Here is a 72,089-nt window from a genome sequence, read left to right on the forward strand (position 1 = left end):
CCTATCATGCGGGGCCCACAGGGCCCCTCTGGCGGCTTTCGGGTGTTCTGGATGCTTCGGTGAAAATAGGAACCCGGGTCTTGATTTCGTCCGATTCGAGAATATTTCGTTACTAGGATTTCGAAACCAAAAACAGCGAGAAAACAACAAGCGGCACTTCGGCATCTTGTTAATAGGTTAGTTCCAGAAAATGCACGAATATGACATAAAGTGTGCATAAAACATGTAGGTATCATCAATAATATGGCATGGAACATAAGAAATTATCAATACGTCGGAGACGTATCACAAACCATGACCTTTGGATTTGGCATGCATTTTTTGGTATGGCAGGAATAAACGATGATATCGTGTTGCAGCGCTCTCCGTTGTTTGCTAGGCTAGCTGAGGGACAAGCTTCTGCCGTGAACTTTGAGGTAAACGGCCACACATACAACAAGGGGTACTATCTAGCTGATGGTATCTACCCGACGTATGCTACATTTGTGAAGACAATTCCGTCTCCCGCAAATGAGATGGACGCTTATTTTGCAACATGCTAGGAAGCAGCACGCAAGGATGTTGAGCGTGCTTTTGAGGTGCTTCAGCAACGTTTCGCCGTTGTCAGGTAACCTACTCTCACTTGGTATGAGTCTCAGATGTGGGAGGTGATGAACGCCTGTGTGATCATGCACAACATGATCATTGAGAGCGAGCGCGACGAACCTGTGCATGATGATCACGGTCACTTGGTGAGGTAGAGCATGTACCCCAAGAATTTGCCCTTTTTTTTTCATATGCACAATGAAATTCGAGATACAGGTGTCCATGTACAACTTCAGACGGATCTAGCTACGCATTTGTGGGCGAGGAGAGGAGCCGCCAATAGTGCATGATTTTATTTCTATTTGTTTGATTGTATGAATAATTTAATTTCCATTTATTTGATTATATGAATAATCTAAGTACTATTTATTTGATTGTATGAATAATTTAAGTACTATTTATATGATTGTATGAATTATTGAATAGTATGAATAAAATGTGATTGATATGTTGTTTCAAAATATTGTAAAAAGAAAAAAAAAGTTTTGGGGGCCACCGTATGGGAGATCCCGGTGTGGGAACAACGTCCCCAAATAGAGGATGCACTACCGATGATCCTGCCGGCGACTATTTGGGGGACGCCGGTAAAGATGCGCTTACGGTAACATAGCTAGTAATTACAACATCCCTCTCTTCCTTTATTTATTGTCGTGCAATGTCATCAAAATATCTTAAAGTGTGCGATGGCTAAGGATTACAAAAATTAGGGGTCTTTATTTTGGGAAATTAGGGGATTTGGGGTTAGCGACGGCCTGCATGGGCCGAGCGTAGGATTTGATTTGAGTTTTTTGTTTTTTTGCTACAAGGGTTTGATTTGAGTTGGGCCTGGAAGAGAACAGTGATTCGCGGGGATCTGGCACTTGTCAACCTCAAGTCCAAAAACCTTTTGGATCCTTAATCCTTTGCCAACATCGACCATGGACACCTCCGCGGCCGATCTCGAGGCGCGTCAGCTAGGCATCCTCCGCCGCATCGAGGAGCTCGAGCTCGCCGCCGAGCAGCGCCGCCTCGGGGCGCTCTCCATCTCCGATGCCGAGGCGGAGGTGGAGCCGGGGGGCACCGAGGTGCGGCTCTCGGCCATCCTGGCCGCGCGCGGCGTGCGCGACTTCGCCTTCCGGCGCGTGCCCGCCGACTACTACGACCGCTCCCTCGAGGAGCGCCGCGGAATCCTCGCCGCCGACTCGGTCGCCCAGCTCTGCAAGAGTATCGTCATGGTACGGCCTCTTGCCCTCTTCCCTTTATCCCTTTGCGGCATTTCGTCGAGCATCAGGCCTGCACAATGGCGTGTATATTGTCGTGGTTTTAGAGGAGGAGTACCATGCTGTCTGGTAATTATGCACTATAAATAAAGGTAGCCTAAAAAAATCGATTGTCTTCTTGAATGATAGACCTCTGGTATTCAGTCTATGAGAGAAAAAGTTCAAACTTCAGTCCTACTCTTGTGCAACATTGGGATGTTCTCAAGAAGAAAACCTTTGGTGCATTTATTCTGGACTTGTCCCTTTGCTGATAAATGTTGGGACTTCATCTGTCCTCCAAGAACCAAGAACCTGTCTGTCTATGAAGCATTCTCAGGTATCAAACACAAGCTACAGGTGCCATTCTATATGGCGACAATGATCTTAGCAGCATGAGGAATCTGGATAATCAGAAATAATAACAAGATATTCAAGAACCAGACTCCAAGCTTCTCAAGTTGGAAGGCAATTTATTTTCAGGCATTAAGGCTTGTTAGCCATATGATTAAGAGCAAATATGTTAAGCAATACAAAGGTTGTCTGCAAGCACAAGTTTAGGCTTCTTTTGATTTGTTTGAGCTTTTGATCTTTTAATCATTTTGTACCTCCATGTACATACCTTTGTAAAATATACCAATATAATGAAAATTGCAGTGGAAAACTCTCCCACTGTTTACCTTCAAAAAAAGGGATTGGCCCCTGGGCCCTCAATTTCATTAAATTATATTAAACTAATAAATTTGTATTGAATGGAAAACACTCGCCTAATAGTGTTTAATACGGAGTAGCATTTTCCTTCGCTGTGTGGAAGAGCCATCTAATTGGATTAAACTAATTAAAATTTCCCCAGCGCCGTCAAAAACCATTCGCTCCGCTATCTCCTGGAACATTTGAAAGCAAAGGAATGCCATGGTCTTCAATTCTGTTGACGAAAGTTTGAGTTTAATTCTCCATCGCTCCACCTTGGATGTTTGTCTTTGATACTTTCAATTCACCGTGAACCCCCTTTCACTTAAAACATTTTATTGATTAATAGTCCAGGCTGACCTAAGGTCCGCCATATTAACAGTAAAGAAAAAATAGCATTTACCATCCAATACATATGCTTATTAGATGGAAAGTGATATTGACACTATTAGACTAGTGCCCATAGTCCGTTAGAATTGTGAGCAAAAGATTGCTGCTATCCTGTATGATTTGTTCCCAAAAGGAGTTTCTTTTTTTCGTTGTATGGTTGTACCATGATGCTGGAGGAAGTGTTAAAATAATGTTCTAATTTTCAGTTATCAGGGGAAAACATGCATTATTGCCTTTCCTCAAAAGAAGTTATCAGGGCAGTTCAAATAATGCTTTAACTGATAAGGTTAACTTAATGTTGTTGTATCACATAGTGTTTGCTTGCAGGATGTTATTTGGCATTTAGATCATGTAATAGTTTCATAAAGATCCACTGCTTTAGCTTCCTTGCAAAAAGAAGAACAAACTTTCTAGTTGGTGGATGAATAAAGATACTCCTTTTGTAGAATATAAAAACAAACTTTCTATTTGTGTGGTGCTTGGTAAACTGGTAGAGAACTTGGGAGGAATGGTCTTTTGTAGCATATAAAAAGTGTGCTGTTGTTGATTTGAGTGCAGATGGATGCCTGTGGAGATATATTGTTACACATAGGTTGATGATTGTAGATGCTACTGTTATGACAGGTTGGCACTACTATGGTAATTGTAGTTTTTTGGGTGCTTACAATTCTTTGTTGTTTTATTTTGACGAGTATTGATTACTGCCCTTCTAAAAACATGTCCATTTTTTAGTAATATTCATTGTTAGTGAAAGTTATTTGCAGATCGTTGTCAAAATGATTCAGTGGATTCTAGTTATTCCCAATTTGAGATCGAAAACTAAAATCCTTTATACTTAATCCGTGAATAGTACCTTTCACATTTTTTTTCAGACTTTTTTTCCAACAAATTTTGTCTCTTCTGGTTCTCGGGGTATAGTTTGGATTTAAGCCAATAGTATGGCATAATAGATTGATTAGGTGTCGATGTCATAAAAAATCAGAATTTCTCATGACCATTTACACATTTTTCCTAACACGGGTAGTGGCATCATTTAAGGCTTGGTATCCGTGGATATGCTCTCTTACATTGAAATATATCCATCTTTTGTAGGTGAATACCAAAGCTGCTGCTGATGTATCTGACTGCAGTAACCCGAAGAATTCTAAATATTATGTTGTCATTGTTCAGGTAAGCTTGTAGTATCCCAATGCAATGTACTATCTTCCAACGTAAAACTCACTGCAATATATTTTTACCTTAATAACATAAATATGCTTTGCAGTATATGGCACGGCTTAATGCGGAAACCATCAAGAACTTCCTGTATGCCCTAAATGAGAATCAGATACCTAAAAAGAGATTTAACAGTAAGATCGTTTTCATTGTATTGAAAAAATTTCAACATCTAATTATTTACTGGTGGGCAGATGTATGTACCACCAAGGATTGCTAGTTATATGTTTCTTCAGAATCATCAGTTTGTCTGTAGCTTAAGTAGAAACATAAAATGCATGTACCAATTTGCTTCAGTTTCAACATCTTCAGGTATGGCTCTAGATATTATTGCAGTATCAGAAAAGTCTTTTTTTTTGTTTGATGTAGTGAGGCTCGCACCAGAAGAGGAGTCATGCATGCTTACTGGGTTTGTGCACAATGCCGTGACATGCATTGGAATGAACACAGATATACCGGTAATGTAATTTTCTTTTCACAGTTTATCTTCTTGAAGGATATATGTCGGTGAAGACACTACCATGAAGGTTATATTGATGCTGAAGGATCACGAAAAAGATAAATCACGTAGTATTTTGTATTACTATTAATATCTGAGATTATGTGCTTAATGTAAGAGCTCTTGAAGCTTTCTAGTCCTTCTCACATTCTGTAAGATTATATTGTTGGTACACAATCAATATATGATTCCAACCTTCAAAGGTGACTAGAACTGAAAGATCTTATGAAGCTGTCGTTTTGACGAATTACGTTATATTCTTGCTTGAATATAGGCCATCTGAATGAATTAGAGCATTTTTTAAAACATTTTATTTTGTAGCATTGGTTGCTTATTTTTTCCTCTTAAATGGCAACATTATATAATGTGAAATGGGATCACAGTGTGAAATTTGCAAGGCATCTTACACAAACTGTTTGCCTTCAGGTTATCATAGATGAAGCCATCACCAAGTTGGATGAGGATTTCTTCTGGCTAGGTGGTGGAGAAGTTGACCTCAAGCTTGGGATGCGGACCTCACAGTTCCTAAAAGCCTTCAATCCATTTGTGGTGAACTGCAGTTAATGAGTAAGAACCACGCGTTCCATGTAGGTTTACCCAGCCTTGATCAACGCACTGCCAGGGAGGTACACTAGGCTTTTGCTTGGATCTGAGGTTGGCATGTCTGTCTTTTTTGGAGCAGGCGTTTCCCTTCCAGTTGCTCTTCTCACATTTGTTACACTATTTACAGCTGACTGTTGGTAAGATTGATGTATCAGAGGGGACATTCTTGGGAAGATTGATATAATTGGAGAACAAGTGGGCTTATACTATTACTAGGCCCTTTGTAGTTTGGGCCTGAGAGTTGCAAACCAGAGTAACCTCATATGAAATGTGTTAACCAGACATCTGGCTACAAGACCGAAGTTTGGTTCTGCCTTATTGTACTCAACATTTTTTCCCCTTGGAACATGTTATCTTATTTTACAAGTTCAAATCCTTCATTTTTAGATAACACTGGAGTTAACTTCAAAACGGGTGTCCTGATTCAAGAGTTTGTCATCTAACAGGATTTAACAGGCTAGGCTAATGAAAAGTGAACCAGGAGTTAGCATACCTGATGCCTGCTACAATTTTATTTCACATTTTAAAAAAACTCGAAAGTGTGACATCCGATAATGAGGTGCGGACCAACTAGTTGCGAAATATTCCCACTCACCTACAATGTACAAACTTGCTGTGTTCAGACAAAAATGAAAATCAGATAGTAGTACATCTCTGTTCTTATCTTCTTACTCATCTCTACCCACAACTATACAACTCCAGTAAGCAATGGCGTTGTGTTGTCAATCCAAACATTCCTTTAACTCTCTTGATATCTGTTGTTTAACTTCACCGTTAGGGACTGTCAATGAATGATTGTTATTTGTCAATCTTAGAGCATCTCCAGTCGCGTCCCCCAAAGGGATTTGGGGCGCGCCGGACAAAAAAAGAGTTCCAGCCGCGTCCCCCAAAGCCCATTTTTGTCCGGCGCGGCCCGATACGGTGTCCGGCGCCCCGAGCCCGTCCCCGTCCCACAGGGGACGTTCCGGGGACGCCGGACACAACGAAAGCGAGGCCAACCGACGCGGGCCCGACCCGTCGGCGGCACGGAAGGCTAAAACCCCGTCGCCTACCTTTGGTCAAGCGACGTTAATGGCGTCCCCTGTTTTCCCGGGCGACGCGAGGGACGCGTCTCGTCGTGCATGGCCGCGTGGCCGTCCGCGCCGGAGTTGTTGCGTGCAACCACCGGCTGCCGCCGCTGTTTTAAGACGCCCTGCGGTTATCGCCGCTCATAATCCTTCTCGTCGCCGCCGCCTCCCCCTCCCGGATCCTCTCCTCGCCGCTCAAAAAATGTCGAGCTCGTCCTCCCGCAAGATCGCCGCGGCGAACGGCTCGGACGCGGCAGCCTCACCGTGGCGGAGGCGTGGGCGCCTGTACCACGCCCGGTATCCGGTCCCGCCGGACATGCGGGCTGCCAGCGGCGGCGGGCTGGAAGATGGCCGTGAACGGCATTGGCGTTCCGCCGCCGCCGAGCCGCGCACGGAGCAATGGTGGGACGCCATCAAGGCCCGTCGGGCTCAACTCACCGCCGAGGAGCGGGCGGATCCGACATGGGCGGCCAAGGACAGCGACGACGGTGGGTCACGTACTTCAAGGCCAAGTACGACGTCGAGATGCACAGCACCACCGGCCTCATCGGCGGGCCCAACGAGCCAGAGCGAGGAAGGCCGCGCCCTGTTCGGGGCGTTCGGGGCACACCTCGAGACGTCATCCGCGGCCTCCGCAACGGCGCTCCAAGGCTGGAGATGCCGTCGTCGCCGCCGCCGTCTCCTCAATGGCAGCCGAGGAGGACGATGTACTCGTCCTCCTCGCACTCTTCTTCCTCGGGACCGGCGCGATCGACGCCGTCCTCGTCGTACAGGTCGGTGATACGTCTCCAACGTATCGATAATTTCTTGTGTTCCATGCCACATTATTGATGTTATCTACATGTTTTATGCACACTTTATGTCATATTCGTGCATTTTCTGGAACTAACCTATTAACAAGATGCCGAAGTGCCGATTGCTTGTTTTCTGCTGTTTTTGGTTTCGAAATCCTAGTAAAGAAATATTCTCGGAATTGGACGAAATAAAAGCCCAGAGGCCTATTTTCTCACGAAGCTTCTAGAAGACCGAAGACGAGACGAAGAGGGGCCACTGGGTGGCCAAACCCTAGGGCGGCGCGACCCCACCCCTGGCCGCGCCGGCCTGTGGTTTGGGCCCCCTGTGCCGCCTCTCGACTTGCCCTTCCGCCTACTTAAAGCCTCCGTGACGAAACCCCCCGTACCGAGAGCCACGATACGGAAAACATTACTGAGACGCCGTCGCCGCCGATCCCATCTCGGGGGATCCCGGAGATCGCCTCCGGCACCCTGCCGGAGAGGGGAATCATCTCCCGGAGGACTCTACACCGCCATGGTCGCCTCCGGAGTGATGAGTGAGTAGTCTACCCCTGGACTATGGGTCCATAGCAGTAGCTAGATGGTTGTCTTCTCCCCATTGTGCTATCATTGTCGGATCTTGTGAGCTGCCTATCATGATCAAGATCATCTATATGTAATTCTATATGTTGCGTTTGTTGGGATCCGATGAATAGAGAATACTTGTTATGTTGATTATCAAAGTTATGCTTATGTGTTGTTTATGATCTTGCATGCTCTCCGTTATTAGTAGATGCTCTGGCCAAGTAGATGCTTTTAACTCCAAGAGGGAGTACTTATGCTCGATAGTGGGTTCATGCCTGCATTGACACTGGGACAGATGATGAAAGTTCTAAGGTTGTGTTGTGCTGTTGCCACTAGGGATAAAACATTGATGCTATGTCTAAGGATGTAGTTGTTGATTACATTACGCACCATACTTAATGCAATTGTCCGTTGCTTTGCAACTTAATACTGGAGGGGGTTCGGATGATAATCTGAAGGTGGACTTTTTAGGCATAGATGCAGTTGGATGGCGGTCTATGTACTTTGTCGTAATGCCCAATTAAATCTCACTATACTCATCATGATATGTATGTGCATTGTCATGCTCTCTTTATTTGTCAATTGCCCAAGCTGTAATTTGTTCACCCAACATGCTGTTCGTCTTATGGGAGAGACACCTCTAGTGAACTGTGGACCCCGGTCCAATTCTCTTTACTTGAAATACAATCTACTCGCAATACTTGTTTTTACTGTTTTCTCTGCAAACAATCATCTTCCACACAATACGGTTAATCTTTTGTTACAGCAAGCCGGTGAGATTGACAACCTCACTGTTTCGTTGGGGCAAAGTACTTTGGTTGTGTTGTGCAGGTTCCACGTTGGCGCCGGAATCTCCGGTGTTGCGCCGCACTACATCCCGCCGCCATCAACCTTCAACGTGCTTCTTGGCTCCTCCTGGTTCGATAAACCTTGGTTTCTTTCGAGGGAAAACTTGCTGCTGTGCGCATCATACCTTCCTCTTGGGGTTGCCCAACGAACGTGTGAAATACACGCCATCAAGCTCTTTTTCCGGCGCCGTTGTCGGGGAGATCAAGACACGCTGCAAGGGGAGTCTCCACTTCTCAATCTCTTTACTTTGTTTTTGTCTTGCTTTATTTTATTTACTACTTTGTTTGCTGCACTAAATCAAAACACAAAAAAATTAGTTGCTAGTTTTACTTTATTTACTGTCTTGCACTCTATATCAAAAACACAAAAAAATTAGTTTACTTGCATTTACTTTATCTAGTTCACTTTATTTACTATCGCTAAAATGAGTAATCCTGAAGTTGAAGTTCGTTTATTTAAGCAACAAGGGGGAGAATGTTTAAAAGATGCTTGGTATAGAATTAGTGATGCCCATAATAGGTGCACTAAGAAACACTCCACCACTATCCTACTCAGGAATTTTTATGTTGGTATCTCTAGCTGGAATAGATATGTTCTTGATTGTCTCGCGGGAGGTAACTTCCTAGGTGCTCCCGCTTTAGAAGCTAGTTGCATTATTGAGAGTTTATTTGGAACACCACCTGTTAATGAAACTAAAAGTGAAACCTCCCTTGAGGATGTTATGAAAAAATTGGAAACCATAGAGAAAAATTGTAGCGTTGAAACTAAATTGGAAATATTACTTGGATAATACTGATAAACTTGATAAAATCCTAGGAGGAATTAATGAAAGAATTGCTACTCTAGAAACTTGTGCTATCCATGATAATCAAACCCATAGAATTGGTAAACTTGAAGAAGCTATGAGAAAATTGGGTTCAACTTTTTCTTCTCTTAAATTTAATGAGAAAGCTTATGTGGGTAAGGAGCAAAAATTCATGTATGTCTCTAAGGTGCCTAAACCAAAGAATTACTATAGGCCTAAAATTGATAAAACTCCCAACACCGCTGGTAATGATGTTGATGCTTCATCTCTCGATGTTACTTGATACACATTTTCTGCGCCTAGCTGAAAGGCGTTAAAGAAAAGCGCTTATGGGAGACAACCCATGTTTTTACCTACAGTACTTTGTTTTTATTTTGTGTCTTGGAAGTTGTTTACTACTGTAGCAACCTCTCCTTATCTTAGTTTTGAGTTTTGTTGTGCCAAGTTAAGCCGTTGATAGAAAAGTAAGTACTAGATTTGGATTACTGCGCAGTTCCAGATTTCTTTGCTGTCACGAATCTGAGCCCACTGCCCTGCAGGAAGCTCAGAAAATTATGCCAATTTACGTGAATGATCCTCAGATATGTACGCAACTTTCATTCAATTTGAGCATTTTCATTTGAGCAAGTCTGGTGCCATTTTAAAATTCGTCAATACGAACTGTTCTGTTTTGACAGATTCTGCCTTTTATTTCGCATTGCCTCTTTCGCTATGTTGGATGAATTTCTTTGATCCACTAATGTCCAGTAGCATTATGCAATTTCCAGAAGTGTTAAGAATGATTGTGTTACCTCTGAATATGTCAATTTATATTGTGCACTAACCCTCTAATGAGTTGTTTCGAGTTTGGTGTGGAGGAAGTTTTCAAGGATCAAGAGAGGAGTATGATGCAACATGATCAAGGAGAGTGAAAGCTCTAAGCTTGGGGATGCACCCGGTGGTTCACCCCTGCATATATCAAGAAGACTCAAGCGTCTAAGCTTGGGGATGCCCAAGGCATCCCCTTCTTCATCAACAAACTATCGGGTTCCTCCCCTGAAACTATATTTTTATTCGGCCACATCTTATGTGCTTTTTCTTGGAGCGTCGGTTTGTTTTTGTTTTTGTTTTGTTTGAATAAAATGGATCCTAGCATTCACTTTATGGGAGAGATACACGCTCCGCTGTAGCATATGGACAAATATGTCCTTGGTTTCTACTCATAGTATTCATGGCGAAGCTTCTCCTTCGTTAAATTGTTATATGGTTGGAATTGGAAAATGATACATGTAGTAATTGCTATAAATGTCTTGGGTAATGTGATACTTGGCAATTGTTGTGCTCATGTTTAAGCTCTTGCATCATATGCTTTGCACCCATTAATGAAGAAATACATAGAGCATGCTAAAATTTGGTTTGCATATTTGGTTTCTCTAAGGTCTAGATAATTTCTAGTATTGAGTTTGAACAACAAGGAAGACGGTGTAGAGTCTTATAATGCTTTCAATATGTCTTTTATGTGAGTTTTGCTGTACCGTTCATCCTTGTGTTTGTTTCAAATAAGCCTTGCTATCCTAAACCTTGTATCGAGAGGGAATACTTCTCATGCATCCAAAATACTTGAGCCAACCACTATGCCATTTGTGTCCACCATACCTACCTATACTACATGGTATTTTCCCGCCATTCCAAAGTAAATTGCTTGAGTGCTACCTTTAAAATTCCATCATTCACCTTTGCAATATATAGCTCATGGGACAAATAGCTTAAAAACTATTGTGGTATTGAATATGTAATTATGCACTTTATCTCTTATTAAGTTGCTTGTTGTGCGATAACCATGTTTACTTGGGGAACGCCATCAACTCATTGTTGAATTTCATGTGAGTTGCTATGCATGTTCGTCTTGTCACGAAGTAAGGGCGATCTACACTGAGTTGAATGGTTTGAGCATGCATATTGTGAGAGAAGAACATTGGGCCGCTAACTAAAGCCATGATTCATGGTGGAAGTTTCAGTTTTGGACAATTATCCTCAAATCTCTAATGAGAAAAGAATTAATTGTTGTCAAATGCTTAAAGCATTAAAAGAGGAGTCCATTATCTGTTGTCTATGTTGTCCCGGTATGGATGTCTAAGTTGAGAATAATCAAAAGCGAGAAATCCAAATGCGAGCTTTCTCCTTAGACCTTTGTACAGGCGGCATAGAGGTACCCCTTTGTGAAACTTGGTTAAAGCATATGTATTGCGGTGATAATCCAGATAGTCCAAGCTAATTAGGACAAGGTGCGGGCACTATTAGTACACTATGCATGAGGCTTGCAACTTATAAGATATAATTTACATGATGCATATGCTTTATTACTACCGTTGACAAAATTGTTTCATGTTTTCAAAATAAAAGCTCTAGCACAAATATAGCAATCGATGCTTTTCCTCTATGAGGACCATTCTTTTACTTTCAATGTTGAGTCGGTTCACCTATTTCTCTCCACCTCAAGAAGCAAACACTTGTGTGAACTGTGCATTGATTCCTACATACTTGCTTATTGCACTTATTATATTACTCTATGTTGACAATATCCATGAGATATACATGTTACAAGTTGAAAGCAACCGCTGAAACTTAATCTTCTTTTGTGTTGCTTCAATACCTTTACTTTGAATTATTGCTTTATGAGTTAACTCTTATGCAAGACTTATTGATGCTTGTCTTGAAGTGCTATTCATGAAAAGTCTTTGCTTTATGATTCACTTGTTTACTCATGTCATACACATTGTTTTGATCGCTGCATTCTCTACATATGCTTTACAAATAGTATGATCAAGTTTATGATGGCATGTCACTCCAGAAATTATCTTTGTTATCGTTTTACCTGCTCGGGACGAGCGAGAACTAAGCTTGGGGATGCTGATACGTCTCCAACGTATCGATAATTTCTTGTGTTCCATGCCACATTATTGATGTTATCTACATGTTTTATGCACACTTTATGTCATATTCGTGCATTTTACGGAACTAACCTATTAACAAGATGCCGAAGTGCCGATTCTTTGTTTTCTGCTGTTTTTGGTTTCAGAAATCCTAGTAAAGAAATATTCTCGAAATTGGACGAAATAAAAGCCCAGAGGCCTATTTTCTCACGAAGCTTCCAGAAGACCGAAGACGAGACGAAGAGGGGCCACGGGGTGGCCAAACCCTAGGGCGGCGCGGCCCCACCCCTGGCCGCGCCGGCCTGTGGTTTGGGCCCCCTGTGCCGCCTCTCGACTTGCCCTTCCGCCTACTTAAAGCCTCCGTGACGAAACCCCCAGTACCGAGAGCCACGATACGGAAAACATTACTGAGACGCCGTCGCCGCCGATCCCATCTCGGGGGATCCTGGGGATCGCCTCCGGCACCCTGCCGGAGAGGGGAATCATCTCCCGGAGGACTCTACACCGCCATGGTCGCCTCCGGAGTGATGAGTGAGTAGTCTACCCCTGGACTATGGGTCCATAGCGATAGCTAGATGGTTGTCTTCTCCCCATTGTGCTATCATTGTCGGATCTTGTGAGCTGCCTATCATGATCAAGATCATCTATATGTAATTCTATATGTTGCGTTTGTTGGGATCCGATGAATAGAGAATACTTGTTATGTTGATTATCAAAGTTATGCTTATGTGTTGTTTATGATCTTGCATGCTCTCCGTTATTAGTAGATGCTCTGGCCAAGTAGATGCTTTTAACTCCAAGAGGGAGTACTTATGCTCGATAGTGGGTTCATGCCTTCATTGACACCTGGGACAGTGACAGAAAGTTCTAAGGTTGTGTTGTGCTTGTTGCCACTAGGGATAAAACATTGATGCTATGTCTAAGGATGTAGTTGTTGATTACATTACGCACCATACTTAATGCAATTGTACTGTTGCTTTGCAACTTAATACTGGAGGGGGTTCGGATGATAACTCTGAAGGTGGACTTTTTAGGCATAGATGCGGTTGGATGGCGGTCTATGTACTTTGTCGTAATGCCCAATTAAATCTCACTATACTCATCATGATATGTATGTGCATTGTCATGCTCTCTTTATTTGTCAATTGCCCAACTGTAATTTGTTCACCCAACATGCTGTTCGTCTTATGGGAGAGACACCTCTAGTGAACTCGTGGACCCCGGTCCAATTCTCTTTACTGAAATACAATCTACTCGCAATACTTGTTTTTACTGTTTTCTCTGCAAACAATCATCTTCCACACAATACGGTTAATCCTTTGTTACAGCAAGCCGGTGAGATTGACAACCTCACTATTTCGTTGGGGCAAAGTACTTTGGTTGTGTTGTGCAGGTTCCACGTTGGCGCCGGAATCTCAGGTGTTGCGCCGCACTACATCCCGCCGCCATCAACCTTCAACGTGCTTCTTGGCTCCTCCTGGTTCGATAAACCTTGGTTTCTTTCTGAGGGAAAACTTGCTGCTGTGCGCATCATACCTTCCTCTTGGGGTTGCCCAACGAACGTGTGAAATACACGCCATCAGTCGGCGCCGTACACCGTTCCCAAACGGGAGGTCAAGGAGGAGCCGGCGACGCCCGTCAACACGAGGCGTGGCGTTAGCGGTAGCGGGCGGCAGCAAGGGAGGCGCGGCGGCGCCCTCCTCATCCCGAAGCCGGAGGTGAAGGAGGAGCCGGAGGAAACGTCGCAGGCGGCGCTGCTGGCGGAGTACGAGCGGCATCAGCGGCTCATCGCCAGCGGCGACGACCCCGAGGACTGCCCGGGGCTGCGGGCGGCGTTCTTGGCGTCCATGGACGACAAGGACGCCTGGAGGGGCGACCTGGACGCGGCGATCGCCATGTCCATCCGCGACTCCGGCAAGCCGCTGGTGGACCTCACCGACGACGGCGAGGCAGGACCAAGCGGCTTGGTGAAGGACGAGCCCGTGGACGAGCCCGTCGACGAGCGCGTCAAGCAGGAGGTCGTCACCGACGAGATGTACAACTTCCAGCACTACTACGACGCCTCCGGCCGCCGCAAGTGGTTCTAGATTAGGTTTAGTTTTAAAGTTAGTCAAATTTCGTTCGAATCTATGTAAGTTTGGACGAATCTAATCGAATCTAGTTAAGTTTAAAATTTGCGAAATTTTGTTTGGGGGACGCGACTGGGGAGCGACGTCCCCCAAACGCGGCACGAACGAAACACGTCCCCCAAACGCTCAATCCGGCGCGGTTTGGGGGACGGTTTGGGGGACGCGACTGGAGATGCTCTTAAGATTGTACGGGTACAAGAAAAGAGGGGGCTACGGCCATAGGCATGTGGCATCGAGTAGATCATCGGTACGACAATAATTTATATAGGCTTAGACATCCTTTGGGATAGTAACCCTACTCTTTAGTGCTTTGTATTAATCTCGAGAGAGGTTTACAATGAGTGTTACAAGTAGTCTAGATGTGATCTACAAGTCGTTCAAAGATTTGTGCTTGTTGAAAGAATTGTATGCATTGATAATTGCTGGTCTTGCTGGTGCAATAAGGCTTCAGTCCTTACTCCTGATTGGATTGATTGTAATTTTTGTATGATCCTCCGTATAGCTCAAGCTTTAGCTAAATACTGGAGAACGCACAAAAGCTGTATCCAATCCAAGAATCTGTAGCGGAACTCTAGATTCTTATAATGCGGTCGTGGAGTTGAGTCTTGGCAGGCATGGATTCCTCTGTGAGTATAAGTCTACCTGTTCACTAACTTCGAATATGGTCGTATGGAGTTTCTGAAAGGCCCTATGGTACTGTATACTGATATGATTGTCATATACAATACAATAGTTCTATACCACTCACTGCCAGGGATAGTGATGACCTTATCATACTTACATGGCGACTATCCTAGATCATTGGTGAATATTTCATTAATGGTCTAGCACGAGTCAAGTCGATCGACTACACTGATGGTAGAAGGTGGATGTCGGGGGCGGGGGCGGGGGGAGGGGATGTGAAGAGAGAGTTGAGTTGCTGCCATTATATTCCGCTTCTTTCATAATGGCATTGCTAGTCATGCACCGTAGGCAAAGGTAATGTGCCGATGGCTCCGTTCATACTACCATGAATTGGTGGTGGCACTACGGATCGATGCTCATCGTGTTTACGACATGGTGGGCAGGTAGCAAGGTACTGAAACAATGGAGAGGTACGGGCAGAGAGTTACAGAGAGCTGCTTGCGCATGGAAATAAATACGGAGTAAGAGAAAAACGGGAGTGGGACTTTTGTCAAAGATGTACAAAATAACCAGAAAATGCCATTCATGTGAAGTAGTGGTGTGTTCGCAGTGGCATCTCTCGAATACAAACATCTATATGTCATTTCATAAAAAAGGTTATTCTTGCAATATAAGTAAAAATATATCTAATTGGAGGACTCCTAATTAAGGACATTCTATATTGTGATTCACTCATATATACATAAATATCTTGTCATAGTCCTCATACAACACCAAGCACAAGATGTGCTCAAAACGGGAATCCAGTAACTAAGTGCATGATCATTGACAGATCCATTCATGAATTAATTCAGGGGGGAGATCAAGCCAAAAGAGATAGGCCCGGCTTATGGCTTCACGCACATACACTACCTGTTGTGAACAGCTGGTGCCGCGTGTGCAACTGGGTAGTCCATGGCTACTAGGGTTCCTGCTGTGTACACGGCGGTGGCCTTCGATCCTAGCTCCTCCCCATTAGATCCACGAGAAAAGTCCCCTGCAAATTTCATTACCACTGGCTATGAAATATTACATTGTTGTGAATGTTTGATCAAGGCAACTAAAGGACATGCTGTGCAGTGGCCTGTGTGCGATAGTGCGATATATATGAGTATATACAACATATCTATAACTATTCCTCTCTCTATATATATGCATGTGTGGGATATATGATCCAGAAAATTAAAGCTAATTAGGCGGAACTGAACTACTGTATCTAGTAGTAGTATTTTGTACCTACCTAGCTACAACAAGACAACCTAACTCAGACTGAGGTTTGTCAGAAATTATCTCAATATATATATTCGATGGCGAACTCCCGGTTGTTGAAGTTGTAGAAAATCACTAGAAAGATAGAGGAACACAGATAGGACTTGAAGCTGCTGCTAGCTAGCTACTGGGATTCAAGGAGAAATATACATGATAACTAGGCACAAGACATACGGAGTATATATCATCTCATGACTCTCATCAGTGGACAATATATTCAGTTATGATACGGAGTGCGGGTTTTGGGCTCAGCATAATCCAGGTGAATTCCCTGATCACCCCTGTGCTTGCGATGAGGAAGCTGTAGCAAAACCCTAGTGACATATCCGGTGTTTCGTATTCCACCTGATGGGTCGACCGATGCTGCTCCCGCACCCGACTGATCACCGATGCTGCTTCCGACGACCTGAGCCTTCTTCCCCGCATCATGAACCATCAGCGAGTTTCTCGTTTGCTTCTTGCTGTCATAAATGTCTGTCTTGTCCTACAAAAACGCAAGAGAGTGAATATAGTTAGAGGACACGGCAACTAAATACTGGTTAAACAGAATGAGGTAAAGACTGGAACCTTGGATGATAAGGAAGACTTGTCGTTGTTTGAGTACTTTCCATCGAAACGGATGTGGCGAGCTTCGCATGAGGTAATGTAAAGAGTGAAGAGGAAGAACACCAGGAGAATGTTGTAGGTGGTGGTGACCTTTAACTTTCCCTTGAAAGCTACGGGAGAGGAGTTTAGGCTAAACATGGAGGTTCGCTGTGATTGGTGACCCCTTGCGAAACATTAATAGGTAAGAGAACTTACAGAAGGGACATCCATGGAAGAGGATATGGGATAGGTAGACGCAGAAAAAGGGCCTTTGCTAGAAAGTGCTCACCGGAAAACTTGGAAGTGTACTCAAGGAAGTGAGTCTAGCTTAACTGATTTGATTGGGGGAGTGGATGTACAAACCCATCACCTAAGTCAAATCCTCATCGACGCGACTTTAGGTTCCTATTTATACTTGAGGCAGGCTGGACCTGGTACTCATGCAATTTATCTTGAGGACTATTCTTTAATATTCACCAAGATTAAAAATCTTAGTACCCATGCTTAATGGCTGTGTGCATCCCTAGTTGGTGCAGAGGTCGGGAAGTGAAATTCTCCCCATTTTTAAGATACGGGCAAGTTATTTTGGTCCGGAAGATTGCTTTTCTTCCTCCCGGGTCGCTCCTTCCCGAGCAGCTCTGGAGGCACCGCATCCACCCTTCACCCTCTCCCCCTATGGCCACCGCCACCCTCGCCAGCGGTGGTAGCTGCCCTCTTGACTTCAAGCGGCAGTGGGGATAGAGAGGTGCTACCTGACGGCTTCTCTAGGGAGTTGGGATGTCGCTGGTAGGGGCACATAGCGGTGTGGTCGTTGTTGGCCGAGGCCTGTGGATCTTCGTCGGGGGTTGACGAGGAGGAGGCCGGTACATCGGCAGCACGACTTTGGCGGTCACGGCGGTGATCTGCGCCGTCAGGACTAGATCTAGGCTGTGAGGCCTGATCTTGACTAGATGGGTTCAGCCAGGGCCGGCGTTGTGTGGTCTATGGCTGTCCTCTGGACGCCGTTTTCTTCCAGCCTAGCGTTGGACTACCTCCTTCCTCTTCGGTTCCGTCAAGGAGACAACTAGCGGCGTGGGGGCCTGCCAGTCTCGCGAAAAAAGGCGGCGGTCCTAGGGTTTATGTTGTGCGAAGATGAATAACTGCCCGAGGCTTGTCATTCTCGATCTGGCCAGAGTGTTGAGTTACGGAAGGCTCCACCGGCGAATGCAACAGTGCACATATTGACTGGAGTTTGCTAGATCGGGTGGTATTCGGTCGTGCGCACCCATGCTTTATTCCAACTGTTTGATTCTGGAGGGTGCGGCGCGAAGCTCTGTTCTGTGTTGCCATCAGATGATATTCTTGTCCATGGTGAAATCAGAGGCGGAGAATATCATGAAGGCCGGATTGGAGGACTAGCAATGGAGGTTTGAGTCCGTGTGTTGTTGTGGAACTTGCTTGGTGTTCTGGGTTTTTGCAGCAACAATATGTAAGTGGGGGCGGCAGCACAGGTGAATACATAGTCTTACCTTTTCAGGGTGAAAATCCAAGGCCTGGCCTTAATTGGTTATGCCTGACAATGGCCTTGTTGAAGGCATTGTTTTGAGAGTGGGGACTATCTTCAGGGTGAAAACCTAAGATCTTTTGATCGGACGACGATGGCGCTTGTGCACTCTTCCTTTCTTGGAGGCGACTCTTTTGGAGAGACTGGAGTTCAAGTGATGTCTTGGTGGTGGATGTATTGTTGTTGCTAAGGATGGAATACCATAGCAGGGCTTTTTATTTCTTAGTTTTCTTTCTCTTTGTTTGGCCGTGTGTATCCGTACTACCATTAGGATATTGTGTTGTTGCAGAGGCTGAGTGTAATTGGTATCTCTCGATATTAATATATTTCTTTTATCAAAAAAAGAAAGGTGGCGGGATGAGTTTTCGACTAAGGGAAAGGGGAGGCAACACTTAGTCCTATGCAAATTTTGTATGGAACTTAGCTTGTCCAAGACATCAATCTCAAATTTATTTCATAGGTCTGCCCTACGCAATACCCTCAATACTGATGCAACTGAAGTACCCCTAAACTGAAGTATTGTGTAGGAGGAAGGATAAGTGGACCATCGTCTTATGTTTTTTTTGTTTAGTTTGATCACCTTCTCAAACTTGTAATTCTGAAATGGCTTGTGTTGAACTTGTTCTAGCACTTCTTGGAAATCAGCAAGTAGTGGTTTAGTGGGAGTAGCCAATGTAATGGCCGTATATCCTTTCAAGTTATGAATGTCCACACCCTTTGTTTTGAGAACGACTGGTCATTTGTGCAAAAAATGAGATTATATAGTTTGCACAATGATTGAAAGTTGTCTGGCTTATCGCAAGAGTTTTAAAAATTCGGGGAGTGGTGTTTTGGAACATGGGAGCATATGCTCCCACTATTTTGAAATGCATCTTACACATATTTTGATTTTCAAAAAAATTGAAACCAAAAATTCGCATGTAAATCTTCTCGTGCTACACGCTTACAAAGTTGTTTCATAAAAATCGACCTATCATTTGACGTGTGTAAAACACAAAACTCGGTGCTAAAAATAATGCTTTTCACAAGATAAGTTTTCTTTTTATATAGACCACAAAAAATATTGGTTTTTCGTGGAACTTGACGAACGAACATATATTATGAAGATGTACATGTAAATTTTTTTGTCAAAATTTTTTGACATTTCAAAATATGATTTTTTGGTAGAGGGTGCATACGCACCCGGGAGCCGAATTGAATTTCGGTACAAATATATGGACATATATTCCATCTCATCATTGGATAGAATACTAAAGAACAGCCTTAGGGTTTGATCTCCAATAGGTGAAGAATAACCTCGTCATCAACCATGTGATCAACAAGTCAGCTTTGCTGCCAACCATATGTACAATTTTTATTTTATTGATCCCTCTTTTTGTTTTGCCATCTTCAATGAACCATTTATAGATGCTTTGAGTGTATGCTAGTTACTTATTTTCAGCTAATTTGAAATTTACTTATTTTTCCTCCACCTCGACTACCTAGCACCTACTACGTATTTATATGGGCATACCCGTCACTTACTTTTGTTGGCATCCTCGACTAGCTATCATGTAGTTTTGTATACTTATGTGCATGCATTGTTCAATTAGTTGTCATGGGTAATCGAATATGCACACTTATGCATTTAAAACTAAATGTACTCATTTTATTTACCAACACATTAAACTATTCATCAATATACGTATATTTGTATAATTTGTGTGTTGCTCATTTCCAACCACATATTAGCTAATTTATAATTAAGTGAATGTGCACATGCGATCTCATACATAATTTTGTAGTTGTATATAAATTTAACACCAGTATCAATCTTTAGTGAGATGTTTTCTACCATCATTGGATTATAATTTTCTGATGTGTAAAGAACATTGAATACACCACTACCTATGAAAACGCTTTCAAATATAGTTCATTCGGAAAGGCCTACTAATATATTATTAAGGGCGAATATACACTTTCATGAGAGTTCATATGTTTTTAATTTAATGACCTAAGTCCAAATGAGTAGCATGCATAATTTATTTTGAGGCAACTTCGAGCTAACATACTACACATCAATACATGTATTATTAACTATATGCTATTTGTTTGCTCCATGATTGAGAGATCTACTGCATAAACTTTTTCTCATAATTAAAAAGACTTTTCATATTTTGATCTTAATGGTCAAATTATACTCATTTTATCTCTATCCCCAAATTGGTACATAGTTGGTCCATTGACAAACTAGCCACAAATAGTAACAAACGAGCTTTTGAACGTGTAGCTCTCCCTTATGCATCATCTGTAGGAGCTCAATTCTACATGGTTATAACAAAAAAAAAGTATGATGGATATATAGCCAAATCACTCAATATTTATTTTGACAAATATGCAAGCAGGCTCCTTTTTCATTCCATATAGTAGGAGAAAAAAACACAAATAGTACAGCATAGGCCGAAGCCTAAACAATAACAGTTTAAAGAACCTAAAGAAAAATTATTATCAGGGCAAGGTGATTTTGCATCCGGAGCATATGCTTTTATTTCTTTTAATCAGCTTCAGACGCATTTTAAAAAATCAAAAAAATCAGCAGAAAGAGTCACGCGTACATCTCAGCATTCTTTGTGCTTCCAAAGTTGTTTGTCAAAAGACCGATATATTTTGTGTCGTGTGTAATAAACACAAAATTCCGTGCTAAAAAAAGCTCTTCAAGAGACTTTTTTTTTATCGTTTTTTACATAGGACATAACAATATCGATTTTTCGCGAAACTTGGTGTGCACACGGAATGTCAAGATGTACGGGCAAAAATTTTGTTCCAAATTTTGTTAACACTTTAAAATGTTGTTTTCCGGTGGCACAGAAGCATATGGACGTAAGATCAAAAGTGAATTTCTCTATCAGCGGAAACTACCCTATAGCGGAATAATTACCCTTTGAATAAAACCAAACCAACCCAAAATACGTTTCCCTCCTTTTCCCGCTAGGATCGGAAATCCTGTGTGTTTCTCTAAGGTAAAAATAGGGCTACTATTCTACCTCCAGTGGACTCATAGCCTAGTACATGCAACACATAACAATAAGGTCATCAATGGAAACCAATACGGCTGACAGATTACGAATATGCATTGTACATATACTGCAGCAATGGAACGGCAGCAAACCTGCAACAATATTAATTCTTGCACTGATACAACAGGATCCAACAATTTGATCGACACAAAAAAAAACCTTGTTTATCAGGGAGTCATTTATTTCAAATCTCTCTCACCATCCGAACAGTCCTATTGGACTACTAGCTAGAGTTGCAGGTCAAATATGGAGCTGCAGCACTCCTACTATCTAGTTGTTCGACTGTAGGGTGTACGGAGTTAGTCCGGGGTTAGCTTTGTAGACGTGTACTTCTATGTTGTCCTAGGAGAAGAGCTCGAAGACGCACACGTCAAACTTCTCCGGATGATTACCCCGAGAAAACACACCCCAGCCCTTACTAAAACCGCCAGAGGAATGATTGCTGCAATAGACATAGCTAACTTCCCAAGCCTTTCCTTGTTCATCCCAGAGTGTCAACTTCTTGTCGGTGTGGGGAAGATAATCCCTCACAAAATCACTCGGAATAATCTGCAACACAAGAAAGTACTTCAGCAAAACGATCATCTACAGTACAATGGTACTTCCGCCTTGCATGTTAGACCGCCTATTCTGGGATACTTGTTGTTTTTTTACACTATATGGATGTATGAGTGGATGATTTTTTTATGCTGACTATAAGTTAGGAAACTGGTAACAGTAAAGATAAGGAATCAAGTAAAGATACAACTATGCGTAATCAGTATTCATCAGTCAAATGAAAGAATCTGAAACATAATTTTTCCCATACTACGTTGGCGGGGTTAACCATTTCCACATTCTGAGAAGGGAAATAATATACCCCCATATGTATCGCATAAGCTCATTCTCTAGTCTATTCATACTAGCACCGATCATTAAACTCTTGAACAACAATAAGCATATAGTTAATTACTTGAGTTATTCAATTATGAATGGCAATTCCATGGACAAAAACAAGGTTTAATGATGCAAACAGATGTGTAGAACAATGAACTGGCTAATAACTTTCTGAAGGAAAATCTCTAACACTGAGCCAAAATAGAAAAAAACAACCGCAAAAAATATTAATGCTCGACACATGGACTAAAGAATCATGTACATTCATACAGGAAAAAAAAGGAGCAGTCTAACCTCGAAAAAAATGTCTTGTAGGCATTAGTGTCCTTCATTATTTCCAGAGTTGTAGGGTACTTCGATTTATATTTCATTGCCTTTTGAAGAGTGTAGTTCTTCTGATCTTCACTTACTGGCAGCCTTTGCAACATTGCTTCTGGTCCTCGTTGGACTTTCACAACAGCTGGAAAGTGCAATATAATTGAATTACTTAGCTAAATCATTCACTGAGAAATGCATCTCTTACTAAACATGTGGTAGCAAACTTGCTGATAACAAAAGAGTGCAGAGGGCAGATAACTTACTTTTGCCAGATTCATCACTTCCTTAGAAATTCTGAACATCGGTGAAAACTTCAAATAATCTTTGTGAGGGACACTTTCTTCTAACACGCGGTTTGGTGAATCAGAATCTATTACATGAGAAGTAAGATTGAAGGATGTACAACAATAATTGTCAAAACCACATCTAACCTAGTGCTTAGAGATCAATTTTTTATAGCATTTACTACCATGTGACAAGAAGCCTCATAAATTATGACCATGCATGGCGATATCCATGAAACGAAAGGGGCAACTAATTTTTGCAACTTTACTCAATATTATTATATATCAAATGTTCGAATAGGTGTGACCACACTTGTTGCATTGTTATGCATTTATTAGTCAAATGTGCACTCTAAATAATCTTATCATCTTGTTGCTCTAACAATTTTAGAAAATTCCGCCTAATCACCTCTCACGAATTACTACATGTGTCATTTTTATAAAAACTTAATTATCATGAAGGAATAATGCCAGTTTTTTCAACTAACAAGGGTTTTACCTTCAGTACTGTTAAGGCTTAATGAGTTGTAATGAACTGAAGCAGCCGATATATCATTGTCATCTTCATCAGTTTCTATTATACAAAACAGATTGTTTGAAGGCTTAGCATTAAAAGCTGATGACTTCTCAATACAGAGTCCATCAAATACCACCACCGAGAATTGTGAGTGCCCATCATAAGAGAAGGTTAAAATGTGTCCTGACTCTATGGAATGATCGATAACAAATTCCTTCCACCCATTTCCAAAGAATAACCCTTCAGTGTCTGAAGAAAGCTTTGCAGGCCATGCGTTACCACTTTGACCTTTCAGGGATATCAATCCAGTTGGATGATTCTGAAGGTACTGACAGAATGCTGGTGGAACTCTCTACAATACAACAGGAAAAAGTTCATGTTATGAAAATTCTCAACAGTATAAAAATGTACTGGTAATATGAGAGTATGCATGACTGACAGAAGCAAACAACTTAAAAAAACAAATAACTAAAACCCTAAGAAATAATAACCAATATTTTTTATATTTTTACTCTATGAATTTCACAGAATTCAGAACCTCCCAACATAATGTGCATTACCTAAAAGAAGTAGTTACGACATCTAAATTTCACTTTCCCGCTGAACGACGACACATTAATGTATTTCACAAATAGTATATTGGTAAATGATTCTGCCATTTATCAAACCTTGTAATAATGCACACCGAACAATATCCATGTATAGAACTTCGTATTTGGGAAGATGGATCATTAGTACTACAATGTGCTTAATGTCAACATTCAATCGAGTTCCAAAAAAGGGTAAAATTCATATCTTGTCACGACCTTAATGCTTGACTTGGTCCGTCTACTTCAGTAAAACCACTTATTTAACCTCTGTTGAGACCATCTTGGTTAAATGTCAAGTGCATTCCCATTGCCATGCTGCCTTTTTTTTCAAGCCAGTAACCCTAGATATCCAAGTTACAATAACTATGCCAATGTGTGCCCATTATGCTGAACAACTATGATGTGCCTTAACAATTCAATGATCTAATAAAGGTTGTCTGAGTTTCAAATGTAGAAGACAAAATATGTAACACACATAATCGCTTTTATATTTGTTACGCATCAGACGATGTCACAAATATATTAATGTACAAGTTTAACTAGGATAAATATCATCTATATATTCAAACAAATTAATTAACATGAAGTCGGTAATCATCTCTACCAAAATCACACAAAAACCCACTTTTGGTTGTACCATCTTAGTTTTGATAATATGACCCAACGACCTGAGGATGTTATGCGAATGAACGATAACACTTTTGGAGCATTTTATCATATATTGGACTAATAAAGCACAATCCTGTACAAGTAGTAAGCATATCTAACTTCAACCAGTTAATTGAAACAGTCAAAGAAAACAAATAGAATAACCATTTCAACCCTGATAACTAGCTAAGGCAAACCAAATGAAATCAGATAATAGTGTAGGCATGACCATTGTTGTGTTAGCTTGATCCGATCTCTGCATGCTCCAATTAAACATGCTCCAATTAAACAGTGCACTCGAACAATACCAATTCAATTTCGAAAAAAGAAGAAAATAAATCGAATCTGAATCATCCAGCCTCATCAAAGATAATTGATAAAATAAAGAATGCAAGAAAAAAATCGAAGAAAACCAGGCGTGCGAAGAATATACCTCCACAGAGGTAGTTCTCCTGTCAAGAGACAGTGGAGGTTTGTTTTTTCTTTTTTCGCTGAAATGTTGAGCGCTCATTCAAAACTAATTTTTTAATCTGCTGAATCTACTTTATTAGTTTCTGAACTGTTGTGTCCACGCTAATTAGCTCCGCATGCCAAAATTAGGATATTCTAGTGCCATGTTCATGAATAGATTAAACCCACACAAACAGAATCCTATAAATAAAACTTCAGAATTTGAGTTCAATTCATCAAATCTACACTTACCTAACATTGTCGAATGAATTGGCTCAAGGGTTCAAAACCCAAGACTATACACAGCTATTGCAGTCATGCACGTAAAAAAAAACTTGTAAAACATTGTATTACATCTATTCTCAATTAGAAAGAATAAACTTGTGCTCCTCATTTATGATAATGGATTTAATGTGTTCAAAATGATCCAGAGATAATTTGCTTCAGTGATTTTGTAGTACCTTGTCACTATATAGACAAGGTGACCAGGAAGTTAACACGATCTGAATATCTTTGAACTACCAACAGTTGCCAGTAAACAAAACTAGTACTAGCCTACTAGGAATGTTCAAGGACCTGCAACGACAGGAATACATATTCATCGCACTATCACATCTAGAGTCTAAGATCTGGTTTCAAGGAAGCCAGTGTTCCATTCCTCTCTCCAGCTACTGCTACTACGAAAATCTTCTCTCTACATCTTAGATTAGTCCACTTTCATTAGTTAGGTATACAAAAACTTCCCAAAAAAGGGCATAGAGTTTTTCCTCCCCATCCTGACTTACTGAGTGGTGCAAATTGTGGCCGAGATTCAGATGCAGGGAGGATGAGTACACGATCAGAACCAGATTTTTTCATGTTTAGACAACCAAAATCTACTGGAGCTAAACATACACATATAGAGTTCATCACTGAAAGATTAGAAAAAGATTCAAAAACCCTCACCAATCGCTCCCCAGATTCAGGGGCCAAGAACAGCCTGCAGAATTGCTGCCCAACCTTCTTGCCCTCCTCCTTCCCATTCCCCTGCTCCCTCCTCCTCCTCCCATCGCCCTTCCTCTTCGCGTTGTCCCTCCCCGCCATGGCCGCCCTGCTTGCTTTGTTCTCCTGCTGCCCCGACCGCCTGCTCCCCTGTTCCTTGCGCACAGCCATTTCTAACTCCTTCTCCACAGCACTTGAGGTCTACGGCAGAAGATACGCAAGAATGGATGATTTGTTGCAGGGGAGGGAGGAAGGGTAGAGGAGCTGTCGCTGAGGTTTAAAAAGCGGTGGCTGGATTGAGTCTTGGGAGAGAGGAGGCTGGCCCTCCCTGGGACACTATTTTCTTTATTACTCCAGTAAATACACAGCTCCGCTCCCTTTTTTTCCTTATCTCATGCACGGAATGGTCATGTGATCAATCGGCATGTATCCACATTTTTTCTACGTGTCGGTACTCGCTCCCGATTTTATTAAATTTTACGAACTTTTTTATATAAAAATAGCAACATATATAACATTAAATTGTAAATTTTATTAAACTACATGTCAAGGATACTGATTTAGTGTCATAAATATTGCTACTTTTTAAAAAAAATAGATCGAATTTAATAAATTTATAACTTATATAAAACAAATCTAAATATACACTTATTTGTGAACCTAGGAAGTACGACCAAACTTAGTTTCCCAGACGAATGCAACTTAGTTTTAGCCTTTTAGCCACCCCCAAATACAAAATTGTCAAGTCGTCCACTAGAAAAAAAAATAGAGGATACTACGTATGCCACAAAGAGATGATACATGTCTGTCTCTGTTTTCCTTCGAGTTCAAGACACATACGGTTGCAATTCTTCATTTAAGTGGAAAATGCTGCCTACATTTAATTGAACTACCCATTGACACTGCCGAACAAATTTGAACCTAAATATGTAAATAATAAATTGATCTAGTAAAGTTGCGCATAATATGAAGTCACAAAAAATATCAACAATTTTAGTTGCGTAATATGAAATAACACAAAAACCATTGTGCTCTGGGCAGCAGGGCAGGCTACCCACTGGCGTCGCGCGCGTGGAGGAGGGGCGGGATCGACGACGGAGATCGCCGGCCGGTAGCGGGGTTGGTCGGGGATCGACATGGTGGTGTCCTGGGCGGGATCCGGGGCGGCAGCCTCGGTCGGTGGTTCTGCGGCACGTCGGGCCTGGCTGCCCTAGCGAGGGATGTGGCGGCCAGGTGGATGCTACGGCGATGCGGCCGGGGGTGTCCCAATGGCTGCGAATCCGGCGTCTACGGCGGCAGGGTCGTGCCTTGTGGTGGTTGGTGGGACCTCTGCGTCTCTCCCTCCCGGCGGGTCACGGTGGTGGCCTACTTCAGTGTTAGGGGTGGCAGCGGACGACTCGTCGACATGTCTGTGGTTGGTGGCGGCCTCCTCTTCCACCGATGAGGCCGACCGACGGGCGGCCAATCTGACTAATAAAGGTGGCTGCCCTAGGGTTCTTCTTTTGCGAAGATCGTGACCTTCTTGAGGCCGGTCCTTCTTCCTCTGACCGGAGTGAGGATGTCTGGAAGGCTCCGCCGGCCGGCGAATGTAACAGTGCACCTTGTGCCTAGAGTTTGCTGGATCGGGTGGTATTCGGTCGTGCGCACCCATGATTTTATTCCGACCGTTTGGTTTAGGATTAAGCGGTGCGAAGCTCTGTTTTGTGTTGCCATTCATCAGATGACATTCTAATCCATGGTGAAAACAGAGGCGCAGAATATCATGAAGGCCGGATTGGAGTACTAGCAATGGAGGTTCGAGTCTCTATAATGTTGAGGGATTTGCTTGGTGTTGGTTTTCGCAGTACCAGTATGCAAGTGGGGGCGGCAACATAAGTGAAGTTCAGAGTCTTACCTTTCGGGGTGAAAATCCAAGGTCTAGCCTTAATTGGTTGTGCCTAGCAATGGCCTTGTTGAAGGCATTGTTTTGAGAGCGGGGGCTATCTTCAGGGTGAAAACCTAAGATATTTCGATCGGGCCTAGTGCTTCGAGATAATTTTTTATAGCATTTACATTTATGTGACAAGCCTCATAAATTATGACCATGCATGGCAATATCCATGAAACGAAAGGTTTGAAGATGGCTCCTGATTATAAACAATATAAGACGGTATTGTACTACACATGAAACAAAAGGGGCAAATAATTTATGCAACTATTACTCAATATTATTATATATCAAATGTTTGAATATGTGTGACCACACTTGCTGCACGGGTAGTTATTAGTCAAATGTGCACTCTAAATAATCTTATCATCTTGTTTCTCTAACAGTTTTAAAAAATGCGCCAATCACCTGTCACCAATAACTACATGTGTAATTTTTATAAGAATTTAATTATGATTAAGTCCAGCATAATACAAGTTTTTTAAAATAAACAAGGGTTTTACCTTCAGTACTCTTAAGACTTGCTGATTTTTAATCAACTAAAGCAGCCGATATATCATTGTCCTCTTCATCACTTTCTATTGTACAAACCAGATCGTTTGAAGGCTTAGCATGAAAAGCTGATGACTTCTCAATACAGAGTCCATCAAACCAGCCGATATATCATTGTCCTCTTCATCACTTTCTATTGTACAAACCAGATCGTTTGAAGACTTAGCATGAAAAGCTGATGACTTCTCAATACAGAGTCCATCAAATACCGCCACCGAGAATTGTGAGTGTCCATCATAAGAGAAGGTTAAAATGTGTCCTGGCTCTATGGAATGATCCATAACAAATTCCTTCCACCCATGTCCAAAGAATAACCCTTCAGTGTCTAAACAAAGCTTTGCAGGCCATGTGTTACCACTTTGACCTTTCAGGGACATCAATCCAGTTGGATGACTCTGAAGGTACTGACAGAATGCTAGTGGAATTCTCTACAACACATCAGGAAAAAGTTCATGCCATGAAAATTCTCGACAACATAAAAATGTACTGATAATATGAGGGTATACATGACTGACAAAAGCAAACAACTTAAACAAAAAAATTAAAAACCCTAACAAGTAATAACCAATAAATTTTATGATTTTATTCTATGAATTCCGCAGAATTTAGATCCTCCCAACGTAATGTGCATTACCTAAAAGAAGTTGTTACGACATCAAAATTTCACTTGCTCCCTGAAACAACGACAAATAAATGTATTTCACAAATAGTATATTGGTAAATGATTCTGGCATTCATCAAACCATGTAATAATGCACACCGAACAATATCCATATACAGAACTTTGTATTTGGGAAGGTGGATCATTAGTACTACAATCTACTTAATGTCAACATTCAATCGAGTTCCAAAAAGAATAAAATTTATTTCTGGTCACGACCTTGATGCTTGACTTGGTCCATCTACTTGGTAAAACCACTTATCTAATCTCTGTTGAGATCATATTGGTTAAATGTCAAGTGCATCCATGCTACCTTTTTTTTCAAGCCAGTAACCCTAGATATCCAAGTTACAATAACTATACCCATTTGTGCCCATTATGCTGAATAACTATGATATGCCTTAATAATTCTATGATCCAATAAAGGTTGCCTGAGTTTCAAATGTAGAAGACAAAACATGTAACACACATAGTCGCTTTTATATTGGTTACGCATCAGACGATGTCACAAATATATTAATGTACAAGTTTAACAAGGATAAATATCATCTATATATTAAAAAAAGTAATTAATATGAAGTCTGTAATCATCTCTACCAAAATCACACAAACAGAATCCTATAAATAAAACGTTTGAATATGTGTGACCATTCTTGCTGCACGGTTATGCAGTTATTAGTCAAATGTGCACTCTAAATAATCTTATAAGCTTGTTGCTCTAACAGTTTTAGAAACCAGTATAAGGACATATCCATGTAGAGCAAATTGGAGAGAAACATAGGTAGAACCCAATCCAAATCCATCCAGGACATAACTATGAAGAACAAATGGTGAAAGAGATCCTGACGTCGCCGCCGTCATGAAGGGGGCAGCCAAGAGGACATCAACATCGTGAAGGAGCTTCTGCGACTGATTACCTGCTCAAGAAAAGCTCGCAGTCGGCCGAGCCATCGAATCAGGGACGAAGCAGCCAGTGTTAATCTCGCCTCCAGAGTGCCATGCAGCTACATCAAATTATAAATGCTGCACTTTAGGACACAGGGTCAGGGACCCGGTTGGCTAATTTCTGAACAACAGATTCATGCTTTGAATATTCAAAATATTGCCTGCATTTAAATAAAAACCCTTCTCAAGTAGAATGAACATTCATAAGAAGAGCAACACAGATGACTCGAAACTTCAGAAATTCGATGCTCGCTAATACGGATGATCGAACACAATGAGTCATTTGAATCAACCGACGACCTGAATTAACCCAAGACTCGGCAGCAACAATAATTTCCATTGAGGAGTTGAGACTTGAGTCCAGCTACATAGGACCAAAAGTTTAGAACAGACGAGAGAGCCATACCTTCTTTTGGTTGTGCATGACGATCTGCACAAAAACCCCAATGAGGCCCCATGTAGGGCCACACCCTGCTGGCAAAGCACCTTGCCTTTTCTCCTGTAAGCTCCGAGGAGACCAGCATCAGCTCCATGTGGTCCAGCCAGTCACCGTGCCACGTTGCCACCACCAGCTGCCACGCCATCGACGCCATGGATGCCAAAGCTCAAGCCTATTCATGAAAAGCAATGAAAACGTTTAACTTACATAGTAAACTTACTATAAGAAAGTAGTAGAACTTAACAGCTACTCCGAGAAAAATCATGGTTGAGACCGAACAACCAAATCTAGGAAGAATGCAATCATGTAGTATACTGAATTTAGAAATTAACTCTAAATGCCATGTAGCCCTTACTGCGCTGTAGGCCAAAGGGAAGTGCTTCAATACGTGCAAGAACACAACAAATATTAGTACTCTAGATCCATCGTGGCTAATTTGCAGCAGTACTAATATGGTAAGAAATAGAGAAACTAAATAGGCTACTGACTTTTTCGCAATGTTACATGAGTTGTTAAATCTACAAGAATATAGATGCTTTTCACATCCCAGCATAAAAGAAAGAACCCAGATTTTCACTGAACTCATGTAGCAATCTTGCACCGGATCAACAACCTTGTCGTCAGCTAGATCGGGGCAGGGAGGGATACATGAGCAGCAGGGCATGTGGCGTGACGTCTGCGCCAGCAAGAACGCCATTGTGGCCGCCACCTGTCAACGAGCTCCGGCCGCTCTGACCTCCGCAACAAATAATCCCTGTAGTTATTTCCACTTTGGGTGTCTGCGATGAATATGCACAAGAGAGGATGTCAATCAAACGAAGCTAAGATTTTGGTGACACGTGATTTTAACAGTTGAAAGCACACATGGGCCATATCACGTGACAAGTAGCTAAACAAGTTGATGGTGAGATTCTAGCACTGCACATGGGGCAACAATCAGATTCAGCATCATGTGTGTATCCATAATAACCGGATAATATACAAATATGGATAAAAATCTGAACCTATTTCCAAGTACACACAAAAAAAATTAAACAACTGAACACCTCTGACCATGATAAGAAAATGCAGCGTGCCCGTGCTACTAGGATTGCACACACAAAAATGAACAGATAAATTTCCGGCTATGCACAACTAAACAGAGTCAAAAGAAAATGGAGGATCCATATCCTCTATCAGTATGCAACAAAGGAGATTTGTTTTGCAAAAACAGATGCAGGAGGGGAAGATGGAGCTCACCGGGCAGCAGATGGTTGGGGAGGTGACTGGCAGAAGCATGCCATAGAGATGGCCGGCGGCAAAAGCTCGGGGACGTCGCCATGGGGCGGCGCCGGCGAGACTGGATTCTGCTTGTCTAAGGTTCATCGGAGGGTGGGGGCTACAGATCGGAGGCTCCACGCCATGTGAGAGAGCGAGGGGGAGCGGATGGAGGTCGGGGGCGCGAGGCCTCGCCGCAGCCGGTCGGAATCGGCCTACGACGATGGCGGCGCATAGGGGATCGACCGGGAGCTGGGGAGGGGAGACGGCGCGAGTCGCAAAGCGAGCGAGGAGAAATGCGAGCTGTTGGGGGAAACTAGTTGCGCCCGCACCTGTTATCGGTTGTCACACTTTAAATTTTCAAAAAATCTGGAAAAAAATCTGGAACATATATTATGTTGCGTAGTATGCATCTGTAAAATTTCATTCAAAAATTTGAAAATGTTTGGCATGCAAAAGAAGATAAATGAAAATATGTGAATAGTTATGGAATACTATTCACTTTGATCTTTTCTTTTTTCTATATTTTGGAACTAAATTTTATATGTGCACAAGATACAACATAACCCATGTCCACGATTTTATTTTGCATGTTCTGAAAATTCAAAAGTGTGACATCTGATAATGAGGTGCGGCGCAACTAGTTACGGAATATTCGCACTCGCTGATGGGTGGTTCCCTCGCGTTTTGTGTTTCCTCTCCGCGGAATAAGGAGTCATAAGGGCGCGTTTGGTAGCTGGGCAGATTTCGTCCACCATGGCGCAGTGAGATGGCAGTGCTTGGGTGTTGCAAACGGGTCATGAGTCATAAAAGGCGTGTTGTTTGGTTGTCTGTGTGGCATTTTCTGCATCGGGGAGGGAAGCTAGCTCCATTGTTTAGGTGCCTGCACAGACGTCTTTCTACCCTGGTCGTGGATCGCACATCCTGTTTGGTTGCAGACATGAGCGTGTTGTGGTAACCCCTTCCCTTAAAGTGGTGAGGTTACCTAGTACTGCTAAGAATAACAACATATTCAGCTAGATTCAGTTCATCAAAAGTTGCTAGTAATACACAACAATTACTTACCCTACTGGGTGATGTATCACGAGCAAAGCAATTATACTTCGTGATACATCACAGGTTCATTACACGAGGGGTTATTATATACCACCTCGAAAAAGTTCATCATTACAGACCGGGGATCAGGTTCAAGCAAGTCCTAACTAATGGAGGGATAGCGAGAGCACCTCCTAAAATCAGCAGATCATGATGAATGAAGCAGAAACACTAAACAGAAACTGCTTCTGTAGCCAGGTCCTCCTCTCCGACGGCTGCAGCTGACGGTACTCGGCATACTCTTCTTTGTTGTCTACAATGTAGTCGATTGCCCTGACTAATAACTTAGGTTATAACAGCTGTGTCTTGCAGATAAACCGGGACGTGAAGATCGTCTTCATCTAAGCATAGTTCGTGATCCTGGTCCCGACATACTGACAATGTCTCGGGTAGCGCTGCAATCGAAAAGGAACAACTGTTAGTGCGGATGACAATAACATACTTTCAGATCTATGAAGGAACTCAATGAAGCTTACTACCTTAATGTACTTATGCGCTGTCTCTTCATCAGCAGCGTAGATCAACAGCAACCATCTTCGCTCCAGTCCAGAGTACGATCGGATTTTATTTTGATTATGATGCTTCACTTGGTCCTCCACCTTCTGATGTGGTTGTAGATCTGAAGAGTGCTCACATGTATGCCAGTGAATGCATGAACATCAGCAGCTATCTTCTTCATCTGCTTCTCTTTGAATCCCAGGTTAAAACAGACCCACTATGGACGAGTTGAACCAACCGGTTCGGCACAAACACTGAAATCTCAGGTTTCCAAACCATGGCAGGTTTTCTTGAAAAAACAGACAATGATGAGCATTGACAGTTGGAGGAGAAAAATCAGAGGAACCCAATGGTATGATCGCCTACATGATAAACACCAGAAGAACATACCTAAGCATTAGCACATCAATGAACTACCACATCCACATCCACATCCTTAAGCACTACCACATCAATGAACTATCACATCCACATCCTTAAGCACTACCATATCAAAGAACTACGAGAAAAAAAAGAGCGGACTTATAGTCAAAGGATCCCCACACAACACCGAGGTCGGGAAAGCAGGGGACCCTGACGAAGATGCAGGCACCACAACCATCTCGTGGAAGAGTCAGATGCAATGGCGACAACAGTCCCCGTGAAAGAATCAGATGCAACCTCGACAATCGTCCTCGTGGTAGAGTCAGATTCAACCTCGACCGACGATAACAAAAATATCTATACTCTAATATTGGATTTGGTCGCAGGTCGTACAACGCGTTTGGTGAGGGAGTTCGGAAGCATCCAGACCGTCGATCTATATCCGATGTCACCCAGGTTCCACCATGAAAAAAAGGTAAGTCCACACACAATCCAAAAAAATATGGAATTCTAATTAACGAGACTGCCAAAATTTACGTTCCATAAATTACATCCCAAGAGAATTAAAAAACTATTTTCATAATGCAGAATCTAAAAGGAATTACTTGGAATCCAGGAGGTTTTGGGGATACTGCGAAACATTTGTTTGTCAAAGAAGCAATTCGGGAACATAAATTAGACTTCATAGCTTTGTTGGAAACTGGGAGATCTAATTTTTCGACTCCTTTTTTGACCCAATTAGCATCAGGTTATAATTTCTCTTGGTTTTGCTTACCACCACATGGTCGCTCAGGAGGTATTCTAGTGGGAATAAACTCCGATACGCTACAGGTGTTAAAAGTAAATACGGGAGATTTTTGTGTTAAGCTTCATATCAAATGTAAAAGAGATGGTTTTGAATGGATTCTTGTGCCGGTCTATGGGGCTGCCCAGGATGAGCACAAAGCAGAATTTTTAGCTGAATTAGTCAGAACTTGTGAATCTGAATCATTACCTATGTTGGTAGGTGGTGATTTTAATATTATTCGTAAAAGGGAGGAGAAAAATAATGATAATTTCAAAGCGTGTTGGCCCTTTGTTTTTAATGCAATTATTGAACATTTGAACTTGCGTGAAATTGCTCTCACTGGGAGACAATTTACATGGGCAAGTAGAAGAACTGTACCTACATATGAAAAACTAGATAGAGTCTTAGCATCAATCTCGTGGGAACAAAAATTTCCATTGGTGACTGTTAGAGCTTTAACTAGAGCTGAATCTGATCATACTCCAATACTAATTGATTCAGGAGTGAAAGCACACCTGGGTAATCAAGCAAAATTCTCTTTTCAACTACATTGGTTGCGTCAAGAGGGTTTTTTTGACATGGTAGCAAAGGAGTGGAACTCAGTATTAGGGGGAACTAGTCCGATGGAGGTTTGGTTGAATAAGTTAAGACATATAAGGAGATTTCTGAAGGGATGGGCAAAAAATCAGAGTGGAAAATACAAGAAAGAGAAAGAGAGATTGTTGAACATTATTGATCATCTGGATTTGAAAGCGGAAACAAATATTTTGAATACAAATGAAAGGGAAGAACTAAAAAAGGCACATGATAGTCTGAATAAACTAAGAAGAGATGAGGAGTCTAAATGGGCTCAGAGAGCGAAGGTCAAACATATTCAGGAAGGGGGTAATAATACGAAATATTTTCACCTAATAGCAAATGGTAAACACCGAAAGAAGAAAATCTTCCAACTAGAACAGCAAGAGGGGACTATTGTTGGGGAAGATAATCTAAAAGTTTATATTACTGAATTCTATAAGAAGCTTTTTGGTGAACCGGCACCAACAAATGTTTCTCTAGTTGAGGGTGAGATTAATGATATCACGCAAATTTCATCTATTGAAAATGAGATCTTGACGGCCCCTTTTACTGAAGAGGAGGTTTTTCAAGCTATCTCACAAATGGAGCTGAATAAAGCTCCAGGGCCGGATGGTTTTCCTGCTGAATTCTATCAAAAATTCTGGGAAGTAATAAAAGGTGATCTAATGGCTCTATTTGCACAGTTTACTAATGGGGACTTGCCCCTTTATAAATTGAACTTTGGAGTTATCACATTACTACCCAAAAAAGAGAATGTGATTCAGATTCAACAATACAGACCTATTTGTTTACTTAATGTCTGCTTCAAGATTTTCACAAAAGTTGGTACTAATCGCATATCGGGGTTTGCTCCGAGGGTTATTAAGCCAACCCAATCAGCTTTTATGCCTGGCAGAAATATTTTGGAAGGGGTAGTTATACTCCATGAAACGATTCATGAGTTACATAATAAGAAGTTGGATGGGGTGTTATTTAAGATTGATTTTGAGAAAGCATACGATAAGGTGAAATGGTCTTTTTTACAGCAAACATTAAGGATGAAAGGTTTTGCCCCAGAATGGGGTAGAATTGTGCAACAATTCGTGCAAGGGGGTAGTGTTGGGGTGAAGGTAAATGATGATATTGGTCATTATTTCCAAACGAAAAAAGGTCTAAGACAAGGGGATCCTCTGTCTCCGATGCTTTTTAATATTGTAGTGGATATGCTTTCTATCTTAATTGAAAGAGCTAAAGAAGATGGCCAAGTAGGAGGATTAATTCCTCATTTAGTTGAGGGTGGTCTCTCTATATTACAATATGCCGATGATACTATCCTTTTTTTGGAACATGACCTTAACAAAGCTGTCAATATGAAGCTAATCTTGTGTCTTTTTGAAGAACTTTCGGGTCTCAAGATTAATTTTCATAAAAGTGAGATTTTTTGTTTTGGAAAGGCAAAGGAGGAGGAAGCCCGGTATAAGCAGATCTTTGGATGTGATGCTGGACAACTTCCTTTTAGATACTTAGGTATTTCAATCCACTACAAAAAACTCAGAAATGCAGATTGGTATCCGGTAGAAACACGTTTTGAGAGTAAATTAGGATGCTGGATGATGTCTACGGGAGCTTCTATTCTTGTAGACAGTGTTGGGCCTCCAAGAGCAGAGGTTTGTAGAACAGCAGCAAGTTTCCCTTAAGTGGATCACCCAAGGTTTATCGAACTCAGGGAGGAAGAGGTCAAAGATATCCCTCTCATGCAACCCCGCAACCACAAAGCAAGAAGTCTCTTGTGTCCCCAACACACCTAATAGGTGCACTAGTTCGGCGAAGAGATAGTGAAATACAGGTGGTATAAATAAGTATGAGCAGTGGCAACGGCACCAGAAAAGTGCTTTGCCTAGGACAGTAAACAAGCAGTAGTAACGCAGTAGTAGTAACGCAGTAAAACAGTAAACAAGCAGCGATAGAAGTATTTAGGAACAAGGCCTAGGGATTAGACTTTCACTAGTGGACACTCTCAACTTTGATCACATAACAGAATAGATAAATGCATACTCTACACTCTCTTGTTGGATGATGAACACCACTAATTGCGTAGGATTACACGAACCCTCAATGCCGGAGTTAACAAGCTCCACAATATTCAATGTTCATATTTAAATAACCTTAGAGTGCATGACAGATCAACACAACTAAACCAAGTACTAACATAGCATGCACACTTGTCACCTTCACACTATGTAGGAGGAATAGATCACATCAATACCATCATAGCAATAGTTAACTTCATAATCTACAAAAGATCATAATCATAGCCTACGCCAAGTACTAACACGGATGCACACACTCGTCACCATTACACCGTGCGGGAGGAATAAAACTACTTTAATAACATCACTAGAGTAGCACATAGATAAATTGTGATACAAAACACATTGCAATCATAAAGAGATATAAATAAGCACTTCACTATGCCATTCATAACAGTGAATAAGTATTCTCGTGAAATATAGCCTAAGAGACCCACACGGTGCACACATTGTCACCTTTACACACGTGGGACAAGGAGTCTCCGGAGATCACATAAGTAAAACCCACTTGACTAGCATAATGACATCTAGATTACAAGCATCATCATATGAATCTCAATCATGTAAGGCAGCTCATGAGATTATTGTATTGAAGTACATAGGAGAGAGATTAACCACATAGCTACCGGTACAGCCCCGAGCCTCGATGGAGAACTACTCCCTCCTCATGGGAGATAGCAGCGTTGATGAAGATGGCGGTGGTGTCGATGGAGGAGCCTTCCGGGGGCACTTCCCGTCCCGGCGGCGTGCCGGAACGGAGACTCCTGTCCCCCAGATCTTGGCTTCGCGATGGCGGCGGCTCTGGAAGGTTTCTCGTACCGTGGCTTTTTCGTATCGAAGTTTTAGGTCAGGGACCTTTATATAGGCGAAGAGGCGGAGTCGGAAGGTCAACGGGGCGACGACACCATAAGGCGGCGCGGCCAGGGCCTGGGCCGCGCCGGCCTATCATCTGGGGCCTGTGTGGCCCCCCTCTGGCGACTCTCGGGTGTTCTGGATGCTTCCGGGTAAAATAGGAACCTGGGCGTTGATTTCGTCCAATTCCGAGAATATTTCCTTACTAGGATTTCTGAAACCAAAAACTGCAGAAAACAGCAACTGGCCCTTCGGCATCTCGTCAATAGGTTAGTTCCGGAAAACGCATAATAATGACATAAAGTATGCATAAAACATGTAGATATCATCAATAATGTGGCATGGAACATAAGAAATTATCGATACGTCGGAGACATATCACTGGAAAGGGAAGTTACTATCCTATGGTGATAGGTTAGTGCTTATTAACTCAGTATTAACTAGTTTACCGATGTTTATGTTGTCTTTCCTAAAAATACCTGTTGGGGTAAGGAAACGTTTGGACTTCTATAGATCTAGATTCTTTTGGCAGTCCGACGAAAACAAGAGAAAATACCGGCTTACAAAATAGAACATTGTTTGTAGACCGAAGGATCAAGGGGGCTTAGGCATTGAAGTTCTTGACATAAAAAATAGATGTTTATTGAGTAAATGGCTCTTTAAACTTCTCAATGAGGACGGAGTGTGGCAAGAGTTGCTACATAACAAATACCTTAGACAGAAAACTTTATCGGAGGTTCAAGTGAAACCGACTGATTCTCCATTCTGGAAAGGCCTCATGGAGGTCAAACAGGAGTTTTTTTCTAGGGGTTTTTTCAAAGTGGGTAATGGATTGCATACCCGCTTCTGGGAAGACATCTGGTTAGGCAAGACTCCATTGGCCCAACAATACTCGTCGTTATACTCTATTGCCCATCATAAGAATGTCACGGTTGCACAGGTGCTAGGTCAGGCACCGCTGAATATTACTTTTAGAAGAGTCCTGTCTGGTAATAAATGGAATTTGTGGTTACAACTATGTAGGAAACTAATGGCAGTACATTTGACTCAGGAAGAAGATCGATTTTTATGGGAATTAACACCGAATGGTTTGTTTTCTGTAAAATCGATGTATGAAGATCTTATGTGCGACCATACCCCCTTTCTCAAAAAATATCTATGGAAGGTTAAAATTCCGCTAAAAATTAAGATTTTTATGTGGTTCTTGAGTAACAAGGTGTTGTTAACCAAGGACAACCTAGCTAAACGTCATTGGAATGGGTGTACAAAATGTGTTTTACTGTGGGGAACAGGAGACCATCCAACACCTTTTATTGAATGCCCTTTAGCTAAACTCTTATGGCGTACGATTAACTTTACCTATGATCTTCCACCTCCTACCAATATTACCAATATGTTTGGTAACTGGTTAAAAGGAGTAGATAGACAATCTAAAGCGTATATCCGGATTGGGGTTTCTGCTTTATGTTGGGCTATTTGGAGGAGCAGAAATGACATAATTTTTAATAACAAACCTTCTTTTCATTTCCTGCAGGTTATTCATATGGTTTCCCATTGGGTCCAGCTTTGGGCTCTGCTTTCTCCGGAGGGACAGCGGGATGCTATGGTTACTGGCTGCACACGGCTCCTGATGGTCGCTCAGGATATCTTGTGCCAGGCTGGTTGGCGGCATACTAGAAGGCTATGTTGATTCGTAGTCATACTATGTTACTTTTTCGATGGTTGATTCTTGTATCAATCCTCGATGATGCGTGATATGTAAACATTGTTACTTTGGTATTCTAATAAAAGGCCGTGTACATCATCATGATGCAGAAGCCGGGGCATTACCCCCATTTCGGAAAAAAAAAAATGACGCCGAGGTGAATCCGTTCCCGATCAGCCGATCTTACGGTCTCTTACTTGCCTCGATCAAATTCTAGCGGTGCCCTTCATCTGTCTTGCTCGTTGCCACCGCTGGTCACCGGCTTCTCCACTCACCGGCGCAGCTCGGGTGCCTCCTCATAGTCATCAGCCCACACAAGCTCCGCCTCCTAAGACCTTTGCTTGACCTTTGCTTGGCTCCCGCGGAACCCTAGCTCTGGCTGTTGGTCTAACGTTGATGTCTCGATGACGATGTGACCACCAACACGGCGCCGAGTACGATGCGACCAGAATAGGGACTGGCCAGATCGGTGTGCCTGGAGCGGCACCATGTCATTGTCATGAGTTCGTGGCGGTACACCGCGTACTCGCCGTCGGTGTTCGTCGCGTCGCTCGCATCGCTCGACCTCGATCCGGTCTTCGAGTCCATCCGCGCCAACACCGTTGTCGGTGTGGTGGACGCCCGCGAGTTCCAGATTAAATACTCTCCGATGATGCAGTAGCTCGAGTCATCAACATCTTTCTACATGGGCTCGCTCCGCTCCGGTCCTGTGCACAACATCTTAATCCTGGCCAGCTTCGTCCATGGCCACTCCGGTGCCAGAAGCAACTAGGCTAAGGGCCACTATACCAAGGACGCCAAAGATCGTCGACTACGTCCTCACGTGGTGCGCAAGGAGCCCCATAACTTTTATTGCTTCTAGGCTGCCTCTCGTCGGATACCGTCAGTAGCGCCTCAACTGGTTCCGCGACTCGGCGCCGCCGCGGATGAGCCTTGGGAGAATTCAAATTTCTTCTACGGTAATTGAGGCTTCAATGCTGATTTGTTTCTTCTTGGCATTGAGGATGGGGTCACTGAAGCATCAATGGCAGCATGGGCTGCGGACAATGGCTCTGAATTTGTACTTGCAATTTTTTTCGTTTCCAGACTGAGCAATGAGCTGGAGGAGGTAGTGGCATCAGTTACCTAGAGGAGTTCGTGAAATCGTGAGTTTCAACCCTCGCCAGCCTTTCACTTTTGCAAATTTAACCATGCAGCTAGGAGAGTAGGAGACTATTTAGTCAGTTTTTTATCAGTTTATTTATTGAATTGGTGGTAAAATTGATGTTCTTAGGTGAGAAAGTCGATCTGCTTACCTTCATCAAGACCACAAGTTGGCAGGGGATGAAGCAGTGTCCGAGTATCAACTACAGTTACATTTTGCCTTGTCACTTATTGTTTGGAGCTGCTTTGATTGACAAATGAAATTAACGAACTGCATGTAGATGATTTTACACTGTATGTAGGTATCTGAACTGTAATTTCTGTTAATTGGGTAGCTTCTTGTCATGAACCATCACAACTTTGTCATGTTCATCGTACTAAACAATGCTTAACACTGGATTTGGGAGCTTCCTTTTTTATATATTGTTTAGTACATAAAAACAATACGAGTTATTTGTCACATAAAGTGAGCTTCCAGTAGAAATAACTCGTATTTGGATGCATCAATGTCAAAATCTTAGGTTGACATGTATAATGAGGATCACAATCTTGTGGAGGTTTGCTCTCTGTCCCTGTGTTATGCCATCGCTTTATCTCCTGCTAACACTATCTTATTGTTTTATTACTCATTCTTCTGATAATTAATTGTTGACCGCATCGATGTTTGTTATTTGTAGGATCTTCAATATTAACTAATGTTGAGTGAACTGGTGCTATCATATCAATTTCACTGCACAAAATAAAGGATTTGGTTACATCAAGGATCTATTATTTGCTGAAGTCATCTCTAAGTGGAAAGGAGAATGCGGGAAATTGATGCCTATATGTGTGCACATGCTTGCACCTATTCACAATGGTATATGATCTTTATCCCAAATAAAGAATTTTCAGTTTATGGTCTTACTAACATGAACCTAGGTAGTTTTGTACATGTGTTTCTAGCTTAGTATATGATCTCTGCTATGTAAGCATGTGTGCTTTCCCCTGGTCTCATCTCATCCATTATCCTTGAAGCTTTACATTTGTAATATCTCGAACTGATTAATGCACATGTGTTGTTACCTTTAATTGTTCAGCTGTTATTATGTGTTTGTGCCACATTAACTTTCTTTACTGAAGGTACCTGCCATGGTTGTAAAAATAATGGAAGCAATGATCACAGGAGGGATAATTTTTTGCTGTTTCGCGGACCTGTATTACTACCCATGGCATACCCTGAACCCCCACATTTCCATGTGTTCCACTAAACAACTACCGAGTTCTAAATCTATAAGCTTTTTAGACCTAAAAATACAGAAAATTTGAGCAATTGGGAAGGTGCAACTTGTTCACATTTCAGTGTATGGAGAATGTGCATAATATCAGAAGGATATTGATTAATTTGTACTCCTCTGCATGGATGTTAGTTCTCCTGTTTATTGGTATTGACAGAACCGATTCAGAGGTCGTTGTTTTTATGCTTTGCTCCATGCCATGTCGTTTCATGGAATTTTAGGCATGAAAGTACAATAGTGTGACATTCCTTTTTTTTTTTTGGCACAAACTGGTTACCAGAGCACACTTATATTAGACGACCAGTTCAGTCAACCAAAAATTCCCTAAGAATGACCAGACTTGAACAATGAAGGGTAATATTGCGACATCAAAATATACAAAAGCGGATGGTAGGCTGTTTAGAGAGCAAGGAGGGAGGCAAATGGAGATGAAAGATAGAGACATGCTCGCAGACTAAAACACGGTCTCGAGCCGTAGCAACACACGGGCATTCAACTAGTCTAGATCTAAGGCTAGAGTTTGCATAAGTTTACAACAACCGGAGTGATCGATGGAGAGGAAGAAGACAACAATCTGTGGCCAGTAGCCGCCACCACAACCAACGTCGCTGCCGCCAACCTAGCCGACCGTGCAGGTGAGGAAGAGTCGGCCATGTCGCTAGATCGGGAAGGGTGGATGAGCTCGAAATGGGGGAAATGAAGGATTTGGATTTGGCGGTGAGAGAGCCGTCCCTATATACGGTGGCGAAATTTGGAGCGTGGTGACCGAATTCATCCCGCCAAGTTTTCGTCGTTCCGCGCCAGCTCGCGCCATATCCCGCGGTGGCTCTGCAGGAGCGCAGCGTTGTCGATTTGTGCGGAGACGAGGGTGGCTCGCTAGAAACAGCCAATCCGAGCGTTCCTCCACGGCCTGACCGAAGATGCTTTGAGAAGCGGTTCCTACAACAATATTGGCGAGACCAAACAACCAAATGAACCGAAAATTGCTAGCTCGATACGAGCCAAGGCGAGACCAGACTAGCAAGTACCGAGGCATCGGTTACAGTTCATTAAAAGAATTTATTAATTGCCCAACATAAGTCTGTGATTTGTTTAATTGATCACCCTAGCATATGTACACGCTTGGCTGTGCAAAGATTGATGGACGCATCCAAGATCGAGTAGGAGCAACCAAGGGTAGCATTTACTTGGATTGAACCTGACTTGCTCATTACTCCCGCGTCGCTTGCACGACACGAGCGGCCGGGAGGAAACCCTAGTCATTGTTATGGGGCACCCCTACCCCTCCCTCGCTCTCCTCGCTGCCGCCAGGGCGCGCTGGCGGGCGAAGCCTGACCAGCGGCGGTGGGGATCTCTCTTCCCCTACTCGGTTGCAACGGTGCGGGATGTCGGCGTCGAGCGGTGGCGGCGTGCTAGAGTGGGGTGCGGCGCTGCGGGTGCTAGGCGACAACATGGTGGGCCTCGAGGTGCTGCTGGAGGCAGCCGTGGTTCCGAAGATCTGGTTCATCCTAGATCGGATGGGGTGCAAGTCCGGTGTGGCTTCTCCCGGCCATCAGCGTGGCGATGGTCAGGTGATCTCCGGTGACCTTCTAGGTGCGGGCGGCAGGTGGCTAGGCCACCCTCTCCAGTTCCACCACATCTTGCGACGGTGGGAGGGACGCCCACCGCGCAGGCCTCAACGTACAGCCGTCTCAGCGGCAGTGGGCTGGGTCGGTCCTCTCGCTGGCCGACGTGGTGTTGGCCGCCGTGGTGCCAGCCTCTTGTGGTCGGTGGCATGGCTGCGAGGGTCGTCGTCTCTTTCTTAGCCATCAGCCTGCAGCAGGTTGCCGCTGGGGCTGGCAAGTGCCATGGTTTCGCAATGACGACCATGGTGGTGACGTGCTTCCCACCCGGGGGACCGTCATGGCATGGTGTTGAGCCCCTTGCCATCATTGGCAGAGGACGATGCTTCCTTCTGTGTTGGTGTGCCCTATGGTACTACACATGGCGGACATGGGTGCAGTCTCCTCTCCGTTGCGAGGTGAGCTGTGGTAGTTGTACTGGTGGCTTCTTCTTGCTGGTTGATAGACTCCGGAGTCGGGTACTTGTCGGATCTCTTTGGCACGTTGAGGGTGAGTGCTCAATGGATGCATCTATGCATTGCGATGCCCTTCGACTACATCTCTTGTTGGGATGCCCCTCCTACGTGTCATGGGGGCTATTCCCTGCGATCGTTGTGCTTGGGTCGCGACGAGTTTTTCTCATCGGTCAACCGTCCCCCAGGTTTTGGGGGGGGGGGGGGGCATCTTTTCTCCTTGGGCATGTGTGTTGTTGGTGTGTGTTTTTTATTTTTCTTACCCCCTTGCAACACATGTATATCTGATTTATTTGAACCTATCTTGTAGAGGCTAAAAAGTTTCATAAATAACTTGGCTGAATGTATGTTTAGACTGGCTTAGACCCGCCATAGTCACAGAAGAAAATTCGGACTTGCTTGTGGTCACGACTTGCAAAGCTAGCTAGGACAAGCGCTTGTGAAAAATGATTCACGCAATATATCAGGACGGCGGCGACGGAGTGAAACATGTGCGCCAATTGATCACGGGAAGCTCTCGTGGGAGACGAGGAAGGACATGCGGAGCAACCGCAGCTTGTTGCATTTGGCCATGGATCTATACAACTTGTAATCTCGGTGTGTTCTTCCCATCACCTCCGAACATGCTCCTCATCTCTGCATGATGGTGGGCACGGGTAGCATTATTCGTCTTTTTGTTGTCAATGAAAGGCACGACATGTATTTTTTCCGTAAGTTGCAAAAATAGTCAAATGCGGGGACTAAAAAATTAGAAGAAATAAATATCTAATTTACAAATCCACTACGATAGTACTAATTACGTGCAGTATAAGATTTTTGTTGCTGGATTGTTTGATGTGTGATGAAGAAAATGAGAACTAATAAAAGTGTCGATCGTGTCAAGATTTTGTATGCACCACCATGTTTATATTAGTATATATAATGGACTGATAAACGTGTCGGGGAGTTGTTGTTGGTCTCTTCCTTAAAGCGAGAGCACGTCTTGAGGAAATTAACCAAGAGTCAAGTGCCGGATCAGCAGCACTAGGCATGAAGGTAATTAACGGAAGTTGCGAAGATCCCCGGACCATGTCCCAGAGCTGCTGCGACCATGGGCATTGGGCTTGAATATATAACAGATGGCCAACGTCTTCAGGAAGTGAAAGAAACTTTGCAGATAACACGAGAGACTTTTGAGAACAAATAGGAACTGTTGAGATACATATCCTTATCCTTATCCGGATGTGTATCTTCTGTAGTTATGTATAGCGATACATATCTTTGTATTGATTATTGGGCCCGCCTCCTTCCTTATATAGTTGAGGACGTGGCCTATATATGTAACGCCATATGCACCCAATCAATACATTGTGAGTTGCATCCCTTTCTACATGGTATCAGACACCTACCGTTCCTAACCTAGCCACCGCGCTCCTCTCTCCCCGCGCGCGCCGCCCCACCCTCCAACCCTAGCGCCGCCGCCTTTGTGCCGCCGCCGCGTGTGCCCCTCCTCACGCCGCGCCGCCGACGCACCTGCAGCCGCCGCCGCGCCTCCCTCCCCAACCCCGCGCCTTCGCCATCCCCCGCGCGCGTCATCATGTCGTCGGTCTCCAACGGCAGCAACCCCTTCGCCTACAACCCATGGGCGGGACTCATCCACGCCTACAACATGCCGGTGCCGCGCCCGCCGACTCACCAGGCGCACTTCACCGCGACACCACCCTACGCCCCGGCCTTCACCGCCACGCCGCCATCCTACGCCCCGGCCTACCACGCCGCGCCCGCACCTGGCTCTTACACCGGTGGCGGCAACTGGTTTATGGACACGGGCGCCTCGTCTCACATGGCCGCTCACCCGGGTAACCTTTCCCATTCCTTTCCCACTTCCACCGAGTCTCGCATCATTGTCGGTAACGGCGCCGGTCTTTCTATTTCTCACATTGGTTCTGCTAATTTTCCATCTACTTCTAAACCACTGTCTCTTAATAATGTCCTTGTGTCTCCCCAGCTTATTCAGAATTTAGTCTCTGTTAAAACTCTTTCTCGTGACAACTCTGTGACTGTTGAATTTGATGCGTTTGGTTTTTCTGTTAAGGACGCCCGCACCCGGATGGTCCTCCATCGATGTGAGAGCCCCGACGATTTGTATCCGGTGATGTCGCCTTCCACCCCTGGCGCCGCACCTCGTGCTCTCTCTGCAGGCGTTGATCTTTGGCATGCTCGTCTTGGACATCCCAATGCCAACACGCTTCACCAAATAATGAGAGGTTTTTCGTTTTCATCTACTAAACAGTCCTCACATAGTTCCGAAGCATGTCGTCTTGGTAAACACGTCCGTCTTGCTTTTAGTCAGTCTTCCACCGTTGCGTCTTTTCCTTTTGAGTTAATTCATAGTGATGTATGGACCTCTCCAATCCCGAGTAATTATGGTCTTCTTTATTACCTAGTTATTCTTGATGATTTTTCTCATTTTGTGTGGACGTTTCCCCTCCGTAAAATGTCCGATGTCGCCACCACTCTCACAGCCTTCTACGCCTATGTTTCCACCCAGTTCGGTCGCCCCATCCACGCCCTACAAACTGACAACGGAAAAGAGTTTGACAATGTCGCCGTCCGCACCCTACTCTCCTCTCACGGCACTATTTTCGGTCTAACCTGTCCATACACGTCCCAACAAAACGGCCGCGCCGAGCGTATCCTGCGCACCCTCAACGACTGTGTCCGCACACTCCTATTCCACAACCATGTTCCCCCCACCTTTTGGCCTGACGCATTAGCCACCGCCACCCTCCTTGTCAACCTTCGTCCGTGTCGTCCCCGCTGGAACTATGCACCTCATCACCTCCTTTACGGTTCCCCTCCATCCTACGACGGTCTTCGAATTTTCGGTTGTCGTTGTTATCCTAGTATCGCCGCTACCACTCCTCATAAACTCGCCCCTCGTTCTGTTCCGTGTGTTTTCCTCGGTTACCCGGCTAACACCAAAGGCTACCGCTGCTATGATCCGTTTTCTCACCGCGTCATCACCTCCCGGCACGTGTACATTGATGAGCATTGCTTTCCTTTTGCACAGAGACAGGTGGTCGCCACTCCTCCTTCGACTACTGATGGTCCCCGGCGTCGACCCCCTGCAGGTCCGCCGGCTGCAGTACCCTCGAGCTCGGACTCGGGCACTGCCTCGTCGTTCTCCACCGCGCCCTTGAGCTCTGGCTCGGGCGCTGCCTCGCCACCCTCTGGGTCACCCTCGAGCCATGTCTCGGGTGACCCCACGCCGACACCCGCGTCGACACTTGTGCCGAGGCCTGCCTCGACGCCGCCTGCGTCGCCCTCGAGCCTCAGCTCGGGCGCCGCACCGTCTTCGCCGGGCGACGCCCCTTCGCCGGGTTCATCCGCCTAGACGCCGCTTGTGTCGCCTTCGAGCCTCAGCTCAGGTGCCGCACCGTCCTCGTCGGGTGACGCCTCGCCTCCGGCTCCGCCGCCGCCTCCTCCGCCGCCGGCCACGGGGCCCCTCACGCGCGCCCGTGCAGGGATTCGCGTCCCGAGCACGCGGTACCCCTCGGACGAGTACGTCTGCACCGCGTCGACTTCCGCGCCTTCAGCATCCACGCCATCGCCCCTGCCCGCCTCTGCCCGGGCTGCTCTCCGCGACCCGCAGTGGCTTGCGGCCATGCATGACGAGTTTGACGCCCTGCAGCGGAACCAGACATGGATGCTTGTTCCCCGACCCCCTCACGCCAACATCATCACCGGGAAGTGGGTCTTCAAGCACAAGTTCCATCCGGACGGTACTCTCGACCGTCACAAGGCGCGGTGGGTGGTTCGTGGCTTTCGCCAGCATGCCGGCGTCGACTTCACCGACACCTTCGCCCCAGTTGTCAAGCCCGGGACGATCCGCACCGTCCTTCAGCTCGCGGTCTCCTGTGCGTGGCCCGTGCACCAGATGGACGTCTCCAACGCCTTCCTTCACGGCCATCTCGAGGAGCAGGTCTTCTGCCAGCAGCCCACGGGTTTCATCGACAGCGCCCACCCCGACCATGTGTGCCTGCTCTCGCGCTCGTTATACGGGCTCAAGCAGGCCCCACGCGCCTGGTACCAGCGCATCGCAGCGTTTCTTCACCAACTCGGCTTCCGCTCTACCCGCTCCGATGCCTCGCTGTTTGTGTACAACAATGGCGCCACCACCGCGTACCTGCTGCTCTACGTCGATGACATCATCTTGACGGCCAGCTCCACGGACCTCCTGCGACAGATCACCGAGCGTCTTCGCGCTGAGTTTGCCCTCAAGGACTTGGGGCCCCTGCACTACTTCCTCGGCATCGAGGTCGTATGTCGCACCGACGGCTTCTTCCTTCATCAGCGCAAGTACGCCCACGAGCTCCTGGACCGCGCCGGTATGCTTAATTGCAAACCCGCGGCCACGCCTCGTCGACACGAAGTCCAAGCTCTCCACCACGGATGGTTCGTTGGCCACGGATGCGTCACTTTATCGCTCCATCGTCGGTGCCCTGCAGTACCTCACCTTGACCCGCCCCGAGCTGCAGTATGCTGTCCAGCAGGTGTGCCTTCACATGCATGCTCCGCGGGATCCTCATTGGGCTGCGGTCAAGCGGATCCTCCGCTACATTCGTGGCACCATGGACTTCGGCCTCTCCCTCCACGCCTCCACCGCCACGGACATTGTCGCCTACTCGGACGCCGATTGGGCAGGCTGCCCCGACACGCGTCGCTCCACGTCTGGCTACTGCGTCTACTTCGGACCTTCGCTCATCTCCTGGTCGTCTAAGCGACAACCCACGGTCTCTCGCTCCAGCGCCGAAGCGGAGTACCGAGCTGTTGCTAACGCGGTTGCCGAGGTCTCTTGGCTGCGGTAACTCCTCGTTGAGCTCTCATGTCCTGTTGCCAAAGCCACCGTGGTCTATTGCGACAATGTCTCCGCCGTCTACCTCTCCGCCAACCCGGTCCACCATCGCCGCACCAAGCATACACTACTAGGAAAAAGGCATTCAGTGGCGCACCACATATAGCCATCAGTGGCGCACTAGTGGTGCGCCACTGTTATCACGCCACTGCTAACTCCTATTAGTGGCGCACTAGTGGTGCGCCACTACTATCCTTGATAACGCGGGCGCACTGCGTGGTGCGCCATTGACATGTCCAGCAGTGCGCCACTATTACTCCAAATTGGTGCGCCACTGTTGGTCAGCTGCAGTGCGCCACTACTGTCTAGCCAAGGTGCGCCACTGCTAGACTTTGGGGTGCGCCACTGCTTCAGCGAGGTGCTGCGCCACTGCTGCGTGTGGACGTGCGCCACTGATGCGTGTGGACGTGCGCCACTGCTGAAGTGCCTGGTGCGCCACTGCTAGAATCGTAGGGTTCACAGGGCAGGGCGCCACTAGAGCCAGGGCAGTGCGCCACTGCTACTTAGTGGTAGTGCGCCACTAATGGGCGACCAGTGCGCCACTGCTACAATTTCGATTTTTTTTTGTATCCTGGCAGGTATTTATACAGGTTGTATATGGTACAATAGCACAATACAGGATATATAACACATATACACAACAACACAGCTCATCCATACATAGTTCTTCACATTAGCCCCACATGATTCACAAGATTTCACATTAGAGAAGTTACGAGGTTACAATGCAAGTTACGGGGTTACAAAGTCGCAAATGATTACACAAGATCGATCATCTAAAGTACAATCACATAGAAGAGAGCTAGAGTCACTACTAGCACCATCCCGATGAAAGTGGTCTTCATCCGGTTCCTCCTCCGCTCCGTCCTCTCTCCCGCCAGATAGCGTGCGTATCTGTCTTCGGCCTCCGCTCTAGTGGTGTACCCTTTGTAGCTGTTACCGCTAAAACGGTGAACCTGTCTCCGACACTCCTCCCAGCCGTTGTAGACTCCGGGAACCTTGCCCTTGTACACGACATACCACGTCATATCTCGCACATATATGAACAAGCCAAAGAAACATTAGTGCACGCTCATAGATGTTTGCAACGAATAAGAGAAAACTCAAAAACGATCCAAGTAGTATGAACTAAAAGGCATGCCTCATACATTGTTGGTCGGAACAAATATTAACATTTAGGGACGGGGTCAGTGAAACCAAGTAGGATGCACAAGAGATTGATACTTGTGTCATCGCACCAGGTTCACTGACCCCTCCCCCAAGTGTATAGGTGACCAAACATTCTAATCATCGGCATTTTGAGATACCAAAGCAAATGTAATGACAAGGGCCTCATACATTGTTGGTCGAAACAAATATGAACATCCCGGGATGGCGTCAGTGAGGCCAGGTAGGATGCACAAGAGATTGATATTTGTGCCATCACACCAGGCTCAGTGGCGACACCCCGGAGTGTACAGTTGACCAAACATTCTAATCATCGGCACTAAAATGGAAGAAAGAGCATATGCCTCATACATTGTTGATCGGAACAAATATTAACATTTAGGGAAGGGGTCAGCGAAACCAAGAAGGATGCACAAGAGATTGATACTTGTGTCATCGCACCAGGTTCACCGACCCCTCCCCAAGTGTATAGGTGACCAAACATTCTAATCATCGGCATTTTGAGATACCAAAGCAAATGGAATGACAAGGGCCTCATACATTGTTGGTCGAAACAAATATGAACATCCCGGGATGGCGTCAGTGAGGCCAGGTAGGATGCACAAGAGATTGATATTTGTGCCATCACACCAGGCTCACTGGCGACACCCCGGAGTGTACAGTTGACCGAACATTCTAATCATCGGCACTAAAATGGAAGAAAGAGCATATGCCTCATACATTGTTGGTCAAAACAAATATTAACATTCCGTGAAGGAGTCAGCGAGACCAGGTAGGATGCACAAGAGATTGATATTTGTATCATCACACCAGGCTCGCCGATGCCTTCACGAGTGTACAGGTGACCAACCATTCTAATCATCGGCATTACTGAAAAACCAAAGCAAATGGAATGACGAGGGCCTCATACATTGTTGGTCAAAACAAATTTTAACATTCGGGGATGGAGTAAGCGAGGCCGGGTAGGATGCACAAGACATGGATATTTGTGCCATCACACCAGGCTCGCTTGCTCCACCCCGAGTGTACAAGTGACCAACCATTCTAATCATCGGCATATGCAAACAAAATTAAGGACCAAATCAAGTGCGGAAAACGACAGAGCCATATATATAAGTTCACAAACATAGCCGAACTAGTAATTAAACGGACATGCAAGTAAAGTGTCTGGATAAAGTTTATTACAACACAAGCTCGTCTTTAGTTCACAACTACATAACTAGGCTCGCACATCAAGACTTTCTCGGAGCGTGGATAAAACCGCCGCCTTTCTTCAAGCACATCCATGAGCGGTAGTCGTCACCCTCGCATTTGGAGCATTGTGTCTATGTCATCGTTTGACGGCCGATAGCCGGCGAAGAACTCCCCGCGCTTCTAACGACATCTTGATGGATGATTTCACAAAACTCTACTTGGATGCGGAAGAAGTCTTGCTTGATGCCGTCGTCAGGGACCCGCGACAATTTGTTGGCCCCAGTCTCTGAGATGCTCAGGTAGCGTAAGCTGCTGCTGGTCCCGTATGAACTTATCCATGTGATAGAGGGCGTAGTAGGCATCCTTGTTACTAGAAGGTGGCTTCTTGACGCAGGGAAACTTTGTTTGGTGCTTGAACACATGCTTCCCGTACCTAACATTTGGCCTCTACATGTTGCCTTTCGCTTTGACGTAGGCATTGAGAGCATCATCAAGTACGCCCTTGACATTCGTGTAGTCCGTGGTTGACTTACCGTCCGCATCGAGTTATGTGGCCACGGAATGTTTCGGGGTTATGGAGATGAGTGTGCAGGTTTTGTCTCTGCGTAGAACACATAATGTTTAAGAACATGACGATTGAAATCTAAAAAAATCACGAGTTAAGACCGGTACGGTGAGGGGGTGACTTACTCGGGAAATACAGAGCGGGAGGATGTTACACTTCTTCCGGTTCGCTAGAAAGAAGTCTTTGAGGTATCCACTCGCGACTGCCCGGTCTCCGGCGGTGGCCAAGTGGACGGCACGCATGTAGAAGGGGTCGGCTATCGCGATGTCCGGGATGTTGTGTCTAATGATCCGCATCGCCTTGCTGAGCGAGTATAGGCGAATGAAGGTGTAGTGCAGCGGATAACTGTTCAGCATGGCGAAGATGTCATCATACCGCAGGAAGATCTTCTCCGCGAAGCCACTATCGACAAAGCCATGGCCCGAGGGCACCTTGGCAATATACACTGAGTATCCATGATCTTTCTCCCTGAGACGCCGCTCCTCCATAAACTGAATACCGTCAACCAGAGATCGCGTAGGACCGGGTGCAGCATCGTACAATCTTTGAATTAGCATCCGCTCACCCGACACATGCACCCTCGCCTCGATATTCTTGGGCACTGGTGGCCCGTATCGAGCACGGATAGGTGCCGGCTGGGCTGGCGGACTTGTCGTCCTTCTTCTTTCTTTTCCGTCCCTTCGGCTTTATATTTACTGGGACTGCATTCTCCTCTTCGCAAGCCTTCTTCGAGTGTGTTAGGACCGATAACACTTCTCACCTCGGCTATCGGCTGAGTCTCGGTGAAGTCGGCAGCTGGAGGCGTCTCCCGAGAACAGAATAGGCGCCGCTTGTTGCAATAGGTTTTCCCTCGGCGGCAGCTTGAGAGGGTTGGCTACTCGAGATCGTAGTCCATCACCCCAAAATCGAAGTTGCGGTCCAGGTTGGCGAACGTACTGTCCTCGTCCGGACCATCGTTCGGATCCTGTGCCATATGCATGTCCTCGTCGGCTGATGGCGGCACCGTTGGGGTGGTCTTGCCATGGCTTGGCGCCGGCACGGCTTGGGGTGATGTCCGTGGGGTGGTGTCGCTCGCCCCCAAACGAATCTGGCTCTTTGGCCAAACCATGGACCAATTGAAGCATTGGTGGAGGGTAAGGGAGGTACCACGTCATCGTAGCCACTAAGCACCCGAACCAGTTGAATCCTATACACGTCGGGTGCCATGGGTACACCGTGTAACTGGCAGTTGCTCGGTTGAACGATTTTGGCCTTGGCAACATCGATCAACTCGCCATTCACAAAATGCAGGAGAGTGCATGGGACGTCGGCGGCGGCACCCTGCGGAAAACATGTAGGGCGTTAGGGATGGCTAGCGTAGTCAAATGCAAGGATATGGAAGTCATCGGAGACGAGGGTTGGTTACCGTGATGGCGTCCAGCTCGGCTAAGGTCGAGGCACCGCCGGCGGCGGGCGTGCCATTGATGGAGTGGCCGCTTGTTGGCGCGGTGCCGGGCGGCGTATTATCCGCAGCGACGGGTGCATTGAGTTGAAGTAATGGCGCCGCGGGAGACACCAAGGTTGGCGCCGCGGGAGCCACCAAGGTTGGCGCCGCCGGAGCCACCAAGGTTGGCGCTGCGGGAGCCACCAATGTTGGCGCCGCCGGAGACACCATTGTTGCCGCCTGCGGACTCACCGATGGCTCCACGTTGTGGGAGTTGCTGCCCGTGGAACCGGGAACCGGGGAGGCCCCTTTTTCCTCCCCTATACCACGCGTCCGGACCGGCAACCAAGGTAGGGATGATGGAGCTAAGCGTCGTGCCCACTTGGTCCTCCACTTGCCGTCGTTGCGTCCTCCGTTGGGTCTCCACGATATGTTGCACTTGTTGCCGCACTTGCTCCTGGACCAATGTCGGGATCTGCGCAACTTGTGCCTTGAGCTGTGCGACCTCCTTCTCATCGATGGTGGCCTTTTTCTCCTTTTTCCCCGACTTATAGTATTCTGACCATTTCATAGAGCATCCTTCGCCGACCACACGACCAGCCGACGTCGGCTTACTCAATGGATCCCTCTTCTTGTGGGCATTCAACGCCCTATTTAAAGGGTTGTCCCAAGGGGCACACTGCGAGGAGCTCGTGGACCCCGCGCTGCTACTAGCTTCCTTTTCACTTTCTGCAGCAACCTCCTTAGCCTACGGGAGGAACATGCATGAACCATTTAGAAATTTGGATTCATCAATAAGAATGCAACCATAAAGGAGCTAATTAAGCGGGTGCATTCCTTACCAGAAGAGCCTCAAACGGCTTCACATCCGGAGTGGTGGTGAGCTCCTTTGTTTCCGGGTCAATACGGTACCGGGCCAGGAGAAAGTTCCTGGTTTGCTTGTTTTTGTATTGCGGGAAGAGGGGCTCGAGGCCGTTCTTCACACGCTCCTTATCCGCGGCGTCCCATTTCGGTTGCGCCACCCTAAAACCGCCGGGACCAAGTTTGTGGGTGCCTAAGTTCAGTTTTCGCATGTCCTTCCCCCACTGACTAGAATCCGACGTTGACTCGCTCTCGCACTTGATCTTGAAATCAGCGTAGTCTTGCTCGGTGATCGAGGGATTTGACTCCTTGATCTTCTCGTAACTCTCACCACTATTAATCATTTTCTTCACTCGATTCCTCCAACTAGCGAGGGCGGCGCTCATCTTCGTGAGGGCGGCATTGTGCACTTTGTTCCGCATGAGATGCTTTTCTGAGCAGTCCACCGGGAACTCGTATCGTTCGTGCAGCTTCTTGAAGAGGAGGGTGCGCAAATTCGCTCGGTCAGGATGCCTGAGGTTCTCGGTGTTGATCGAAGGCCTTATAATTCCCGGAATCGGACGAAATATTTTCGGAATCGGACGAAATCAAGACCGAAGGCCTTATAATTCCCGGAAGCTTCCGGAGCACCGGAGAAGAGTCAGAGGGGTGCCAGGGGGGCCCCACACCACAGGGCGGCGCGGCCCAAAGGGGGGGCGCCCCCTATGGTGGCGCCACCCCGTGGCCCCTCCGACTCCGATTCTCGGCCTATAAGATCGTCTCCGACCTAAAAACATCGACGAGAAAAGACGGAAACAGAGAAAACCATCCAGAGCCACCGCCATCGCGAAAGTCCAATTCGGGGGACAGAACTCTCTGTTCCGGCACCCTGCCGGACGGGAAATTGCCCCCGGAGCCATCTCCACCGCCGTCTCCACCGCCATCTTCACCGCCATCGCTGCCTCCATGATGAGGAGGGAGTAATCCACCCCTGAGGCCGAGGGCTCCGCTGTAGCTATGTGGTTCATCTCTCTCTTTATGTGATCTAGTTGAATATCATCTATGTGCTACTCTAGTGATGTTATCAAAGTAGTTTTATTCCTCCTGCACGGTGTAATGATGACAGTGTGTGCATCCGTGTTAGTACTTGGCGTAGGCTATGATTGTAATCTCTTGTAGTTTATGAAGTTAACTATTGCTATGATAGTATCGATGTGATCTATGCGTCCTTCATGGTATGATGGTGACAGTGTGCATGCTATGTCAGTTCTTGGTGTAATTGTGTTGATCTATCTTGCACTCTAAGGTTATTTAAACATGAATATCGAATACTGTGGAGCTTGTTAACTCCGGCATTGAGGGTTCGTGTAATCCTACACAGCTTAGTGGTGTTCATCATCCAACAAGAGGGTGTAGAGTGGTTCTATTATGTGATCATTGTTGAGAGTGTCCACTAGTGAAAGCAGGATCCCCGGGCCTTGCTTCCAAGCATCGAATCTCTCGTTTGTTTACTGTTTTGTTACATGTTTGCTCGCTGCCATATTTTATTCAGATTGCTATTACCACTCATACTCATCCATATTACTTGCATCTCACTATCTCTTCGCCGAACTAGTGCACCTATACATCTGACAAGTGTATTAGGTGTGTTGGGGACACAAGAGACTTCTTGCTTTGTGGTTGCAGGGTTGCTCGAGAGGGATATCTTTGACCTCTTCCTCCCTGAGTTCGATAAACCTTGGGTGATCCACTTAAGGGAAACTTGCTGCTGTTCTACAAACCTCTGCTCTTGGAGGCCCAACACCTGTCTACAAGAATAGAAGCTCCCGTAGACATCAAGAACTTTTCTGGCGCCGTTGCCGGGGAGGTAAGGTAAAAGGTATTCACATCCTCCGACTACTAAGCTATTTCCTAGCACTGTTGCCGGTGTGTGAGTGCTCGAAGCTATTTCCTTTAGATCCTCGCAATTGCATCTTTTTGTTTCTTGTTTTTATTTTCACTAGTTAGGCATAATGGAAAACAACAAAAAATTTGGTGAGCTTTTTAATATTTTTCCTGATTTAGAATTGTTTGGTGCGAACATTAAAAAACCAATGGAACCTTATTCGCATGCTAGTAGCGATGTTATTAGTATGAATGCAATTACTGCTAATGATATGGATAAGTCTAAGCTTGGGGAAGCTAGTTTCTGTGATCTTTTTAGCTTCCCATCTTTAGGGGAGAAAATTTGCTCTGATAATAGTTTATCTCCCATATGCGATAACTCTAATGATGCTTGTGATATTTTAAATACACCTACTGAAAGTATTCCATATAAAATACCTTTGAAAATTATTGAACGTGTTATGGATAACCGCTATGAAGGGGATGGAACTGTTCATCCTGGAGATCATTTACTGTTTTTGCATGAATTATGCGGGTTATTCAAGTGTGCAGGTATCTCTATAGATGAAGTGAAGAAGAAATTATTCTCTATGTCGTTGTCTGGTAAAGCGGCGCATTGGCATAAACTGCTGAAGGATGAGCATTCTCTTGATTGAAAGGATATTGTGCCTCTATTTTATTCTAAATTCTATCCTCCAAGCGAAATTCACAAAGACCGAAACCGAATATATAATTTCTGGCCTCATGATGGAGAGAGTATTGCCCAAGCATGGGAGAGATTGAAGTCTTTAATGCTCAAATGCCCCAATCATGAGCTTCCAGGTAATATCATCATTGATAATTTCTATGCAAGACTTTTATTTCAAGATAAGACCTTGCTGGATACTACTAGTTCTGGATCATTCACGCGCAACAAAGAAGAGTTTAAAAGGGACCTTCTTGATCGGATTAAGGAGAACGCTGAAGATTGGGAGAACGACAAAGGTAAAGAGTCGGTATAAATTATGATTATGAATGCATTGAAACTTTTATGGATACCGATAAATTTCGAAATATGAGTGCTACTTATGGTCTTGACTCTCAAGTTGCTGCAAATCTTTATAAAGCCTTTGCTTCTCATTTTGAATTGCCTAAAAAGAATTTTGATAAGTATCATGAACCTTTTAAAGAGGCTTGCATGAAGAATGAAATTGTTGTTAATTATTGCAATAAGCATGCTCAAACTCCTAAGAATGCTATTTCTTATAAGCATGTTAATTTTTGTGGAATACATAGACCTTGTGGAATTAATCAAATCAAAGATGAATATTGTATCCATCATGCTAATGAAAAAACTAGAAAGTGGTTTAGGGCTCTAGATGATCTTGGTAAAAAAGTTTGTGCCCTCTATCCTTTTATTTGTGAAGTTTGCCACGAAGTGGGTCATTTTAATTTTCAATGCTCCTCCAATGATAATTTGAACCCAATGAGTGCTGCAAATTTGTATTGTGATGATGAAATTACTCCTAATCAGCATGATGAACTTACTTTATTTTTGGGGTGTGAAGAACTGTCGAGAAAAATCTCTTTGTTACATATGAGTGATCTTGATATTGATGATGTCCCGCATGGGTGTTTTTCTTATTGCATTGATAATAGCCATACAAATACTTACATACAAAATATTTTAGAAGATGACACCTTGCCAAAATATGATAGGACCGCTGTGTGTTTTCAACTAATTAATGAAAAGGAGGGATCCTCCCAAGTTTCTTCTATTGTTTCTGAAAGTAAATCAGGTGATGCGGACAAGCCACCCTTCAAGCCTCTTCCTCCTAAAGGGAACGAGGAGAAGGAAGAGAAGAAGAAGAAGAAGGGAACGAAGAAGAAGAAGAAGAAGAAGAAGAAGAAGGAGAATAAAAAGAAAGAGGTAACGGCGTATCACCGCGTGAATGAGATAACGCAAGGTAACCGTAAGTATGTTGCTCCTAATGATTATTATATAATGAATCTGAATACGTTGATCTTCCTATGCCCTTTACATACATTAGCGATCATGATTTGAATGAGCACACTACTTTTGATATTACAAATCTCTGGGAAACTAATTCTGAAAATGATGATAATAATTGCCATAGTGTCAGTGCTATCCATGCTTCCTCCCATAATGATATAGAAAGCTCTAAGCTTGGGGAAGAGGAGTTTGAAAATCCTTTAGCTACTGGTCATTATGTTCTTGATACATCTCCTTCTAATAACAATGATGGTGTGGACACAGATAAACCGACTGTGAAAGATAACTATTCTATTTCCTATAATGACACTCGTGCCCCGATCTCTCGATGATTATTATAAAGAATGCTATGATATAGGTTCTAACTATCCTTATGAAACTTGTCATAGTCATGATTGGATTACCAAAAACAATTCCCTTAATATGCAATTTGTTTACCATGTTCAAATTCTTGATAATAATCTTGCTCCAATTACTATTAATGAGAATAACTTTTCTTATGCCAAATTTAATGATACTTCTATGCATATGAACCATGATAAGAATGTTTTAAGTGATGGGTATATTGTGGATTTCATCAATGATGCTACTGAAAGTTATTATGAGAGAGGGAAATATGGTTATATGCCTCTTAATAATATTAAGTTTCCCCTCTTTATGTCGAGAATCTTGAAGTTACTCGTGTTTTATCCTCTTATGCTTGTCACTTTGTTCTTCATGAATTCATTTGTGTACAAGATTCCTCTTCATAGGAAGCATGTTAGACTTAAATCTGTTTTGAATTTGCCTCTTGATGCTCTCTTTTGCTTCAAATACTATTTCTTGCAAGTGCATCATTAAAACTGCTGAGCCCATCTTAACGGCTATAAAGAAAGAACTTCTTGGGAGATAACCCATGTGTTATTTTGCTACAGTACTTTGTTTTATATTTGTGTCTTGGAAGTTGTTTACTACTGTAGCAACCTCTCCTTATCTTAGTTTTGTGTTTTGTTGTGCCAAGTAAAGTCGTTGATAGAAAGGTTGATACTAGATTTGGATTATCGTGCGAAACAGCATTTCTTTGCCGTCACGAATCTGGGTCTAATTCTCCGTAGGTAACTCGGAAAATTAAGCCAATTTACGTGAGTGATCCTCGGATATGTACGCAACTTTCTTTCAATTTGGGAATTTTCCCTGAGCAAGTCCGGTGCCCTAATAAAATCCATCTTTACGGACTGTTCTGTTTTGACGATTCTGCCTTTTATTTCGCATTGCCTCTTTTGCTATGTTGGATGAATTTCTTTGATCCATTAATGTCCAGTAGCTTTATGCAATGTCCAGAAGTGTTAAGAATGATTGTGTCACCTCTGAACATGATAATTTTTATTGTGCACTAACCCTCTAATGAGTTGTTTCGAGTTTGGTGGAGGAAGTTTTCAAGGGTCAAGAGAGGAGGATGATATACTATGATCAAGAAGAGTGAAAGCTCTAAGCTTGGGGATGCCCCGGTGGTTCACCCCTGCATATTTCAAGAAGACTCAAGCGTCTAAGCTTGGGGATGCCCAAGGCATCCCCTTCTTCATCGACAACATTATCGAGTTCCTTCTCTTGAAACTATATTTTTATTCGGTCACATCTTATGTACTTTACTTGGAGCGTCTGTATGTTTCTTGTTTTTGTTTTTGTTTGAATAAATGCTTGTGTGGGAGAGAGACACGCTCCGCTGGTTCGTATGAACACATGTGTTCTTAGCTTTTAATTTTCATGATGAAGGATGAAACTGCTTCGTTAATTGTTATATGGTTGGAAACGGAAAATGCTACATGTAGTAACTTGGTATGATGTCTTGAATAACTTGATACTTGGCAATTGTTGTGCTCATGTTTAAGCTCTTGCATCATATACTTTGCACCTATTAGTGAAGAAATACATAGAGCTTGTTAAAATTTGGTTTGCATGAGTGGTTTCTCTAGAGTCTAAATATTTTCTAGTGAGGCGTTTGAACAACAGGGAAGACAATGTATAGTCTTATAATGCTTGTAATATGTCTTTTATGTAAGTTTTGATGTACTAGTTTATGCTTGTGTTTGCTTCAAACAACCTTGCTAGCCTAAGCCTTGTATCGAGAGGGAGTACTTCTCATGCATCCAAAATCCTTGAGCCAACCACTATGCCATTTGTGTCCACCATACCTACCTACTACATGGTATTTATCCGCCATTCCAAAGTAAATTGCTTGAGTGCTACCTTTAAAATTCCATCATTCACCTTTGCAATATATAGCTCATGGGACAAATAGCTTAAAAACTATTGTGGTATTGAATATGTACTTATGCACTTTATCTCTTATTAAGTTGCTTGTCTGTGCGATAACCATGCTTCGGGGACGCCATCAACTACCCTTTGTTGAATATCATGTGAGTTGCTATGCATGTCCGTCTTGTCCGAAGTAAGAGAGATCTACCACCTTAATGGTTGGAGCATGCATATTGTTAGAGAAGAACATTGGGCCGCTAACTAAAGCCATGAATCATGGTGGAAGTTTCAGTTTTGGACATATATCCTCAATCTCATATGAGAACACTAATTGTTGCCACATGCGTATGCATTAAAGAGGAGTCCATTATCTGTTGTCCATGTTATCCCGGTATGGATGTCTAAGTTGAGAATAATCAAAAGCGAGAAATCCAAAATGCGAGCTTTCTCCTTAGACCTTTGTACATGCGGCATGGAGGTACCCCTTTGTGACACTTGGTTAAAACATGTGTATTGCGATGATCCGGTAGTCCGAGCTAATTAGGACAAGGTGCGGGCACTATTAGTATACTATGCATGAGGCTTGCAACTTGTAAGATATAATTTACATGATACATGTGCTTTATTACTACCGTTGACAAAATTGTTTCATGTTTTCAAAATAAAAGCTCTAGCACAAATATAGCAATCGATGCTTTCCTCTTTGAAGGACCATTCTTTTTATTTTTATGTTGAGTCAGTTCACCTATCTCTCTCCACCTCAAGAAGCAAACACTTGCGTTAACTGTGCATTGATTCTTACATACTTGCTTATTGCACTTGTTATATTGCTTTGCATTGACAACTATCCATGAGATATACATGTTACAAGTTGAAAGCAATCGCTGAAACTTTATCTTCCATTGTGTTGCTTCAATGTCCGTACTTTGAATTTATTGCTTTATGAGTAACTCTTATGCAAGACTTATTGATGCTTGTCTTGAAAGTACTATTCATGAAAAGTCTTTGCTATATGATTCAATTGTTTACTCATTGCATTAACATTGTTTTGAATCGCTGCATTCATCTCATATGCTTTACAATAGTATGATTAAGATTATGTTGGTAGCATGTCACCTCGAAATTATCTTTTATCGTTTACCTACTCGAGGACGAGTAGGAACTAAGCTTGGGGATGCCGATACGTCTCCAACGTATCTATAATTTCTGATGTTCCATGCTTGTTTTATGACAATACCAACATGTTTTGTTCACACTTTATATCGTTTTTATGCGTTTTCGGAACTAACCTATTGACGAGATGCCGAAAGGCCAGTTGCTGTTTTCTTCTGTTTTTGGTTTCAGAAATCCTAGTAAAGAAATATTTTCGGAATCGGACGAAATCAAGACCGAAGGCCTTATAATTCCCGGAAGCTTCCGGAGCACCGGAGAAGAGTCAGAGGGGTGCCAGGGGGCCCCACACCACAGGGCGGCGCGGCCCAAGGGGGGGCGCGCCCCCCTATGGTGGCGCCACCCCGTGGCCCCTCCGACTCCGATTCTCGGCCTATAAGATCGTCTCTGACCTAAAAACATCGATAGAAAAAGACGAAAACAGAGAAAACCATCCAGAGCCGCCGCCATCGCGAAAGTCCAATTCGGGGGACAGAACTCTCTGTTCCGGCACCCTGCCGGACGGGGAATTGCCCCCGGAGCCATCTCCACTCGCCGTCTCCACCGCCATCTTCACCGCCATCGCCGCCTCCATGATGAGGAGGGAGTAATCCACCCCCGAGGCTGAGGGCTCCGCTGTAGCTATGTGGTTCATCTCTCTCTTTATGTGATCTAGTTGAATATCATCTATGTGCTACTCTAGTGATGTTATCAAAGTAGTTTTATTCCTCCCGCACGGTGTAATGGTGACAAGTGTGTGCATCCGTGTTAGTACTTGGCGTAGGCTATGATTGTAATCTCTTGTAGATTATGAAGTTAACTATTGCTATGATAGTATCGATGTGATCTATGCCTCCTTCATGGTATGATGGTGACGAGTGTGCATGCTATGTTAGTTCTTGGTGTAATTGTGTTGATCTATCTTGCACTCTAAGGTTATTTAAACATGAATATCGAATACTCGTGGAGCTTGTTAACTCCGGCATTGAGGGTTCGTGTAATCCTACACAGTTAGTGGTGTTCATCATCCAACAAGAGGGTGTAGAGTGGTTCTATTATGTGATCATTGTTGAGAGTGTCCACTAGTGAAAGCAGGATCCCCGGGCCTTGCTTCCAAGCATCGAATCTCTGTTTGTTTACTCGTTTTGTTACATGTTTGCACGCTGCCATATTTTATTCAGATTGCTATTACCACTCATACTCATCCATATTACTTGCATCTCACTATCTCTTCGCCGAACTAGTGCACCTATACATCCGACAAGTGTATTAGGTGTGTTGGGGACACAAGAGACTTCTTGCTTTGTGGTTGCAGTGGTTGCCCGAGAGGGATATCTTTGACCTCTTCCTCCCCGAGTTCGATAAACCTTGGGTGATCCACTTAAGGGAAACTTGCCGCTGTTCTACAAACCTCTCGCTCTTGGAGGCCCAACACCGTCTACAAGAATAGAAGCTCCCGTAGACATCGTAGACCGTGCTCCGGAGGATGCACCCGAGTTGGGCAGCGTAACCTTTGACTAAATCGGGGGCGCCGTTGGAAGCCCAGTGGCGTTCACTTCGGTGAATGCCTGCTTCACGGTGCTGAGCACATTCGGGCGACGCTCCCTCCGTAGCTTCTTCGGTGCGCCGGTGTCATCCTCGCCGGCACCATCCGTTGTGTCATCCTCGCCGGCACCATCAGTGGTGTCATCCTCGGCGGCATCGTCCGCTCGGTACTCTGGATCGGTGCCATCATCCTCACCGTCGTCGCGGCGAGGTTGTGACTCCATCACCTCCATTTCATCGGTTAGCATCCAGAATGGCTTGCTACCGCTGCCGCCGGCCTCTTCGTTGTTGGCCATGTTCGAACTAAGTAGGAAAAAATGCATAAAGTTAGCGCAAGATTTCACGGAAAAATTGGGCATGACCTATGCTAATTTATGGACATATGAGTGCCCCATTTTCGCCGAAACGGAAATGAATCAACATTTCGGCGATAATGGGCAACTCCGTCGATCCCTGCACAAGAAAATGACACCATATACACCAGCTGAGCACCATGGCACATGTACAATTGTTCCTCATATACACCAGCTGAGCACCATGGCACATGTACAAGAATATGACACCATATACACCAGCTGAGCACCAACAGCAAGCAGCAGCAGCTAGCAGCAGCAGCAGCAACATCAGCTAGTAGCAGCTAGTAGCAGCAGCAGCTAGCAGCATGCATCAACGACAAGCAAGCAAGCAAGCTAGCAGCGAGCTAGTAGCAGAAGCAGACTAGCAAGATGCATCAACAGCTAGCAAGACAGAACTAGCTAGCAGCATGTATCAACAACAAGCAGCAGCTAGCATCTAGCAACATGCTCACCGTGAGTCGCGTGGAGTCACCGAGAGGCGAGGTGTTGCTCCGGGTCGAGGAAGATATGGCAGCGACGGTCAGAGTCTGAAGTTCCGTGGCTGTGAAAGAATGACAATATGGTAAGAAAAAGAATGACAATATGGTAAGTTCCAGTGGCTGTGAAAGAATGACAATATGGCAGCTACCCGTCCGCAAGTGCGGCGGCGGTCCTCTCGCGGCGGCGTCGCCGGTCGAGGGCGGTGCGGCGTGCTTCTCCAGCCGCTGCTCCAAGGTGCGCGTGGAGGTCGTGGCGGCGCGGCGTGCAACAACTAGTGCCGTAAACATCAAAATGAACACCGTGAGCATCAACCCTTCACTCTGATCCCAAATTATATGCATTTGAATGGAAAAATAGTAACAAATCAGTATAAAATGTGAACTTCAAGAACCTAGCAGCAGCAGTAATCAACCTAGCAACCTAGCAGCAGCAGCAAGCAAAAAATACCCAATTTTACAGCCCTAGAGCAGCAGCAAGCAAAAAATACCCAATTTTAGAGCCCTAGCAGCAGCAGCAGCAAGCAAGCAAGCAACCTAGCAGCAGCAAGCAAACAACCTAGCAAGCACATAGCATCAGCAAGCTAGGACTCTTGTCTCACATACAGCCAAAGCAGATTTAAAATTTCAGTCCAACAAATTAACTCACAAATAGCCAGAGCACTAGGCTAAAATGATCAACTATCTAATGCATACATAGTATAATAGAATTTCATTGAAGATAGAGTCGGCAATATCAGATACATAATAGTCAGTAGCTTAAAGTCACTAGATATCTACTAGAGCAGCCAAATACGTACTACGTAACTAGATATGAACAAGCCCACATTCAAGTATGGTTTCACCTTTTCCTCATATTTTCTTATAGTGGAATACAAGTTCAATAATCATTAGCTATTCAGGATTTTCGTAATGTAATGTTATTTATTACACAACAGAGTCATATATTCACTCAATACTGCTTGATATATCAATGTAAAATACCTTAAACAGAGAAATATATTGACCATCTTTCTCCTCATCTTGAATTTTTGGGTAAATTGGTTGGTGCATTCAAATTTTTCAGCTCCTAACCTACTACATATTTACCATGAAGTTCTTTGATCAGCCAAATTTTCAAACCACTAAACCTACTGTTAAGAGAGAACATTTACAAATTTCCATTTCAATAGAGAACATTTCCAAATTTTCAAACCACTAAACCTACTGTCAACAAAGAACTCCAACACATACAGTACAAGACACTTGTATGCTTTCGAGCCATATTATATATGGAACTATAAATACAAGAAACAGCAATGCAAGTAGCATATGTGGGGAAAACCATAGACTTCCCAAAATAACATAATATACATGTAAACATCAAAATAAAGGATGGGCTGAGTGAACTAAATGATACACATATGCAGCAAGAACATCAAGCTTTCATCCAGTAAGCTAAAAACTATCATGGTAGCTAGGATTAATAAAAGAGCAGAGAGCGAGCCAGCCGTTTCATCGTCTACTTGCATATGGATATTCAGAAAGTTCACAACTAGTCCCAAAGATAGATAGTCCCAAAGCTAAAACGGCAAAAGCAGAGCTAAACAAAAAATCTGCAGATGGAATTGCCAATGTTTAGTTTTGTGCACAGCTGCAGGCACTAGCATACATATTATATATATTCAGTCTCTTGTGATAAAGGAGCAACTAAATATCTTGCACAGTATTTCCAACAATAAGTAAATAGATGAAAACTCAGAAATCTCAGTAAGATTCAGTAACCTAGGCATGAAAACTACAACTACCTATCAGCACTCTGCATTGGCAAGTGAAAGCACATAGTTGAGTGAAGCATACAGAGCACAGAGAGTTAACATTCATCTCTGAAGACACCCATCACCATCGTTGAGAATACAGAGCATACCAGAGCAAGTGAAGCACATAGTTAACATTCATTTTTGAAGACACCCATCACCATCGTTGAGTGAAGCATACAAAGCATCATTGCATAGTGCATACAGAGCATCAAAAATCAAACTGGCGCTCATACCACGATGCTTCCTGGGGCTCCTATAGCTAACAGCAAGCAACACCGGACGGAGAAGGAGAAGGAGGAGGAGAGGCTACCTTGGAAGGATGCGGAGGCGGCGGCAGAGGTCGAGGGCGGCGGCGGCGTCGGAGGTCGAGGGCTTCTCCTCGCCGCTGCTCCACGGCGTGACCTCGAAGACCTTGGCGCGGTCGAGGGCAGCACGGTGTGCTTCTCGCATCGCTGCTCCAGGCGCGTGTGGCGTGCTGCTCCTCCGCAGTGAGGTCGAGGACGAGATCGTAGACGGCGTCCTTCTCCACGGCGTGCAGCTTCGGGAGCGACGAGGCAGGGAGAGGTGGTCGCCGGCGGTGGGAGAGGTGGTTGTCGGCAGGAAATCGAGGGGGAGTGGCGGTCGCCGGCGGGGAATAGAGGGGGAGTGGCGGTCGCCGGCGGGGAATCGAGGGGTGGGGGATGGAGAGGGGAATCAAGATCTCACAGTGATGCCTCGATCGGGATGGGGTGGGGATTTGGCTAAGTCCCCGACTCCCCTTAGCAATAGCGCACGTCTAGGGGTGCGCCACTGATACGTCTCCGACGTATCGATAATTTCTTATGTTCTATACCATATTATTGATGATACCTACATGTTTTATGCACACTTTATGTCATATTCGTGCATTTTCTGGAACTAACCTATTAACAAGATGCCGAAGTGCCGCTTGTCGTTTTCTGCTGTTTTTGGTTTCGAAATCCTAGTAACGAAATATTCTCGGAATTGGACGAAACAAAGACCCGGGGGCCTATTTCGCCACGAACCTTCCGAAGACCGAAGAGCATACGAAGTGGGGCCACGAGGTGGCCAAACCACAAGGCGGCGCGGCCAAGGGGGCCCGCGCCGCCCTGTGGTGTGGGCCCCTCGTCAGCCCTCCGACTCGCCCTTCCGCCTACTTAAAGCCTCCGTCGCGAAACCCCCGATGCGAAAAACCACGATACGGAAAACCTTCCGCAGCCGCCGCCATCGCGAAGCCAAGATCCGGGGGACAGGAGTCTCCGTTCCGGCACCCCGCCGGAGCGGGGAAGTCCCCCGGAAGGCTTCTCCATCGACACCGCTGCCATCTCCACCGCCATCTTCATCACCGCTGCTGCTCCCATGAGGAGGGAGTAGTTCTCCATCGAGGTTCGGGGCTGTACCGGTAGCTATGTGGTTCATCTCTCTCCTATGTACTTCAATACAATAATCTCATGAGCTGCCTTACATGATTGAGATTCATATGATGATGCTTGTAATCTAGATGTCACTATGCTAGTCAAGTGAGTTTTACTTATATGATCTCCGGAGACTCCTTGTCCCACGTGTGTAAAGGTGACGAGTGTGTGCACCGTGTGGGTCTCTTAGGCTATATTTCACAGAATACTTACTCACCGTTATGAATGGCGTAGTGAAGTGCTTATTTATATCTCTTTATGATTGCAATGTGTTTTGTATCACAATTTATCTATGTGCTACTCTAGCAATGTTATTAAAGTAGTTTTATTCCTCCCGCACGGTGTAATGGTGACAAGTGTGTGCATCCGTGTTAGTACTTGGCGTATGCTATGATCATGATCTCTTGTAGATTGTGAAGTTAACTATTGCTATGATAGTATTGATGTGATCTATTCCTCCTACATAGTGTGAAGGTGACAGTGTGCATGATGTGTTAGTACTTGGTTTAGTCGTATTGATCTTTCTTGCACTCTAAGGTTATTTAAATATGAACATTTAATTGTGGAGCTTGTTAACTCCGGCATTGAGGGTTCGTGTAATCCTACGCAATGTGTTCATCATCCAACAAGAGTGTAGAGTATGCATTTATCTATTCTCGTTATGTGATCAAAGTTGAGAGTGACCACTAGTGAAAGTCTAATCCCTAGGCCTTGTTCCTAAATATCGCTATCGCTGCTTGTTTACTCGTTTCTATCGCGTTACTACTGCTGCGTTACTACCGCTTGTTTACTCGTCCCGGGCAAAGCACTTTTCCGGTGCCGTTGCTACTACTTATTCATACCACCCGTATTTCACTATCTCTTCGCCGAACTAGTGCACCTATTAGGTGTGTTGGGGACACAAGAGACTTCTTGCTTTGTGGTTGCAGGGTTGCATGAGAGGGATATCTTTGACCTCTTCCTCCCCGAGATCGATAAACCTTGGGTGATCCACTTAAGGGAAACTTGCTGCTGTTCTACAAACCTCTGCTCTTGGAGGCCCAACACTGTCTACAAGAATAGAAGCTCCCGTAGACATCAAGCACTTTTCTGGCGCCGTTGCCGGGTAGGAAAGGTAAAAGGCTCTCATACACCGGTCCCAGGTAAAGTATTTTTCTGGCGCCGTTGTGTGTGTGCACAAAGCTATTTCCTTTAGATCCTGCAATTGCATCTTTTTGTTTCTTGTTTACACTAGTTTGGCATAATGGACAACAATGAGCTTCTTATTCTATTTCCTGATTTAAAACATGGATTGTTTGATGCGAAAATTAAAAAACCTATGGAATCATATTTGCATGCTGGTAGTAATATTAGTATGAACGCTTTGAACACCATTGTTGATAATGATATAGAAAGTTCTAAGCTTGGGGAAGCTGGATTTCATGATCTTTTTAGTCCCCCAAGCATTGAGGAGAAAATTTTCTTTGATGATACTTTGCCTCCTATTTATGATGATTATAATGATAGTGGTCTTTTGGTGCCACCTACTATGGAGAGTAAATTTTATTGTGATTATACTATGCCTCCTACACTTGATGAGAATAATAATGATAGCTACTTTGTTGAATTTTCTCCCGCTATTACTAATAAAATTGATTATGCTTATGAGGAGAGTAATAATTTTATGCATGAGACTCATGATAAGAAAGCTTTATGTGATGGTTATATTGTTGAGTTTTCTCATGACACTACTGAAAGTTATTATGAGAGAGGAAAATATGGTGGTAGAAATTTTCATGTTACTAAAACACCTCTCTATATGCTTAAAATCTTGAAGTTGAGCCTCGTCTAGTTTTTCTATGCTTGTTGCATTATGCTTCTTGAACTTGTTTATTTACAAGATTCCTATGCATAGGAAGCATGTTAGACTTAAATGTGTTTTGAATTTGCCTTTTGATGCTCTCTTTTGCTTCAACTACTATTTCTTGCGAGTGCATCATTAAAACTGCTGAGCCCATCTTAACGGCTATAAAGAAAGAACTTCTTGGGAGATAACCCATGTGTTTATTTTGCTACAGTACTTTGTTTTATATTTGTGTCTTGGAAGTTGTTTACTACTGTAGCAACCTCTCCTTATCTTAGTTTTGAGTTTTGTTGTGCCAAGTAAAGTCTTTGATAGTAAAGTAAGTACTAGATTTGGATTACTGCGCAGTTCCAGATTTCTTTGCTGTCACGAATCTGGGTCTACCTCCCTGTAGGTAGCTCAGAAAATTAAGCCAATTTACGTGCATGATCCTCAGATATGTACGCAACTTTCATTCAATTTGGGCATTTTCATTTGAGCAAGTCTGGTTCCCTAATAAAATCCATCTTTACGGACTGTTCTGTTTTGACAGATTCTGCCTTTTATTTCGCATTGCCTCTTTTGCTATGTTGGATGAATTTCTTTGATCCATTAATGTCCAGTAGCTTTATGAAATGTCCAGAAGTGTTAAGAATGATTGTGTCACCTCTGAACATGTTAATTTTTATTGTGCACTAACCCTCTAATGAGTTGTTTCGAGTTTGGTGTGGAGGAAGTTTTCAAGGATCAAGAGAGGAGTATGATGCAATATGATCAAGGAGAGTGAAAGCTCTAAGCTTGGGGATGCCCCGGTGGTTCACCCCTGCATATTCTAAGAAGACTCAAGCGTCTAAGCTTGGGGATGCCCAAGGCATCCCCTTCTTCATCGACAACATTATCAGGTTCCTCCCCTGAAATTATATTTTTATTCCGTCACATCTTATGCACTTTGCTTGGAGCGTCGGTTTGTTTCTGTCTTTTGTTTTGTTTGAATAAAATGGATCCTAGCATTCACTTTGTGGGAGAGAGACACGCTCCGCTGTAGCATATGGACAAGTATGTCCTTAGGCTCTACTCATAGTATTCATGGCGAAGTTTCTTCTTCGTTAAATTGTTATATGGTTGGAATTGGAAAATGCTACATGTAGTAATTCTAAAATGTCTTGGATAATTTGATACTTAGCAATTGTTGTGCTCATGTTTAAGCTCTTGCATCATATACTTTGCACCCATTAATGAAGAAATACTTAGAGCTTGCTAATTTGGTTTGCATATTTGGTTTCTCTAGAGTCTAGATAACATCTAGTATTGAGTTTTGAACAACAAGGAAGACGGTGTAGAGTCTTATAATGTTTGCAATATGTCTTTTATGTGAGTTTTGCTGCACCGTTCATCCTTGTGTTTGTTTCAAATAACCTTGCTAGCCTAAACCTTGTATCGAGAGGGAATACTTCTCATGCATCCAAAATCCTTGAGCCAACCACTATGCCATTTGTGTCCACCATACCTACCTACTACATGGTATTTATCCGCCATTCCAAAGTAAATTGCTTGAGTGCTACCTTTAAAATTCCATCATTCACCTTTGCAATATATAGCTCATGGGACAAATAGCTTAAAAACTATTGTGGTATTGAATATGTACTTATGCACTTTATCTCTTATTAAGTTGCTTGTTGTGCGATAACCATGTTTCGGGGACGCCATCAACTATTCTTTGTTGAATATCATGTGAGTTGCTATGCATGTCCGTCTTGTCCGAAGTAAGAGAGATCTACCACCTTTATGGTTGGAGCATGCATATTGTTAGAGAAGAGCATTGGGCCGCTAACTAAAGCCATGATTCATGGTGGAAGTTTCGAGTTTTGGACACATATCCTCAATCTCATATGAGAATAATAATTGTTGCCACATGCTTATGCATTAAAGAGGAGTCCATTATCTGTTGTCCATGTTGTCCCGTATGGATGTCTAAGTTGAGAATAATCAAAAGCGAGAAATCCAAAATGCGAGCTTTCTCCTTAGACCTTTGTACAGGCGGCATGGAGGTACCCCATTGTGACACTTGGTTAAAACATGTGCATTGCAAAGATCCGGTAGTCCAAGCTAATTAGGACAAGGTGCGGGCACTATTAGTATACTATGCATGAGACTTGCAACTTGTAAGATATAACTTTCATAACTCATATGCTTTATTACTACCGTTGACAAAATTGTTTCATGTTTTCAAATAAAAGCTCTAGCACAAATATAGCAATCGATGCTTTCCTCTTTGAAGGACCATTCTTTTTACTTTTATGTTGAGTCAGTTCACCTATCTCTCTCCACCTCAAGAAGCAAACACTTGTGTGAACTATGCATTGATTCCTACATACTTGCATATTGTACTTGTTATATTACTCTATGTTGACAATTATCCATGAGATATACATGTTATAAGTTGAAAGCAACCGCTGAAACTTAATCTTCCTTTGTGTTGCTTCAATGCCTTTACTTTGATTTATTGCTTTATGAGTTAACTCTTATGCAAGACTTATTAATACTTGTCTTGAAGTACTATTCATGAAAAGTCTTTGCTTTATGATTCACTTGTTTACTCATGTCATTACCATTGTTTTGATCGCTGCATTCATTACATATGTTTACAAATAGTATGATCAAGGTTATGATGGCATATCACTTCGAAATTATCTTTGTTATCGTTTTACTCGCTCGGGACGAGCAGAACTAAGCTTGGGGATGCTTGATACGTCTCCGACGTATAGATAATTTCTTATGTTCTATGCCATATTATTGATGATACCTACATGTTTTATGCACACTTTATGTCATATTCGTGCATTTTCTGGAACTAACCTATTAACAAGATGCCGAAGTGCCGCTTGTCGTTTTCTGCTGTTTTTGGTTTCGAAATCCTAGTAACGAAATATTCTCGGAATTGGACGAAACAAAGACCCGGGGGCCTATTTCGCCACGAACCTTCCGGAAGACC

The 72,089-nt window shown here is 44.1% G+C and overlaps 3 protein-coding genes across 9 annotated transcripts; 1 reads left to right on the plus strand and 2 right to left on the minus strand.

Moving 5' to 3' along the window:
• Positions 1 to 1,487: 1,487 nt before the first annotated feature.
• LOC124699652 lies at positions 1,488 to 5,645 on the plus strand. Of its 3 annotated transcripts, none has more exons than XR_007001469.1 (6): positions 1,488 to 1,799; positions 3,993 to 4,070; positions 4,165 to 4,249; positions 4,485 to 4,573; positions 5,041 to 5,268; positions 5,345 to 5,645. XR_007001469.1 is itself a non-coding variant. In XM_047231921.1 (6 exons), the coding sequence occupies exons 1-5, from the start codon at positions 1,503 to 1,505 to the stop codon at positions 5,176 to 5,178; spliced, it is 687 nt and encodes a 228-aa protein (XP_047087877.1). In that variant the 5' UTR covers positions 1,488 to 1,502; the 3' UTR covers positions 5,179 to 5,181; positions 5,345 to 5,645. The 3 variants fall into 3 exon arrangements, 1 of the variants encoding a protein (XP_047087877.1); XR_007001470.1 differs by having other exon boundaries at positions 5,041 to 5,240; XM_047231921.1 differs by having other exon boundaries at positions 5,041 to 5,181.
• A 10,841-nt stretch (positions 5,646 to 16,486) lies between these two features.
• Positions 16,487 to 17,013, minus strand: LOC124696659. The gene is made up of 2 exons (XM_047229357.1): positions 16,837 to 17,013; positions 16,487 to 16,753 (listed from the first exon to the last, which is right to left on the minus strand). The coding sequence occupies exons 1-2, from the start codon at positions 17,011 to 17,013 to the stop codon at positions 16,487 to 16,489; spliced, it is 444 nt and encodes a 147-aa protein (XP_047085313.1).
• Positions 17,014 to 21,505: 4,492 nt separating this feature from the next.
• On the minus strand, positions 21,506 to 32,132 carry LOC124703539 (B3 domain-containing protein Os11g0197600-like). 5 transcript variants are annotated; one of them, XR_007003154.1, is made up of 10 exons: positions 31,881 to 32,132; positions 31,255 to 31,420; positions 30,609 to 30,813; positions 30,175 to 30,261; positions 29,231 to 29,270; positions 28,548 to 29,024; positions 23,431 to 23,800; positions 22,911 to 23,017; positions 22,624 to 22,789; positions 21,506 to 22,002 (listed from the first exon to the last, which is right to left on the minus strand). XR_007003154.1 is itself a non-coding variant. In XM_047235754.1 (8 exons), exons 3-7 carry the CDS (start codon positions 30,624 to 30,626, stop codon positions 22,781 to 22,783), a joined length of 591 nt encoding a protein of 196 aa, XP_047091710.1. In that variant the 5' UTR covers positions 30,627 to 30,813; positions 31,255 to 31,420; positions 31,881 to 32,132; the 3' UTR covers positions 21,506 to 22,002; positions 22,624 to 22,780. The 5 variants fall into 5 exon arrangements, 1 of the variants encoding a protein (XP_047091710.1); XR_007003153.1 differs by lacking the exon at positions 29,231 to 29,270 and having other exon boundaries at positions 30,175 to 30,280; XR_007003152.1 differs by lacking the exon at positions 29,231 to 29,270 and having other exon boundaries at positions 30,175 to 30,363.
• Between the last annotated feature and the right edge of the window lie 39,957 nt (positions 32,133 to 72,089).

The sequence above is a fragment of the Lolium rigidum genome, chromosome 3 (assembly GCF_022539505.1).
Source record: "Lolium rigidum isolate FL_2022 chromosome 3, APGP_CSIRO_Lrig_0.1, whole genome shotgun sequence".
Classification (NCBI taxonomy): Eukaryota; Viridiplantae; Streptophyta; class Magnoliopsida; order Poales; family Poaceae; genus Lolium; species Lolium rigidum.

What these genes read in the sequence shown, in the direction of transcription:
- LOC124699652 (XM_047231921.1), top strand. Translation starts at nt 1,503, where the DNA reads ATGGACACCTCCGCGGCCGATCTCGAGGCGCGTCAGCTAGGCATCCTC. An exon ending in TCTGCAAGAGTATCGTCATG is followed by an intron (nt 1,800 to 3,992) that starts GTACGGCCTCTT and finishes CATCTTTTGTAG; the next exon opens with GTGAATACCAAAGCTGCTGC. An exon ending in ACCTAAAAAGAGATTTAACA is followed by an intron (nt 4,250 to 4,484) that starts GTAAGATCGTTT and finishes TGTTTGATGTAG; the next exon opens with TGAGGCTCGCACCAGAAGAG.
- LOC124703539 (XM_047235754.1), bottom strand. An exon ending in TGCGAGCTTTTCTTGAGCAG is followed by an intron (nt 23,801 to 30,174) that starts GTAATCAGTCGC and finishes GTTGTATTGTAG; the next exon opens with AGAGTTCCACCAGCATTCTG. An exon ending in AAGCCTTAACAGTACTGAAG is followed by an intron (nt 23,018 to 23,430) that starts GTAAAACCCTTG and finishes CTCATGTAATAG; the next exon opens with ATTCTGATTCACCAAACCGC.
- LOC124696659 (XM_047229357.1), bottom strand. Translation starts at nt 17,013, where the DNA reads ATGTTTAGCCTAAACTCCTCTCCCGTAGCTTTCAAGGGAAAGTTAAAG. An exon ending in AGTCTTCCTTATCATCCAAG is followed by an intron (nt 16,754 to 16,836) that starts GTTCCAGTCTTT and finishes GCGTTTTTGTAG; the next exon opens with GACAAGACAGACATTTATGA.